The following is a 72,089-nucleotide window of genomic DNA, read 5'->3' on the forward strand; positions in this document are numbered from 1 at the left end:
CTTCGTTTTTTCTGCAAAATGTTGACCTCGTCAAGAAAAACTTCCCCTCCAACAATACCGCGTACCTACTCGTCGTTGCGAACAGCTTACGATAAAAAATTTGGCAAGATTCGTACAACGAATCGACATCTAAGCACTTCGTGTTTACCTGCATCTTATGTCGCATCCAGGATCAATGCAACCGGCCACGACTATCCTCCCGACGCCACACGGTACCTCAAACCTTCCGCTAGTGTCAACAATAGAAGACGCCACCGATCAGGCCAGCTGAACAATTGAAACCAATACCAGCATTGAGCAAACCAAAGCAACAGTTATTCTTAAGTTTAAAACAGAGTATCGCACGTGTTCGATGAACGCAAGTAGCCTAAAAGCGACAGAAATGAAACTAGGTAAAAAAAAATTCTTATATATACGCAAAGACGCAAGCAGGGTAGTGTCATCGGGGTCATTCATAAGATAGCTAATGTAGCCGAGGAATTTTACGCTGACCTCTAAAGTACCCTATAAAAAGAGGACGATAATGAGACAAGCAGCAGCGGTGCGAAATCGGACATTCCGCCATTAAATAAATACAGAAGGAGCAAGCAGTTGGTGAGGATCAGGTACCATCCGATCTGTCGAAGGATGCGGGGTGACTGTGCTAGAAGAATTGGCCACTCAGTAGAAGCAATGCCTCAGAACCTCTATCATACCGGAATATTCGAAGAACAGTAACATTATCTTATGCTTAAGAAAGGGGCTCCAAGGAATACAAAAATTACGGATCAATCAACTTACTGTCTTGCCTGCAATGTGTTTACAAAGCCAATCGCTATTAAATTAAGGACAATGTAAGACCTCAACCAACCGAGTGACCAGTCAGAATTTTGTATATGCTGCGCCATAATAGACCATATTCATGATATCGATAGGTTTTGCAGAAATGCGTAAAATAAAACGCTATAATAGCTCTCATAGATAATGAGAAATCGTTTCGCTGAGTAGAAACGAGCAGTGACCTAGACATAACAGAATTATGGTGTAGAAGAGCCTCATTTAAAGTTACTGGAATATATCTATGACAGTCGCACAACCACCATTGACTGCAATAAAGACAGCAATATAATCACAATAATGAAGGGTTTGGTCAGGGTGTCAGAGAGTGTGACACGATATCTGTAATGCTCCCGTGCGACAGTTGAGGGTCAAAGTCAATGAAGATTAGGTTACGTTAAGGGCGGTTTAACGTCCCAAAGCGACTCAGGCTATGAGGGGCGCCGTAGTGAAGGGCTCCAGAAATTTCGACCGCCTGGGTTTCTTTTACGTGCTCTGACATCGCACAGCACACGGGCCTCTAGAATTTTGCCTCCATCGAAATTCGACCGCCGCGGCCGGGATCGAACTCGAGTCTTTCGGGCTGGCAGCCGAGCGCCATAACCACTCAGCCACCGCGGCGGCAAAGTCAATGAAGAATGCTTTAGTAATCGACAATTAATAAGTCACTCATTGAATATATCACTAAGCATGACCAATCACTTAGACAGGCAAAGCACAATGGTGGGTCTAAAAATTAGTATGCAGAAAACTAAACTACTGTTCAACTGTCTAGGAAGAGAACAGCAGCTTACTATTGGCTGAGAGCTGGAAGTTTGTTAGGGAATACGTCTACTTAGGAGAGATAGTGAACAAGGATGGGGACAACGGGATCAAAATAAGCAAAAAATAAAAATGCGGTAGAGAGAATTTGTCTGGAACTCTCAGATATTGAGCGTAAGTTTACCGATATCCTTCAAGAGATAAAGTAGATAACAGTTCTGACTTAACGGTACTCACCTATGGGGCATAAAAGTGATGGCTTATGAAAAGGGTTCAACTCAAACTGAGGACAATGGAGCAAGCTATGCAACGGAATATTGCTGACGTAATAAGAAGACAGAAAGACAGCAGACTGATAGGAACAAACTCGGGTTAATGAAAGCCTAGTCGAAATCAAGAAAGGAGTGGCCTTGGGCAAGGCTTTTAATGCGGAGGCGATATAACCATTGGTCTTTATGGGTAAAGGAGTGGATTCCAACAGGAGGCATACAAATCAGGGACCAGCACAGAGGTAGGCGGGCTGATCACATTAATAATTTGCTGAGATGAAGAAGCCGCGGCTGAAAGAGGACAGACTTAATCGGAGAGAGACAGGAGATGACTTTCTGCTTTATAAGCGTAGTTGTTCCTCTGATGATCATGACAAACGTATAGCCTCAACAGATTGCAAAAAATGCACAAAATTCTATACCAAGGCTTAAAGATACATGTAGATGTGCCAAAACGTATCCTTGGCGGCTGAACAGTCACCATGAACCTACGTTGTGGAAGAAATAAAATTCCATAACTTATTCGACTCTTAACCCTTTCAGTCCCAGACATTGAAATAAGACTCGCGAAATTTGGAGACCGCTATTCTTGAACTCAGTGAGAAACTCGTACTGGTTTTGCAGGAATAATGTTGTTCAGCGGTTTGTCAATATATAGCAGTTGCTTTTCGCTTGACCGAGTTATCCTAGTAGAGACGAAAGAGATATAGAATATCTGCACGATTTGGTGTCAACATCGCCTGGCGCCACGTCCTGCCTTGAAGTGTTTGGAATAAAGAAAATCATTTTTGTTTTTCTGTAATAATGTGGAAGGTTAGACTAAGCCTCACGTTAAGCCATCAAAATAAATATTTTGAGCAAGACACAATTACAAGCACTCAAATATTCCGAAAATACCGATTTCATATGGCATCAGTGGGACCTGCAGGCACTGTTTTGAAATTAAAATTAGCAGTTGGGGCACATTTGAGTTTCATATAAATATTTTTCTCGTGTATATATCGCCTCTTTCGCAGTACATGTGTAACAACGGCCGCTTTTTTTTTCGAACAAGATTACAAACTCTCTGCAAGCAGCACAAGAACTTTTAATGCAGGAAAAAAAAGTTTCAAGAGCGGTCCACCGCACGGGCTGTGATGTCTATAGATGTGACAGCATATGTGAACTTTTAAAGCTATGAGCACAATTCACTTTACCTTCATGCGCATCGTGTATAACCTCCTCAAATCGAGAATGTACATACAGGGGTAAAAGTTCAGCGGGTTGAATGACTCGCAGAACAAAGCTGTTTCTATGTAGTCTGGTTACACAGCCTGGAAAAACAGGAGGTAACGTAAATGCTACGGAGTTTTCTTTTTCAGAGTGGGGCTAAGAGGGCTTCTAAGTCTTTTCTTTACAACTCACAAGTCCTGTAAATATTCGACGACCGATGACCATTTATACTCAGCGAAGGAAATGTAAACGAATATACACTTCAATGAATAGAACACAAAAGAAGCTTAGCTCTCTGATGAGTAGCAAATTTTATTATGTTCTCTAAGTGACACCACCCTTCATTAAGTGTTTCCAGTTGTTTTATTACTGCGATCTTTGTTTTCACAATAAGTGATTTTTATTTTGTTGGTAGCGCTAAGAATTGGAAGCCACGACGATTGAGTGAGGCGGGAATTCAATGCTCGGCTACGCAGGCTGGCGAATCCCTTATGATCCGGCACACCTTGTTGAAATCCTCGCACACCTTTTGCATTGGAGCGCTGCATTTAGGCTTCTTAGGCGCTGTGAAAAGAAGGGACACTGATTTTAACATACAACTGCCATGTTCCCAAGCAGCATAGGTAATGGGTTCAATATTGGAAATGCATTGGCAAAGGCTGGTCCTACAGTGAACCAATGTGAACCAATGTTATCCGATATTGGGCCAATTACCTGTGCTGCATGGGGTTCGGCTTCCTTATAGACGCATGCAGGATTTAGATTATTAATTTATCGGACTGTTGTCACTTGGAGGTGCTAAGCAGACAAGCCGGCCACGGTTGCCTGCAGGTTGGCACATTACTAAAACTAACGCTTTACTGGTGTAAGCAAAGAGCAGAAATCTCAAGCCGTGAGTACTGCGTTTCTCGCGCTCTATTTGAGTATGCATTTCAGCTTTCGAGATGACGGCTTTGAACCCTCGTGAACAGTCCATATCATCGTAGAATAACTCGTGCATGGTTTGGATCACTTGTTAGGCGATATATTAGGTGTTTCGGGGAAGACTAAGTAATTTTAAAAATAGGCCTCTCGAGGTAAAACTGATTTTACGGTGCCGTATTAACAGTGTTCGTCAGAGACGTCGAAGTTGCAATCTGCTTAAGGAACGTCTGACATTTAACTTTTTAACCATCACAGTGAGGCCACTGGTCACAATTCAAGAATTGTAGCCGGTCGATAGTATTCGCCATACAAGTTGTTAGAAATTTGAAAAGTTGATTATCCTCGGCGCAGTGCCGCAACAAATTTTGACTTCATTGTGCAAAAATACATAATGAATCATCATCATCAGTCTGACTACGCTGACTGCAGGGCAATGGCCTCTCCCATATATCTCTCCAATTAACCCTGTCCTGTGCCAACCATGGCCATTCTATCCTTGCGAGCTTCTTACTCTCCTCCGCCCACCTAAATTTCTGCCGCCTCCTGCTACGCTTGCCTTCCCTTGGAATCCAGTCTGTTACCCTTAAAGATCATCAAGCTGACGAGATAGCGTTATGGGTTAACTGCCATATTCCCTGGAGGTCATTCTCTACTTTAAGTTAATAGACCCCTGGGAGTACTCATACCGCTCCTGGCGCAGTGGTGCATCAACTAAGTGATGCGCCACTGCCGTGAGATATCAGGAGCTCCCAGCGGCGGGCATTGTGCAGCGAAAGGTTGCTTTTCCCGAAAGCCCAATCATTTATTTGACTGCCACTTGCCAGAGTGGGCAGTTCGTGTACAGACCGGGGGACAGCTTGTGATGATGCCGCAAGGCCACGCGACCTAGGTGGCCCAAATGCCTCATAGGTTGCTCTCTGGATTCCACATGCCAGATTCATGCTTGTGATTGTTCGCTCACAACGCCGACAACGCAGATGCCTGATTTTCAGGGTAAAGGGGTTTTTGACGCTGCCGCGTTAATAGGGTCTGACTGATTAGGGGAAGCAAGGAAGCACAGCGGAGGATGAACGGCAGGACGAGGAAGTGAAGGAGGAAAGTACGTCTGGAGACGAGGAGGAAAGCGCATGAGGAATGCAGAATTGTCTGGTGGGAAGTGAAGGAAGACTGTAAGGCGGGAGACGGCGAGCGTGTGAGCAGGAAGGAAGGGTACAGCGACTACGGTGGAACCTGTCATGTTCTTTTTGCAGACGTCTGGTGAGAGAAGGCTCCAGCCGAAAAAAGTTGCGTCGCTGCATCCAGGACCGAGCTACATCGCTGTGATACGTGTGCGATTGCCCCCGGTTCAAATACTTCAAAGGCAGCGCACTAATTTTGCTCAAATCTTCGGCCCATTTTATGTCGATAACGTTAAGGGCTTCGTATCGCAGAAAATCCAGCGTTGGCGTTGTTGTTGCAACACAAAAAACCCCAAAAAAGCAAATAAAATAAAATGTCAGATACTTTAAGGGGGCTCTCAAACGCCTACCGAGGAGAGCACGTTAACTCACTTAATCACTGCACTGTTTTTTTATGAAAACTGGAGCCAAATATTACTCTTCTAAACGCAGCAGACGACCCACAATCGCGCGTCAAAGTTGGCGAGCCCTTCCCGGCGACTTTTTCGCGTTCGCATCCTCCTCCGTTCCCCGCATCTGCGTAGACAAGGTGAGAGGTGGCCATTGGTTAGATTCTTTCAGACGTCAGGCAGCCACCGTGGCCGCGGCCAATAAGCCGCTTAGCTCCGGCGGTTCGGGAAGCTCCGCTCTCAGAGGTGGGACCGGCGAAGGAGCGCCTACCTTCCAGCGTGGAACAAGTGAGGAGATGAGAGGGAAAGGCGCGAAGACGCTGAAATTCAAATTTTAACTACGAATAACTCAGCTTCTACAAAGCGCATTTAAAAAAGCCTTGCTGGACACTATTCGTGAACCGGCGTGCTTCAATATACTAGGCATGCCGCAACTTTATTAGATCCCCCTTCACAGCCCCTTTAAAGCTACAGCATTCGGTTTGGTCGCAAGCATCTTACAATGATTTATATATAATATGCAAATTAATTTCAGTGAAAAGTAAATTCGGATTACTTAGGTCGGAGAGCAACCCAGGAGCGTTTGACTGTGAGACAGGCACACAACCTCTAAGTCACAAAGACTCGTTGTTTTGAGCTGAATAATGGTGGACCTAGAGAATACCTGTGGTCTTTGGCATACTGAATGCCTCGAAGACGTGTACTGATGCGTAAATAAGTAATTATGAGTATGTGTGTTGTGTTGTCTTGAATTTTATGGCACATAGGCGGCTAAGGTCACAATGCGCCAAACGCAAGGTATAGATAATTGTCTTGTGCCGGATTTTATACGACAAAACTGACACGGTGGTGTAAAGAACCTAAAATGTTATTTAATACCATCTAGTGAAGGGTAAAAGGCAGAATTTTTCGAAATCGCTAATGGTAAAAGCTTTAAAAACGGTCAGGTAACCTCAGCGGCCATCCTTTGCAGAGGAAGGATGTCGAGGCCATTAACCAATGAAATAGGCACCTTAGCCTTCTTCTCAGGAGGGAGAAAGTGGCTGAGTTGCATCAAAGAAAAGTGAGGTGTTCGCAGTTTATTAAGACAGCCAGCCTCCCGTAAAAAGTTAAAAACATCAGAAATGTCAACAATTGCATTATCACTCAAGACTAGCTCCGGGTGAAACGGAATACATTGAATATAAGATTGACTAAAATAGTTTTTGCTTAGTTTTTCAAGGTTTGAACATGATAATAATATGTGGTTTAGTGTGAGCTCGTCTCCGCATCTTTCACAAGCAGAATTGTCGTCTTTTGTAAGTAATTAGTTGTGTGTCAGGTGTGTGTGCGTGTGTCCTATGCGAAGACGACATAAGATTAGTTAAGTGAAACGTTCCTGGTGTCTGCATGACTTTCATTCCTCCATGGTGGGCTTTATAAAGTATAGTTTGTCCTTGAGTTCATTATCCCACTCTTTCTGCCATTTGTTCTTTAATTTGTTATGTATCAACTTCATGCAGTCTTTAAAAGGTATGTCGACATTTTTTATTTCACGATTTTGAGCTCGTACTGCTGCTGCGTCTGCTCTCTCGTTTCCCTCTATGCCGACATGGCTCGGGACCCAGCAGAACCTTATCGTATGTCCTTGTTTTGTGAAAGTTTCTATGTTGTGCATGATGCTGACTACTAAGGGTTCAATTGCATTTCTTGACTGCAGCGCTGTGAGTAAGCTCAGGGAATCGGTGTATATTATACTGTTTTCTATGTTCTCATGTACTATTTTGTCCACAGGCGCATATACCGCATAGCATTCCGCAGTAAAAATTGGTACATAACTTTGTAATCTTACTATTTGTTCCCATTTCCCCTGTACTACGGCACTTCCAACGTGCATGGCTGTTTTAGAGCCATCTGTGTAAAACTCCATGTAGCTTGAATATTTCTCTTTCAAAGCCAAGTATTCTTGTAGTAGGTGTTTATGTGGTGGTAGTTTTTTACAAAACTGTGTAAGAGTGAAGTCACATGTAGCGGGAAGGCAGTACCATGGCAGCAATGGATCGTGTCTCGGGTCAATTTTAGGTAGAGCATCTAGTATTCCCAGTACACGACATGCATCTTCAAAGCATAATAACAAATGTTTGATTGATTGTGGTTTATTATTGAGCAGTCTTCTAGATGTGCACTTGGTAACTATGGGGTAACAAAGGTGTTTTGGTAAGGATCTTATATTCAGTACATATGCACAAGTAAGCATTGCTCGTCGGTTTGAAAGACAGGGCTCATTTGTTTCTACATATAGACTGTTTTTGGGGGATGTTCTGTATGCACCAGTTGATAAACGGAGACCCATGTTTTGTATAGAATCCAAGTTTTTAGGTATGATGGTCTTGCCGACCCATACAAAATGCATCCAAAGTCAAAAGTGGGCTCTACTACAGAGCGGTAGATCAGTGGAAGGCATAACCTGTCGGGCCCCTAGTGTTTTTGTGAGAATATCTTCAGTATATTTAGCGATCGGGAAGCTTTGTTTTGAGGGTGTTTATGTGGGGTAGGAATGTCATATTTCTGTAAAAAGTTATGCGTACGAATTTATGCTCTTGTTTTACTTGTAGAACAGTTTCATTCATGTGCTGGGTGGTATCAATCTGCACGCCTCTTTTTAATGAGAAATGGATGGCAACTGTTTTTTGTGAAGAGAACTTAAATCCATTTTCTTCTGCCAAAGTCGCTAGTTTGTTCAGTGTAAGCTGTATCTGTCTTTCGCATGTTGATAAACTGGATGATGTGCATGAACTTTGAAGGTCGTCAACATATACGGAATACATCATGGACTTGAGAATTGTTTGCCATATTGATTTCATTTTTACAATAAAGAGTGCGGAACTTAGAATACACCCCGGCTCTACGCCATTTTCTTGGATGAATTTTTTCGAAAGCGTGCAACCTAGACGTACACAAAAGGAACGGTCAGAGAGGAAGTCTTAAGCAGTTTAGCCTCCTGCCTTGGATACCTAGATCCGCGAGGTCACGAAGAATCCCAAACCTCCAGGTGGTGTCATAAGCTTTTTCCAAGTCATAAAATTCTGCCAGACAATGCTGTTTCTGTATGAATGCTTCACGGACTGTGTTTTGAAGACGGACGAGATGATCATTTGTACAGCATGCTTTTTTAAGTCTACATTGGTGGATATCAAGAAGTTTGCGCGATTCAAGGATGAACATAAACCTAATATTTAATGCACTTTCAAAACCTATAGCAAGACAACTCGTAAGTGATATTGGCCTGTAACTACCAGCCGAAGTTGGCGGTTTTCCAGATTTCAGGAATGGCACAACCACGGCTTCTTTACACGCTTCTGGCATTTCTCCAGACTGCCATATTTTATTGAAGAATTTTGGAACAGCTTCTACAGCATCTTCGGAGTAGTGTACAAGCATTTCATAATGGATTTCATCTGGGCCTGGTGCTGCCTGGTGCCGAAAGTACTATGCAGATTTCTTGTAGTGTAATTAATTAATTGTAATGTTCATTTGCACTGCCACTGGTCGGCAGTCGTTGTTTTTCAGTTGTGTTCTTGTATTTTAAAAATGATTGTGTGTAGTGTGAGGAGCTGGAAACTGTGGAGAAGTGTTCCCCTAGTTAGTCGGTCTGTTCGTTAATGCTTGCTTGCCTATCCGGAGATGTTAGGAAAGGAATTGTGAAGGGAGAAAAGCTGCCATTAAGTTTGCGGACTTGTTCCCACATTTGTTTTAATGTAACTGAACTATTTATTGACGATGCGTAGTTTTGCCACGAAGTTTTCTCAGCACTGCGATGAATATGTCGTGCTTTTGCTCTCCCTTTTTTAAAATTTACGAGGTTGTCGTGTGTGGGGTATCTTCGGAAAGTTCCCCAGGCTTTGTTTTGATTCTTTTTTGCTTCTCTGCAGCCTTGGTTATACCAAACCTTGTGATTTTTGCGTACTACTCCTGACGACTGCGGAATAGCTGGACGCGCAGCCGCAATGGTACCTTTTGTAAAAATTTCATTTATTTCGTGAATGCTTAGATCATACGGAAATATTTTCTCTAGTCAGGCCTTTTCTTGAAATAGTGGCCAGTCTGCTAAGTGCAGCTTCAAATGGCGTGGTTTTGTTGGGATTATTGGTGGTGGTGATGCACAGTTAATTACTACTGGAAAGCGATCGCTTCCGTACGGGTTATCAAGAATATCCCACATAAAATCGGTAAAAATAGATGGAGAGCTAAAAGACAAGTCTACGCAACTCATATTACCTCAGGATGAAGAGCAATATGTAGGCTTGCCTGTATTGAGCAAGCAGGCGTTGTTGCACGGAAGAAAATCTTCTAAAATCCGACCTCTAGTGTCTGTTTTCTCCCCCAAAACGAGGAGTGCGCGTTAAAATCCCCGACCACCAGATATGGCTCTGGTAGCTGCCTAAAAACCTAAAAACCTCCTCTAGACCTTGTAGAGTAACAGTCTGATGTGGTTGAAGATTCACTGTGCATATGGTAATTTTATTAAAGCTAACGACAGTGACTGCAATGGCTTCATAATGCGTCTGGAGCTTGATTTCTTGCGTTGCGACGCCGCTCTGAACTACAACAGCAACGCCTCCAGAGAGCCCATGTGCCTGCTCACGGTCATGGCGAAAGACAATACTTTTTAAAAATAATTTTGTGTAAAGGTCCCAAATTGGTCTCCTGAAGGCACAGTGCCACAGGAGACAGGAATGTAAGAGATCTGTTGCATCACCGTAGATTTTTAAAATTCCACGGCAGTTCCAGTGGATAAGAAACGCCATTATAAATTTTTAGGGGATGCATTCAGAACCTCAGGTCACTCCTTGTGGGCCTTTTATCGTAATTTCTTGTTTCTTTCGGTCAAGGGAGCCCCGCCGCCGTTGCGGCTGAGGCGAGCTCTGACTTGTATCCATCGCCTCAGTGGAGGCAGTGGAGTTCCGCGGGAAGCCTACGGGCAGGGGGGTGGTGGACTTCTCCCGAACGGGGGAAGCCTTGCGGGCTGCCGACATGGTGGCCGGCGCGCCCGTTTGCGGGGGTGGCATAGCAGCTTTCGCTGCATCTGCCAGGGGCGCAGATGGCCCTGCCTCAACCTCACTTACTGTGAGCTGGGCAGGTGCGAAGTTTGTGCGGGGTGTGATGAAGGCAGTGCCATGTGACATTGCATAACGCCTTCTTGCCTCTTTAAATGTGGTATTGTCTTTTGTCTTTATTGTAATTATTTCGTTTTCTTCCTTCCAGGCAGGACAAGACCTTAATAAGCCGCGTAGTCGCCTTCGCTGTTTGCAAAGCGTGGCACGCCATCGCAGTCGTCTTATTGGTGTTCATTTGAGGCACATTTAGCACAGGTGTTACGGCCGCGGCAGCTTTGTGAGCCGTGACCGAACTTCCGGCATTTGAAACAGCGTCTAGGGTTGGATATATATGGGCGAACGGAGATTTTTGCATAGCCTACCTCGATTGACTCGGGTAGGGTGCAAGAGGCAAACGTCAGGACCCGTTGTTTTGTTGGAGTTTCATTGTTGTCTTTGCGGATTATAATTCTATGGACGTTGGTTACATTTTGCGGAGAAAGTCCTTCAAGCCTCTCTTCCTCTGTTAGGCGCAGAAAGTCACTGTCTGAGATGACACCCCGTACTGTGTTCAATGATCTGTGGGGTGTGACAGAGACAGGGATATCACCAAAAGATTCAATGTTTGCAAGCTTTGATATTTGAGTAATGTCGAGCAGTTCGAGCAGCAGGTCACCACTAGCCAACTGTGTAACTTTGTACTGAGTGCCCAAGGAATCTGTAAGAACTATTGCAGCAAGGAAGGGGGATTTTGTTTGTCCGGCATTTCTGTTTCTTTGCTGTGGACGATGTGGTAGTTCGGAAAAGTTGTCTTTTTGTGTTGGAAAACTGGGGTGTGACATCGGTCCGCCCCATTTCCAGAGGGCGATCATTAGTAAGTAGGGAGGAAGCAATAAAAATTTTGTTCTTCGGCCATCGTGCCAGCCACCCACCATGGAGCCCAACAAGGGGACGGGACAGGAACGTTAAAACAAGCACTGCCCACGCCAGCTGTATACCACACTGCTATATCAAAATATGACGCAACTCAGGGTGGTTAGCCACACAAGGTTAACCCTCGCTGCCTATGAAGAGTGAAAAAACCTAGAAGGGAAGAGGAGACAGGAAAGTTCTATGAAAGATGATAGGAAAGTGAAAGACGGAGGGGAGGATAGGAAAAGGCGACTGCCGATTTCCCCCGGTCGGGTCAGGCCGGGGGTGCCGTCTACAGGAAGCTGGGGCCAATGTGGTGTGCTGCCTCCGCCGAGAGGCCTTTAAGGTCCAAACGCTCGGTATCGGCTCAACCACCAGGATCGCCTTTTCCCCGGACACGGCGATGCCACGCACGGCCAAGCGCGGGTGCTCGGGTCCGTGGTGATTCACTGTTCACCATCATCCCTCTGCGGGGATGTTGCTGCGGATGCTCGGGAACCCGTGGTGTCGCCACTCACCAACGCCTGCAAGCTGCAGACGCCCCCCTTCGGGGTCTGCGTTGTTGGTGTCTTGTCCCCTGGTCCTTGCGTATGTGGCAGCGTCCACGTACACTGTTGTACAGCCATAGCTTAACCAGAAATGCTTTGGCATTAATAACTCAAATACCAGGAGCAAAAAACTCACCACAGCGACAGGGGGACAATAATACCCTTTGTAAACATGCAGTACTATTCATAACCTTTATTTTGTAAGCAAGGACAACTTCTTTGTTCTATTTTAGTCTCTCTGGCTCGACCATGAATAGAATGAAATAGTAGTGCCAGTGAGATTTTTAGCGCGTCATTGCTGATCGGCGCGGCTGCTTAAAACGAGGCACACTGTAAGCACCATTGCTTTTCCGAGAGAGATATGCTTAATTTACAGCGTGAACTGCGGACGACGTCTCGGATGTTTACCGTCTGAGACCAGTTTGCAAGCATAAGCACATCCTCGTGCGGTGCCATAATCAGCAGAACGAGCGTCTGGCTGTCTTGAGGTAAATACGGCATTCGCTCTCGATAAATACATAGGTGCTGACACTTGAGTTTCATCAAAAATGAGGTCATGCTAGAAGAGAAGACATAAATATAAACATGTGAACTAAAAGCGATGGAGCCAAAATGTGAACTCGCGTGCGCAAGGACTTAATACTGAATTAATAAAGGGCTGAGATTTACCGAGAGTTTCGATGAATAATTTAAAATTTTATTGAAATTCATCGGTCTAAATAGAAACAATCTTTTCTATATCAAACTCAAAGCGGATGTCCGTAACACTGGGGAACGTTAGTTATTTTGACAATCATTTACCTTAAAAGCTGCAATGTACTAGAGTTTTTTGTCAAACATTAGCAGTACGATCGTTGCCATGTTGAAGCCTCGGAGAAGGCACTGAAATACGCTTCGCAAACGAAATAAAAAATTGAGACGTGATCACGCATTCTGATGCGGCGTCTCTGCGTCAGCAGCATGATTCCAAGGGTCTTGTTTTGAATATCGTTTTTAATATTATTTCGTATTTGCGTCTTAACAAATGTTCCTCCTAAGCATCCCTTCAGAATCGGCTTCTCGCGCCGCAGGGGCCGGCTGCCATTTCCTTTGTACTGAAAGGCCTTATTGCCGTCGCCGTCATATTTGCTGTCTCGGATTCGGCTACTCATTACTCAATTCGGATACTCATTTTGGGGCCTTCCTCATTGCACTTCGATACGACACTCCTGGCTGCTTCGGCATCGATAGTTTGAACACCGGTAGTATCCAATAGAAACACTAGGACACTACTATGGTTAAATACTGGCGCGAGCGCTAATTCCTCACGCCCCCGCTAGGGCCATTACTGCTACGTACCTGCTACGTACCACGACTGCAGGAATTCCGTATGTACGTGGTATAAGCGAAGTTTAATCCCAAATTTTTTCGAAGTATAACCTACGCATCGGACACGTGCCTTCCAGCAAACTTCGAAGTATGCTGGTGAATGTCAAGGACCCCCTGCCAGATAACCGCTTTCCCGGCGTTGTCTACCGAATCCCATGCGGTGATTGTAACCAGGTTTATATAGGCGAAACGGGAAAATTTCCCAGAAGATTGAAAGAGCATCAGCGTGATGTTGATAACCACAAAGTGGCTTGCAATGCGATTGCCGAGCACGCGCACGAAAAAACGCATGATATCGCCTAGGACAACGCCGCAATTCTATCCAAAGAGCGGAACCTGACGACACACCTTTTGCTTGAGTCATCATTCATCCAGACGACACCTGATACTATGAACAGCAAGGAAGGGACGATGCCACCCTTGTACATACAGTTATTATGTCATATTCTGCGTATTCAAGTTCCGACCACAGTCATTTTATCCTCAGTGTGAACAAGGAACCCGTACGGGTTCCGAAACGTCAAATTGTTTTTCCTTTGACTTGGTAAGTGGCTTTAATCTTTTGCTTCTACTAATGCCTGACCAGATGAACTTTCGTGGAACACTTGACTATGTCTGCTACGCACCTTCTTCTCATCCTTTTTCTGCTGGCACTGCTTCGCTGCAGTCAGCGCGTTCAAGTGAACAGCTTTTGTTTAAACAAGGTTATATACTATCGGTGTAAAGTTGTTCTCAACTGCCCTACGACGCAACAAAATCCGGCACTTTTTTTTTCTGCACAAAGCCAAAACAGAGCGCGTGAAGTGCCGATGGAGGTCAGAGCGAACACATCAGCCTCTGTTGACGTGTTGCAGTGGCTGCGGCGCCCAACTGGAACTGTGCGTTCCGTTGTACCCAAGGATGCACTTTGCCATGCTTCGTTTCCTAAAGCAAGAAAAAGATACTGTCGACAGCTACACGTATGTTATTTTTGAGAACGACGAAGCAAAAGAAAGTTATGGTGATATTTGTGTGATTTGAAATGAGATCAAGAATAACCTGGCAAAAGCTTCCCACAGCAGTCATGTGTCAAGTCTTCCAGGCTACAGCGCTAGTCAAATCCACTTGGTTTCGCATACGACCGTTTTTAACCGAGCTTAACGAATAGAATTTAACATCCCCGATTATTACCATCTCTGATATACCTGGAGCTCTAATGTTTGCCTAAAAGGACAGACTGATCTCTCACGAAAATGCGCTGCCGTTTTCCACCGCTAAACTTTTACCAAAGCAGGTGTTGTTTGGCGCTCTCTGGCCTAAACACATTTTATCTAGTTCCCGAATCACTTGACAATTTTTGCCAGTTTAGTCAATGTTTGACCTCTTTACGAAGAAGAGTGTTGTGAATTCCTTTAGGCAGCCTAGCCTTCGCTTGGGCAGCCCCATCTTTTGACGCCACCACGCCTGGTTGGAGCCACAGGATTGTTAGTCCCGTCGTTCAAAATATCATATTGCAATCACACAGGCTACAATAAATTCTTGATTTTGTCCCCTTTTTTCTTTGCCGAATTAAGACGAGTACACATCATCAATAGTCCCGCTTTTGGGACGTTTTACTACTTGAATTACAGAAAACCTAGCGCCAAAACCATGCAAACCACAAGGACGAACGACGACGAGACACAAGCGTTACCTCACAACTGAATTTTTATTGAAGCCAGGACGCAGCTTATATAGGAAGAAGCTTCAAGGGGAGAGGAGGGTGACAAGGAGGAGAACGGGAACAATGGCATCATCGCTTCGCAGAAACGGGCAGGCCGCCAAAAATCACAGAAGAAAAAGAAATGTTACATGATAACGGAATCTAAAAAGTAAAACTCTGAGGTAAAAAGAGATAAAGAAGGAGTACTGATGCACCTAAATCCAAATTTCTTTATGTAGAAAGCGTCCAGGCTAACACGCGCGGTCTTATCTATGCTCTTGCCAAGAATCTTCGTCTCATTCAAACGCGCCTCGCTCCCGTAGCAGCTCATTACGTGTGCAACCAAATGTGCGTACTAATCTTTAAAGTCTGACAAATTTCGGGCATGGTCCCCCAAACGCTCGTTGATGCAGCGGCCAGTGTAACCGACATAATACTTTTCACAAGTTATGGGGATAGTGTAGGCCACTCCTACGGAACACTTGATAAACGGAGTGTCGTGCTTTATCTGGCAACCTCGCATCCTAGAGTTGCGGATTCGGGGGCTCAACTTTTCCAGCTTGTTGGGAGCCGAAAAAAACAACACTCACGCCATACCTTTTGGCCACTTTCTTCAAGTTTTGCGAGGTCTTGTGTACATAAGGCACAACTAGCGGCTTTTGTGCCTGAAACGATATTCTCCGGCATTTTTTTTTTCGTTTGAGGACACAGAAGCCGCTAGTTGTGCCTTATGTACACAAGACCTCGCACACCGTGAGGAAAGTGGCCATCAGGTATGGCGTGAGTTGTTTTTTCGGCTCCCAACAAGCTGAAAAAGTTATGCCCCCGAATCTACAACTCTAGGAAGGGGGTTGCCAGATAAAGCACAACACTCCGTTTATCAAGTGTTCCGTAGGAGTGATCTACGCTATCCCCTTAACTTGTGAGAAGTATTATGTCGGTTAGACTGGCCGCTGCATCAACGAGCGTTTGGGGGACAATGCCCGAAGTTTCTCAGACATTAAAGATAAGTACGCACAGTTGGTTGCGCACGTAATGAGCTGCGACGGGTGCGAGGCGCGTTTGAATGAGACGAAGATTCTTGGCAAGAGCATAGATAAGACCGCTCGTGTTAGCCTGGACGCTTTCTATATAAAGAAATTTGGATTTAGGTGCATCAGTACTCCTTCTTTATCTCTTTTTACCTCAGAGTTTAACTTTTTAGATTAAGTTATCACGTAACATTTCTTTTCCTTGTGTGATTTTTGGCTGCCTGCCCGTTCCTGCGAAGCGATGATGCCTTTGTTCACCTTCTCCTTCTTGTCACCCTCCTCTCCCCTTGAAGCTTCATCCTATATAAGCTGCATCCTGGCTTCAATAAAAATTCAGTTGTGAGTTAGCGATTGTGCCTCGTCGTAGTTCGTCCTTGTAATTTGCATGGTTTTGACGCTAGGTTTTCTCTAATTCAAGTATGCTCCAACTAGCCCAAAATGAGGTGTTAATGTTTTACTACGTTTGTTATTGTCCTGCTTTTTCTTTCATTTTTCAGTCTCTGAAGTTGTCCTTCCGAAGCTATATGGCTGCTTCGCCTCTGTATACCTCCCAGTTCTTGTCCTATCCCCCAGTGGGGAGGTGCACCATTTGTTATGTGCGTCAAGCATCAGTTCTTCGTTACTGCGAGTTTCTTTTTTGAACAGGGTCAACTGTATGTTTATGAATTTTTTAAAATGTTGCTTAAACGCCTGGTATAACTTTTTCTGATTGGTCTAATGTCACACCGAATATTAATCAGTGTCATACAAAGTCCTTCGTAGCATAGCATTGTGCCGCGCAGCCCACTGCCATGCTGCAGCGTCCTTTTCTGAGGTATTCACCGTTCCTCTTGAAGGGCCAATGTTTCCCAATGCAGCCAGCTTTCTGATCTGAATAAGGGGCAGTAGTACAGAGCAGCCTTCGTCCTTTTCTCGGCCGGCATCTGTCCGAATCAGGGCTGTCAATCATATCGTTTCAGAACAAAACTAAGAATTTCTAGTGTATATTGTCGCCAAAAGTATCGGATAGCGTGAAATTCTTAGCTGGAACACTCAGCACATTCTGGGACGCCTCATAAAGGCTGCTAGCCGCAATCTTTGAATCCCTTTCGGCCAAGTCGTATGCGTTTTCTTAGAGAATTTCGTGCACTTCTTTGTCGCTAGCAGCCTCTTCAGTTCCCTTTTCAGGCTCCCGTACGGGCAGTCGTTTCCAATTAGTCGAGGGCTTCAGTACTCCTGTGTCAAACCACTTTGGTGCTCCATAGGTTGCAGGCGCTTCAGGAAGCTCCGTCCACGCCGTACCCCTTGGATCGCGTACTGGTGTCACAAGACCATTGGTAGGGTTTAGTATAAAAATATGTCAGTCTGAGAGTCCCACGTGATCCTTACAGTCTGACGTCCGACTTTATATTTTAGGCCATGAAATCACAACACTGAAGTAATAATACCTGGTGCTTCAATATAGTACACATAATATTTATGTTTGTTGTGTAGTGTTTTATGGCACATAGGCGACTACACATGATGTTTATATGGACACCACGAAAACCAAGCAGTGTAAAAGCACTGTTCTACATAGACTCCAGGCGCTTGCTTTAAATATTCATATGGAGCTAAAAAGAAAGTTTCGTAAAAGAAGTCTACTGAAATATTGACTTGGATGCGAGTTTCGGTTTCTGTGCAGGCTATGTGCAATCAGTCAGAAAACGTTGCCTTTAGTTAACGGACAAATAATTGTGCGTCGCGTGCATGAAAAGCTATCTGGATGCGCTATGTATTTCGAGTTAAATAATCCCACTCATAAATTCTGAACTATCGCATTTTTTTTGTAGCGAAAAGTTGTTAAAGCACGCATATCGTAAAATTGTACTTTAGCCATCAATATTTCCGCAGATCCCCTCTCTTGAATTTTGTAGTTTTCTGCTCTTATTTGCCAAACATTCCCCCCCCCCCCGATGTTTTACTAGCACTGTCTTTACTACTCGGTGCGATCGCAGGAAAAATTTTGAAAGCATAATTTTGATACCCGTCGCAAGGCTAGACTATTCCCATCAATATGTTCACATCAGAATGCTACAATATTTCGCAGCTTTCACACTATTAAAAGTGGTGTCCACGAAAGCTAGACTTGGAACGATGCGTGCTGTAGATCTTTAATCTTAAAAAAAATAGGCGCTTATAAATACAGTGACTAACGAGCTCAGTCCGACAATAACAAAAAATTAAAGAGCCCATTTGAGGACAAAAGCTATTTCATTCGCCCAAATAATGAAATTTATCTTGTTGGGTTATATCGAGATGCTTCAGCCAACTTTTTCGTTGGGACAGCGGCTTCTTTTCGTGCCTTCATGTCAGTACGAACGCTAAATCGTTTCACAATTAGGCCGCTGCTATCGTCCTAGCTTGGCTTCTAACCAATACATTGTTGCCGGAACACTAACCGAGCTGACAAGCAAAACCTACGGGTGAACGGATGTTGTGTGCTAAACATTTCATGCAGTGCGCCAACAATTTTCTCCGACAGCAGAGTTCTAACCATTTACAGGCAAAACCTACAAGTGAACGGATGTTGTGCACTAAACGTTTCTTGTAACGCATGTAAACGTCTCTGCGCGGCCGTTAGAAGGGCAGTGATTGGTGGAATAAAAGCAAGACCCAAATTCCGATTCGACGCTTGCACTTGTGAGATATGTGGCCGTGCGTCGCCATAGTAGCCTTCCTTTCCTTTGTGAGCGCATAGGTGCCATTAGATGATGTGCGCGCGTACAAGTTATTGATCAGTATTTTCAGTATTTGCGTCAGGCAGCGAATATAATGTGTGCTTTGTAACACATGTGCGCCTCGAGGCAAGCAGGTTCTTTTCAGCATGAAAAGCTTTGCTCTTATGTGACCAGCGTTTGGTTCGGCATCTTTTCTTGGTGCATTTTTTCACAGAGCTTTCTTCCACAGTGCGACCCCGGGACTGACAAGGAATTCAAAATAATTTTTCCTTCTGTGTCAGGTCTTCTGGACAGAAAGCAGTCCCAGGCACTTCTCATCTGACACCTGCTTCTAACTGTAGCGATCTGTTCACACTACTTCATAATGATGCCGCCACTTCGGTGGCCTTCCCGACTGTGGACACGGCTTGAACTGTCAGCTGGATCCGATGTAAATGCATTCGGCTGTTGAAAACATCGCATCAGGTTTTTTGCTCTCCATAGGGGGAGGTCCACGTAGGTTACATTGTTAAAAAAACTTATTTGTGTACTCTTACCTCAAGGAAAACTAGTATTTCTAAAGAAAATGTCCACTTGGTGCCCATAGAGTTCTCCTATGGGCCCTGGAAGGTATTTGAAAATTGCGCTAACCATGCTTCTGCGGTATCAAACGTCGCATGACTTAGGCCGAGCAGCGTTTGTATGGACGTTTTCGACCTGAGGAGAAAAACAAAATTACTGAAAACTTCTTTTTGTTTAGACAAATTTTGCAAAAGAAAATACTGAAAAATTTCCTGCTTTGAGTCGTGTCGTTATGGCTGCCATTGCGCTTACTGTCAGTCCTGAACTCTACGAATCAGCGACTTAAATATGAGTCCAGAAGAAAGCAGTATATTACACCAGGTTTATCTAGTGATGTCACATTGAACCATACGCAGAACACCCGGATAACGACAGATTTTTTACACTCTTTTCAAATGCAGAAAAAAATAAAGATGAAGGCACCTACCGTGGAAAGCTTTAAAAGTAAGTTTGAAAGAAATACGCTAAAGACAACGCTCTACTTTCAATTTGGACTGCAATTGGGTACAGAAGCTTCAAACGCCAGTTTCTCGAAGGTCTATTATAGCCACGTCGATATTTTCTATAAAATGTTACTACCGACCTGTTGTATACGCCGAAAGGTGAACCGAAGGAACTAGATTTGCAAACAAAATTTCATTTAAATCTAGATTTGTCTTGAAACACAGAAATCGAACAACCGTTTCTTAAAACTTTATTTTGAAGGAACCATAAAGCCCGTCCAGTTTTTTTTTTACTCTGAAGACAGCTTTTACAGTCGATAACGACTAAATAATGCTCCCAAAAAGACTAAAAAGGAAGAAGATAAATCTATTTTGACAGCAGAAGTATGCTTGAAGTTTTCAAGGCATAAATTGTCGTGCATGAAATATGACAGATTTGCGAGCGAATTAAAAAAACTGAATGTTTGCTCGAAGAGAGGCAGAACTATTATAGGCAAACTCTGAGTGTTACGTTAGTCTACTATCCACTTACCCTTGAGTGGCATAGCCGTGACGTGAGCAGCCACAGAGCGCTATTTTGAGCACCCCAGCTCAATTTAACGAGGTGATGCACTAAGCATATCCTGCCATGCATTTTATATGCCTTACCTCAGCGGTCGCAAAGCTTACAGCAGCAAAGCACCAGCAGCAATCCGGGAGCAAAGCACCGCCCTGCGAGTCAGCATGAATCGCCTTTACAGAGGATGCCTGTTATTGTTTTTCAATTTTTTAGGTCTCTTCCTCACCTGTCAGCTCAGTCTCAGGCAACACCGCAGGTTATGGCAAAAGAAACAACGTTGAGGCCACGTGTTTCTAGCCTTACAATAAAAAGCGGAATCGCTCCTCTCGTTTATCAGTACAGTCTAAGTCAGGGCGCTCGACGTAAGCTCTGTCGGTGTCCAGGTTTGAGGGATTTTTTCGTGGTCCTGCAAAGATGACGTCACTCCTTAGCATCAGGCAGACGAGTGTCGTGCTGTTATTCCTAGCAACGAGGGCTCAAACTACGCCAACTGGACTCTACAATGAAGCTACGCCATCAAAAGTACACGGAGGTATCTGACGATGTATCTTTCAGTGAAGACAGCCGTACTAGCTAAATAGCTGTAATTCTACTTACTCTAAAAGGGCTGATTTAGTTGAGGCTAATCGAGGAGTCAGGTGGATTTGGTCGATGGCTTGCGAGCTTGCCGCTAAGTCCGTGCATAATGCGCGTAATGCCACTTCGAAGACGTGAATTGAGATAAGAATTGCATGGTATATGTCATAACCGGGGCTTCAGAGAAGACTTCAAAAATTTTCAAAAATAGACTTTCTAGGGTAAAAGAATGCCTTTTGCTGCACAGTATTCCCAGTGTTTGCGGACACCAGAATGCTTGTTAATCGATTTAAGTAGTAAGCTGGATAACTAGATTTTAATAATGAAGTTTTTATCTAGTACACTTAGTCGCCTAGGTGCTATTAGGGATTTGTAGCCAGTTGTTAGTAATAGCCATATCAGTTTTTAGAATTTCGAAAACGCGGTTATCCTCGGCTCTGTGGCTAACCAAAATTTGGCTACATTGTGCGAAAATACATGCGCTTGCGAAAAGCAGGCAGGGAAAGCAACATTTGCAGTACATAGCTTTAATAGCCAAACTTTGTGGAGCCAGATCACCAAGAGTAATTGCGTTTTAAAAATTCTAAAAACTGACATGGCTATTACGAACGACCGGCTACAAATCTCTATATGCATCTAGGCGCCTAACTGTAAAAGTTAAAAAGTTAAATATTAAATATTAGTTAACCAGTGTCCGCGGACACTGGTAATACTAAGCCGCAAAAGCACCGTTTTTAAAACAAAAATCCTAGTTTTTAAAACTTCCGAAATCCTTCGCTGAAATACTTGGCATATTGTACAGTATGTGTGCTGTGTGCATCTGGCTTTACACAGGGCTTTGTGAAATTGGTGTTGAGTCGAATGCAGCCCTTTGACATGCTATGCACACAATTTTCTGCGAAAACCTACACCTCTTTCTTAGAGTGGGCGGCACCGGGCAGCGATTTCTCTGTTTTAGGTGAACTTCACATCGTTCATCTTGCGATTCAGTTGTTTTTTTTTCGCCATATAGCGAAACCATCCAATAGTATTCGTGAAGCAGTTAGCGCAGAAGTACGTCGTCAGCCATTTTTCTGCTGACATATTTTGCCATTAGTAGTAAGATTTTTTTTTTGTAATTTTTAAGCCTAATGTGTGCCGTCGAAATAGAAATTATTTGCACGGTCCCTTGGGTTTTGACTTGAGAAGTCATTGCATTTAAATACTGCGATTTTTATCAACCACGACACTTTGCACGAAATTGTGCCCATTTCTGCCGACATTTAACCACTAGTTTTTAGCGCTGGGAAATCAACAAATTTTCTTCTAAAGATCTGAATATACTCTTCAGGCGTAGAATAATTTCATTTCGTTGGAAACGAACAAATGTCGTATCGAATGGCTTTGGAGCAATGGCATGGACTTCCTCTATGTGGAGTTCTTCCGTCAGTGCAGTTTAATTTTTTTTTCTTTTTTAGGGAACCCTAACTAAAATTATCAGATCACTGCGGCACCCGCATTATAAGAATTCGTAAGCCTTGACGCTTCCTCGCTCTTCTTTGGCCCTCTTTTCCCTTCTTTGCCGCTCTTTACTCACGCTTCACTCCGTCCGCACTTCCGGTTTTTCAAATTTAGCGCCAGGCTTTAGCTCCACCCACTTCCGATGTCTTCAGATTTGGCGCCACATTTGCTCCGGCCCCGCCCACGTTTAGGACGTTTTCGGCTCTGATTAATTACTAATTACCTCACATGCACCTCGTCATTTTCCCTGCGAGGTTTTTTGATGCTCTATCTAATGCAACCATTCCCTTTCTGATAACTCAATTCGTTCGAACGTCATCGAGATGACAATCTCGCGATGACATCAAACCGAAAACATAGCCATACAATGTTTACCCGTTAATAAACATTTAGAGAATATCCCAGACAAGAGTGGCAGCTAAGACAGTTCAAGAATATTGCCAGCTCCGACACAATATATTCCACACCGCCATCCAATGGGCTTACGAGAAGGCTTTCCTGTGATAACTAGTTGCCGATTCTTTCCATCCCTTCCATTGCAGCGCTCTCGCGGTAAACAAAGAATTTATACCATACTTTCTGTAACTTCAGATATTGTGCTAACACAAAAAAAAATGTTGAGCTAAAATTCATATCACTTCTGCCGCAGATCATAATAGATATATTTGCCCACGCCAAGAAGATATCTGAATATTACAATTAGGCGATATCTAGAAAGTTTTATGTATCTGCAAGGGTTTAAGTGTAATCCTAGTACCTAAAACACAAGAGCACAGGGTCGATGCCACGTTTTTTTGTCGCTGCTTTTGCGCACGATTGCTGAGCAATGAATGCATTGCAGTGGCTGAAAGCGAAGGATGCTTCCTTTCAAAACTAGTGATTGCTTAATATATACATTGCGTCGTCGCCTTTAGAAAATGCGTAAAATATTCGGAGTTTATATGCTGTGTTCATATTCTTGGAATGCGCCACCGTGGACTTCCATGCTTAACTCTGTCAATGTAAACTTTGCCTGACAAAGGGTAACGACAAGCGCACGGTCGACGCTTTGCACGCTTGGGCTCTAGATTATGTACTTTATCGTGATACAAGAAAACGATTCTCCCCAAATTCCGCCCGACATGTCAGCCAAGAAGGCTGTAAAAGGCACCGGTGTCATTGACCTTGCAGACAAGCTTCGCGAATGTTTGTGTTAGCCTCCGCGGCGTACGCACTTTTTTCAGAATTTCAGAATGTTTTCCTCTTTGCCTCCCTCCCTCCAACGATGCGCGTGTGTGCGTTTGAACCGTAGGGTCCCAAGCCCCGAAGCGACACTTGTTCCTGAACAAGTTAGACCACCTGGCATACGACGTATGCCGGGCTGTAAATTTCGGCGTTTCATCCGCGTTTCATCTCCGAAGTTTCTGCGCCAGTCAAATACAGTCTGTCTGTGAATTCATGGTACCGCCTTTATAAACAAACGAAGACAAACCCTGCTTTTTCCACGCAGCTCTACCAGTAATGGAGGCGGGTTACACCCAAGGATACATCATCAGGCTGGTCGGTGGCGGCGAGAATCATGTGAGGCCTCTTCTTTTGTGTTGCGGACAACAAGCACTCCGAGCAGAACTCCGGTTTCTCCACTGTCCACCTTCACGAAGGCCGTGGCCATTTTTAGCCTTTTTAAATTGCTCACCTGTTTGCAACAATCGAAACGAAAGACTCCCGACAATCGAAGAACACTAAGAGGAAGCGTGGACGGTTCCGTCGCTCGAAGTTGAAACATCGAGATGTCACACCACAATCGAATGCCCTGCTCTAGACTGTTCGCTGTTGTCTGATCTTTTTTATGGATTAAGTTACGTATAAATAATACACTTCCGACCACAGGCGGCTTATTCGAGAGCCACTGTAGGCAAAATTGGCCCTTGCTTACCATTATAATTCCGGTTATTTATAGGCGCCGCAAAGATTAAAGAATACAGGAGCAGCAGACATGCAGCGGGGAAAGGACATTCAAATAATAACCGAGAAAAGTGCTTTTGCAGCAAGCACATCTAGATGGTATTCTGGGCTAGTTGGTATGGTTCCATCTGTGGGCCAGTGTGAACTTTGGGACACAGGGACGTAGAGAGGCGCATTGACACCAGCGCTGTGTTTCGTATTTCAATGTGTCTCTCACGTCTCTGGGTCCCAAAGCTCAAGCTGTCCTATAGATGGAAGCACACCCAATTGGTCTCAAGTTGACTCTGCTGTAATATACGTACCCATGTTCAATTCGCGTGCGAATAAGAGAAAGTAACATAACCAGGAGGAGGTATTAGTACAGAAGAGTTGTACTTTATATTGAAGCTTGTGTCGGGTGTTCCCAGTGCATTGAATGCTTATAAAAGTCGCTAAAATTTACTTGAAGCTTTTCTGGAAAAGGCTAAAAGAAATCTTAAAAACATCAGCTTTTTTCAACAGTGAGACCTTCCCGGTATAAATGTGTAAAAGATAAGTTCACGAGTTACTGACAAAAAAATGCGCTTCTTGTACCTGCAAAGTAGTGCTCCCAATAACAGAAACAGCACAAAAAAGGACGAACTTTGTCATTTTTATCAGGGAAATAGTTTGTTACTATGACCAGTTTCATGCACCATTTTGTTCTATACGCTGCTGCGGCTGCTGACAGGAAGAAAGAAAGGAAAGAGCACGGGCCTGCCTACTGGCTCAAGCCAAGCCACGCTCGCTGCCGCGTGCTGAAAGTTGGACAATTAAAGGATAGGAGAGGAAAGATGGAAAGAAAAACCGCCGCGCGCTAATAAGACCATAGGCCCCTGGCCGATCCCGGAGGCAGTGCAATAACCGGGCCGACCCGTGGCAGAGTGCGTCTAGCACTCCACCATATTCCAAAAATAAGTTTAATATCTTGGGTCCAAGGTCCAGCAGCAGATATTAAATCAGGTATCAGGTATTATAAGCTATACTATACTACGCTATACTATACGCTGTACTATACTATACGCTACACTATACTATACGCTATATACTATACTATACTATCCATATACTATACGCTATACTATACGCTTAAATGTGCCCGTGAAGTGCCTCACACAACATACTCATTTAGTAGACGCGCCAGGAATATTTGTGCGCGTGAAGTTCAAGCTATAAATAGCACTCACTAACCCGCGATGTCCACCTCGTTTGAGTAGGCTGAAGCAGTATCAACAGAAGCATGCGAGGGATTACCGACACGGAAAAATACCGCTTCCTTAGCCAGAAGAGTGGACTGTTCGGCGAGTTGGTGCATGACTCGGAAGGTACATTGCGCAAGAGTGGGCAGACACGATCCAAGAAGAACACGGACAAGGCGCTTACTAAACTATATTTGCAGTAAGCATCTTGTACGTGTTCCTTTGTTCGTCCTGTCCTTAGCCATTTGGGGACATGACCTGTGGTGAGTGCGCGGCGGCTTCTGTAAATGGTTGGTTTGTTTTTGTTTTAAGGAAATGGCGCAGTATCTGTCTCGCATATCGCGGACACCTCAACCGCGCCGTAAGGGAAGGGATATATGAGACAGATACTGCGCCATTTCCTCCTGCCCTAATCAGCACGCACTCTCAACTTCCCTTTTATGACCCTTCCTCCCGAAGTTAACTCAAAGCAAAGGTGACGAAGCAATACTGGACACACATGTCTTACATTCTCGAACATAAATATTGAAGATTGAAAAATTGTAAAATACTGCTATGTAAATATTGACGGTAAGGATCTATTCTTCCGATATGTAGCAACCACTTCCTTTTAAAGTGTTTCCATCGATCCCATCGAACAGTTAAAAGTGCTTAGAAAACCAACGGGGAACGCTTTTGACGAGTTCAAAAACGTGAATATGAAAAAATGCCACTGCCACCGGGTGGTCCGTGATTATATTGATTGTTACAGTGACATTTTACAATATATGAAAAAATTGCATTAATAATAATTGTTGTTTTTTTTTGCGGGAAAGGAAATGGCGCAGTATCTGTTTCATATATCATTGGACACCTGAACCGCGCCGTAAGGGAAGGGATAAAGAAAGGAGTGAAAGAAGAAAGGAAGAGTTGCTGTAGTGGGGGGCTCCGGAATAATTTCAACCATCTGGGGGTCTTTAACGTGCACTGATATCGCACAGAACACGGGCTCCTTAGTGTTTTGCCTCCATAAAAACGCATCTGCTGCGGTCGGGTTCGAATCCGGGAAAAAATTGCGTTCATAAAAGGTTTGCAGCTCAAAAATGCGCTTGTCGAGAATTGTTGTACAATGAAATACGACGCTAACAAGATTCACCGCACGAGGTGCTTTCATTCGCGATATACTGTCTTCAGTCCCGTTGACAAAAGCCAGGAGTGCATGTTGGCCTTCATTTCTCACTCATGACCCCACCCCCGGTTTTTTTTTTTGCTTTAACAGATTCACGTCCGAAAGCAGCGAAGCGCAGCCTATGCCTCTGCCAAGCTGTGGCTTGGTGCAGTGGTACCGTATGCAGTGGACCCTTCTATGAGTAAGCCAAATTTGCGATTAAAGACGATATTGCACCTCCTCCTTTTTATTGCTCAAATAGGGAAAACCTGATAGTTTTCGCATTAAAACGCAAACCCTTACAATGCAACCGCGGTAAATGTTTCGGCGAACATTGCAGTTTCATAAGAAAATAAAACTTCAGTGATTGACGGAAACAAATTATTTTGCATCAAGCTTGTTTTGTTATCCCCGCAATTCGCGCAACAAGACAAGCAAATGATGAGCTTTTAATCGCGTTTTTTGTCTGCTTTCTTGTAACGAGGCGTAAACAGATTATGAAACACGCAAAAGTAAGGACATTTACAGCGGATAAAATGATTAGGCAAGCGAAACTCGACTGCCAGTGAATAGCTTTCAGTTGGTCTTGCACTGAGCAAGCTGCAGCTATTCCTATCCTCCCGCCACGAATATGCAGCTATCCGATTGTCGCTACCCTATCGCCCAGCTACGAGGACGTTATGAAGAGAAATTTCGCGCTCTGTCAAAATTGCAGACATTATGGTAGCAGTTTTCATAGGTATTCAACGTTGCGCCTTGAGCCCCAGCATACCAGCGAACGCTCGCTACATGTAAGCCGTAGCTGTACGAGCGGAGGCGTTGGGATGGAGAGTTTCGGTGACGAAGCCAGTCGCATGAGGCGCAGTCGGCCGAGCAGGAGGGAACACGAAACAAGCAGCCGACGCCAGGGAATACCATTTCGATAGCCTTTATACTGCATGGAATTAACGCCGGTGCACACACAACTCTGCACAAACATATCTAACAAAATAGTTGTGCAAAAATGTTTAATACGTTACAAATCCTCGAATTCGCAAGCGCTATAAAGTCGAAACTTATACATATCGCAAGCTGCGCTTTCTCAGGGTTCCAATTGGACTGGAGCGGGAAATGTTCAGAAACTGAAAAAAAAAGAAAGCTTCCGCTTGGCTGCCATCAAAACGAACAAAAAAATAAAATTCTGACTGTACAACAAGTTTGCATTCCTTTACTTTCAGCTGACCAGCGGAGGCTTGGCGTGGTCAAGGCAGCCATGCTTGAAATAGAGATGAACACTTGTATACGCTTTGTGGAACGCAGCAACCAGGAAGACTACGTATTTATATTTTCCGGACAAGAGTAAGCGAAAAATTATTTTGCCCCTTTTTTTCTATCCTGTAAACCTGGCAGCTGCGTGTTGTACTGGGCGAAGCAATCCTCTATTGCATGTTGGATGCCTTACCGGTCGGTCATGCTCAAAGCCACGCGTGTTTCAGTTGACAGCCTCCCTACACTTAGTTATGCAGAGATTTGAAAGCCCACAATATCCACAAATCAGAAAAAATAAAAGACCCTTGTTTCCTCCGGTTCTATGAAAGAACGCAGCTTTTAAATCACGAATAATGGCCAATAACTTCACTATAGCAACCAATATATATGCGTATCTCCCTTCAGCAGGCTCGCATTTTTTGCTATTAGCGTGTCTTGTGTCGTCAAAAGCGTTCCCCATTGGTTTTCTATCGCCGTCTTATCGGCAGATGAGAGTGATGGAAACACTCTCAAAGAAATATTTTGCTACATACCGCGGACAATTACCTTCAATATTTTCATAACAGTACCTCACAGTTTCCCAATATTGAAAATTTTAGTCCGAGATTGTTGGACATGGTATTGTTTTGGTAGCGCCATAATATTGCCGCACTTAGTTTAGCCATCACGCTACCGGCTCCCCCGTGCGGTCTGTCTTCGACCTTTGTCGCGCGCCGGACTTCGTCCTCTTCTGCTCGGTGCTAGGCCCTGCCGGCTACGCTCTGCGCAGTGTGCTCGCCAGGTACTGTCCTGCCAGGGATTGAATGTCCTACCGGCGTCCGTGACATTTTTGGTGCGGCTGCTGGGTACGATCTATGTACGAAGAGGTCCCAGGAACCTCCAGCGCTCAGCCACACCCCCTGGACACGACACCTGTCCACAAGTCAAGCCGCCGCTTGAAAGGCTTAGCTCCAGAGTACAATTCCTTCGCCGCGCCATCCCGCAAGATGACCTCTACGGTGGCCAGCCAGACCTTCCAGCAAACTGTGAGTTCGCCACCGCTGCTTTTTCATTCACCTCGTACGCCCGCGCCATTTCATGGTGACAAGTTTGAAGATGTGAAGGACTGGTTGAACAGGTATGACTGGGTCTCTGAATTTAATCTGTGGGACGAGGACCGCAAGCTTCGGGACGTCTACTTTGCCTCCAGGACGCCGCCAAGACGTGGTTCGAAAACCACGAGTCCGCCATCCACACCTGGCAAGACTTCCGGCGACAGTTGCTGGATACGTTCAGCAGCAACGAGCGGAGGGAGCGTGCTGAATTGGCCCTGCAATCGAGAGCGCAGCAGCCAAACGAGAGCGTGGCGATGCTCGTGGAGGACATGACCCGGCTTTTCAACCGCGCTGATCCTTCGATGTCGGAAGCCAAGAAGGGGTGCCATTTGATGCGGTGCGTCAAGGAGCAATTGTTCGCTGGGCTCGTGCGCGATCCTCCGGCTACAGTCGCCGATTTTGCAAAGGAGGCGGCAGGCATGGAGCGCGCCCTGCAGCAGCGGTTTGCGCACTACGGCCGTTCCTCAAACATCACTGCTGTGGAGTGCCACATGCCGAGGCCCGAGGATGAGAACACCTCCCTCCGAGAGCTCATCAGGAGCATCGTTCGCGAAGAGCTGCAGAAGCTTCGCTCTGTGGAGCAGCCTCCTAGTGTCACCGCCATCTCGGAGGCTGTCTGTGACGAGATACGCCGCACGGTGCAGCCCACTCCACCGCCGCCACCGCCAGCGCCCTATGTGATGACATACAGCGAGACATTGCGAAGTCCTGCGCCACCACCGCCGGCGTTCTACTCTCCTGCCTCTACCGCGCCGTCCCACCGATTCCCGCATACGACAGCGCTGCCAGACGACCGACCACCCGTCACGAAGGCAAACATGTGGCGAACGCCGAACAACAGGCCCCTGTGCTTCCATTGCGGCGAAGCAGGCCACATCCGTCGTCACTGCCCGTACCGCCGGATTGGCCTGCGCGGCTTTTCGCCCGACGCACCCCTGCCGCGCTATGGTGAAAGACCCCGCGAAATCGATCAGTACCTAGCGGCCAACGTCCCACCTGTACCCACTGCCCAACGTCAGTCCAGGTCACCGTCGCCTCGACGGTTTTCTTCACCAGTTCGCCAGTCCTACGTCCGGCAGTCCTCCAGCCCGCGCCGGGAAAACTGAGGACGGCGACCCCCGGAGGTAGGGCCGCCGTCACCGGACATAATGACGAACATCCTCCGCTCACCGACGTTAGCATTCGACCCGACCTCCGACCCCACGCCGCGACGACCTTTCGACGCCCAGAGACGCCTTCTTCGCTTGACGCCTCAATTGGACAATCTGAACGACCCTTAAGTCCGACGACTTTTCGACGAACGGAGACGCCTCCGCTTGGCGCCCCAACCCGACCGCGAGAACGATCCCGTAGTCCGACCTCCCTCACACAGCGGTTTTCTAACGGTGACCAAGCTTCGGCTTAAATCTCGGTCATCGTTGATGGCCGCCGCGTGACTGCTCTCGTAGATACCGGCGCCGATTTCTCCGTCATGAGTCGTGGTCTGACGCTTGTCCTGAGGAAAGTACTGACACCTTGGCCTGGAACACACATCCGGACAGCTGGAGGCCATCTGGTGACAGCGCTTGGCATCTGCACCGCTAGAATGGAGATTCGTGGTGTCACCTTCACTGCCTGCTTCGCTGTGTTGGCTCATTGCTCGAAGGACCTCATCCTCGGGTTAGATTTTCTGCGGGAACACGGTGCGATAATCAACCTCCGCGAACTTGTCGTGACGTTCTCACCTCATTGTGCCATAGCCGACAGCAGCGAGCCCGACAGGCCTGTTTTTCGCGTGTTTGATGACAATGTCACGCTACCACCACGCTCCAGTTTGTTTATTACGGTGGAATGCTCCAACCCACGCACTCCTCACGTGGTTGCGGAAGGTAACCTGTCGTTACTGCTGAGTCAACAAGTCTGCGTTGCGCGGGGTGTTACTTCCCTCCGAGGACTGCGAACGCAGCTTTTTGTTACGGACTTTAGCGCCGAATACCGCCACTTGCCGCAAGCAACCGCCATAGCCTATTTCGATGAAATTAGTGACTCAGTCTCCCACTGCGCCTGCTCCCTCAACAATACCCATGCATCGACGTCTGACGCCCCCGTTATGACTGACGTGAACCCCGACCTAACCGCCGATCAGAAACACCACCTCCACATGATCCTCGACTCTTTTCGTGACTGCTTTGCGACCACTTCTAAAGTTCGACAAACATCGGTCGCTAAACACCGCATTGTAGTGGATGAAGGCGAGAGGCCTATACAACACCACCCCTATCGAGTGTCTGCGAAAGAACGGGAGGTGATTCGGAGGCAGGTTGAGGAAATGCTCTGCGACGAGGTTAACCAGCCGTCAACAAGCCCGTGGGCCTCACCCGTTGTGCTGGTCGCCAAGAAGGATGGCACTCTCCGATTCTGCGTCGATTATCGTCGCCTCAACAAGATTACTAAAAAGGACGTTTATCCGTTGCCCCGAATTGATGACTCGTTCGATCGCCTGCGTCATGCCCGATACTTTTCCTCTCTTGATCTACGCAGTGGGTACTGGCAGATCGAAGTCGATGAACGTGACCGTGAAAAGACCGCGTTCATAACGCCTGTCGGTTTGTACGAGTTCAAGGTGCTCCCCTTTGGCCTGTGTACCGCTCCTGCCACCTTTCAAAGAATGATGGACACTGAACTGGTTGGCCTCAAAATGGCAGTCGTGTCTCGTCTATCTTGATGATGTGGTTATTTTCGCTGCGACCTACGAAGAACATCTCAAACGCTTGAGTGTAGTATTGACGGCCATCCGATCAGCCGGTCTATCTCTAAAACCCGAAAAATGCTACTTCGCGTACCAACGGCTTAAGTTTTTGGGCCATGTTGTGACACCTGAGGGTGTCAGCCCCGACCCCGACAAGACGGCGGCTGTAGCTGCGTTCCCGACTCCCACTGATAAGCGAGCTGTGCGCCGGTTTCTTGGCCTCTGCGCATATTACCGACGCTTCGTGCAAGACTTCTCCAGGCTGGCTGAGCCTCTCACACGGCTGACAAAAGACGATCAGCCTTTCGTCTGGGCACAGGAACAGCAGGACGCCTTCGAAAAGCTCCGCAAACGCCTACAAACAACGCCCATTCTTGCCCATTTTGACGAGGAGGCGGATACAGAACTTCACACCGATGCCAGCAATATTGGCCTCGGTGCAGTCCTCGTCCAGTGGCAAGATGGTGTTGAGCGTGTGATTGCTTACGGCAGCCGCACGCTGTCTCGGTCCGAGGCCAATTGCTCAACCACTGAAAAGGAGTGCCTAGCTGTTGTGTGGGCGATAACAAAGTTCCGGCCCTACTTGTATGGTCGCCCGTTCCGGGTCGTGAGTGACCACCACTCACTGTGCTGGCTCGCGAATCTTAAAGACCCCTCGGGCCGGTTAGTTTGTTGGAGCCTTCGCTTGCAAGAATTTGATGTAACAGTTGTCTACAAGTCGGGCAACAAACACAGCGATGCAGACTGCTTGTCCCGTGCTCCTATCCCGTCCAGCTCTGATGACCTCGAAGATGACCCCCTCTTTATTGGTGCTCTGACCACGTCCGACCTCGCTCAACACCAGAGGGACGACACGGAATTGCGGCCACTCATCGATTATCTTGAGGGTACCACCTCGTTACCGCCTCGTCTATTCGCGCGTGGCTTGTCGTCGATTTGCTTGCGAGATGGCGTCCTCTACAAACGAAATTACGCCCCGACGGACTCTGGTTACCTGCTCGTGGTTCCAACGGCGCTCCGCACTGACGTTTTGCAGGCATGCCACGACGAGCTTCCTTCCGGCCACCTCGGGTTTTCTCGAACGATGGCACGAGTTCGCCACCGTTATTACTGGCCCAGGCTTTCTGCGACGGTCAAGCGGTATGTACGTACTTGCCGCGAGTGTCAACGTGGGAAAAAACCACCTTTAAAGCCGGCTGGCTTGCTCCAACCCATTGCTCCGCCGAGAATTCCTTTCCACCAAGTCGGCATGGACTTACTGGGCCCATTTCCCACGTCATCATTGGGTAACCGGTATATTGTGGTTGCCACCGACTACCTCACCCGGTATTGTGAGACGAAAGCCCTTCCCCGCGCCACTGCTGCTGAAATTGCTGACTTTTTCATCATCAGCATAGTCCTCCGCCACGGCGCCCCTTATGTTGTTTTAACTGACCGAGGCACAGCGTTCACGTCCAAGCTTACTCAGGAAGTTATGCGGCTCAGTGGCACAAGTCATCGTAAGACCTCAGCTTACCATCCTCAAACCAACGGCCTAACCGAGCGCCTCAATAAGACTATCGCTGATATGATTTCTATGTACGTCGACGACGACCATAAGAGCTGGGACGAAATCCTTCCGTACGTCACGTTTGCCTACAATACTGCCCTTCAAGAGACGACGGGGTTCACGCCATTTCGTTTGGTACATGGTCGTGAAGTTGTGACTATGTTGGACACGATGTTGTTGCCCGATATTGCCCGCCCATCCGTTGCCGACGCTGATGCATTCGTTCGCCATGCAGAGGCTGCCCGCCGGCTGGCTCGGCAACGAACCTGCGAGCGGCAAGAAGTCGATGCTCGCCGCTATAACCTCCGTCACCGCGAAGTCATTTTCCAGCCTGGCGATCAAGTGTGGGTTTGGAGCCCCATCCGTCTGCGCGGTCGCTCCGAGAAGCTTTTGCGCCGTTACTTCGGCCCCTACGAGGTACTCCGCCAACTCAGCGACGTTACGTATGAAGTGCGCCCGCAAGGGGGTGTTCGTTCTTCCAGACGCCCGCCGACATCCGAAATTGTGCACGTCGCAAGACTCAAGCCATACCATGCCCGCTAGGACAACTCTCACCACATTCGGTGCCTGGGATTCTGTTAACGCCAACACGTGGCTCCCCCTCACTGTCGGGCATCGAGTCGATGCCTTTACAGAGGGGAGGGGCAATGCCGCACTTAGTTTAGCCATCACGCTACCGGCTCCCCCGTGCGGTCTGTCTTCGACCTTTTGTCGCGCGCCGGACTTCGTCCTCTTCTGCTCGGTGCTAGGCCCTGCCGGCTATGCTCTGCGCAGTGTGCTCGCCAGGTACTGTCCTGCCAGGGATTGTACGTCCTATTGGCGTCCGTGACAATATATTGGAGGTGCTGGTTTTGTGTCCAGACTTGTGCAGTCATTTTTCGGCGCTGATTTAAAATTATGGAAGAGTAGAAATGCCCATAAAATTTTCCGAAACACAGCACAATACAGCGCTTTTTTACGGCAGCCATAAGCCAAAGTCGCTTATGGCCATAAATAGCAAGAAGTCTCCTCTGCAGCCTTTTTCGAGGAAATATATCGTGGTGGACGTCGTGAGGCCGCACACCAGCTCTTCTCTCTCCTCTGGGAAAGCGTATGAAGAAGGTGGCTTGCTCAATATCAATATGTTTATGTGCTACATGTCCAACATTTTTGGACAAAAATTTTGAACGCTCCAATATTGTTAAGTATCTTTAATAAAATATTGAAGGCAATGGTCCATCCTTCCGATGTGTTGCAAAATCTTTCTTTTGGAGCGTTTCCATCGCTTGCATTGAGCAGTTAAGTCTGTCATAAAAAATCAATGAGGAACGCTCATGACGACAGCGAAAACGTTACTAGCAAAAACATTCTAGCCTGCCGACGGGAGCTGAGAATATATTGATTGTTATAGCGAAATGTTACAACATATGAAAGCATTGATTTTATAAACAGGTTTCCGTTCAGAAATTCTTTTGCTCATAATCGTTGGGCATGTGGTACCAGCGAACCGCTGATTACGATCAGCCGGAAAGGACACCATCCGCAGAAAAAGGTAACCAAAAAACATTGAATCCAAAAGGACGCACACGACTGCATTCATGGTGCCTATAGGAGAACTAAATTTTTTATTTCTTGACAACATACTCCTGGCCTAATATCAGCCTGTGGCAAGTTTAGGACACAGTAGAGCAAAAAAGCAACAAGTTCAAAATACTGACAAGAAAAAACCTTAAGGCCCAACTGTTAATCAAAACAACGAACAGGGGTGTGAACGCAAAAGAGCCGTTCAACTTTATGCGCTTCTTGTCAGTATTGTTTCCTCGCTTGACAAAAACGTAGGCCGTTGTTAAAACTTCTGCTGTCACCTAAAAATTAATAAGCTAATCACGAGAAAAAATTATAAGCTCTAGAATCTTCTTACCTGGCTTGTTCAATAAAGTGAAACATTAAAATTTTAATTTCGTTTACTTTTATGACTGGCTTGCGGAGTAATACAGTACGCCGCGGACCATCGCCCAGTGTTAACTGCTGTTTTCTTAAGTTGTATCCTATTATCACGCCATTTATCATAAAAATTACGATGCACGTCTATCCGTTGCCGAGTTACAGCCCAACAAGGTACGTCCCAAAAGGAATGTGCTTCATTTGGGGGTCAAGATGGGTCTAGAATTCGGCTTGCAGTGCAATATGGTAACGCTTCAATTAGTAAATGCATGCATAAAATGTTTACCTATTATTTATTTTGATTTTTTTTTCAATACAACTCATATGGTTTTATTTGCGTACCAAATTCGGTAAACAACTGTCCCCAGATTGGTGCAGCTTGTTGTCGGAGTATATATACCAGAAAAATGTATAGATGCATAGCGTTAATATTTGGGGCGGGGATGTGAAGGGAAAAGTAATGGGAGGGCACAACAAATTTCAATAGCCGCCACCTTGAATTCTAGAAACCGAACCTATGCCGTCATTTCGTCCCATGACGTCATATTCGCATAATTCGATCTGTATGCACCATATTAGACCGAGACGTCACCATTGGCACGCATCAGGTGGTTGTTTCTACAGTATCATTGTAGAAACAGATACGGGTCTCAATGCGAGATGTGCTGTTTTCTAGTCGCTGCCACAGATGGTGCTGTGATCTCAGTGCGGTAGCAGACCCCACGAAATCTCGAAACGTGAAGAGTAAGAGATGACGCTCTTGAAAATGCGTCTCCATTTTGTTAGACGCGAGTTCCTCTCTAAAGTCGATGTGTGGGAAACCGCCACTGTTAGGGGCAACATCACACCAGTGCAGAGCCACAGCCGCAGTGCACCAAGTACAATCGCCGTCCTCATAGAAGGCATGTTCTTTCCTCGGGTGTAGGGTAAGCAAATTTCCAAATAGAACACCTCCTCCAAACACTGGAATTGACATTAATACCGTCCACATTAGTTTTAAGAGTCATCCTAATCACGCAAGCTTCACATGAAAGGCTATCCTGACACTGTTTCTATCACTCGTTCATAGTTTAAAGTACTTAGTCCGCGATATAATATCTATACTTTTTATTATTTAGTCGTTAATCGAAAGTGGCAGCGTAAATGAATGGCATTACTTTCTGTCCTTAAACATGAGCATAATGAGCTGTCCGTTTTAGTGTACCCGCATAATGTATTGAGGGTTGCAGCGATGGCGTAGAGGTAGAACATCCGCCTCGCGTGCAAGAGGACCGGGGTTCAAATCCCGGTGCCGCGCAATTCTCCACCGGGTTAAAAAAAAAAAATCCGCGTGTCGATGGAATTGCATAACCAGGCCTGGAGTACGGCCTTATCTTGGTGACCAGAACCGACAAGGCACTCTCTCACCAGAGCAGGATTTGGCCACCCTGGTGTAGTGCTTGGCCACAACTTTCTATGATCAAACCAATTAACCCTCGGCTCTCAGTCCCCAGCGGCTGCAGAGCAACTGACCACGGCGGCGGTCAGACCTGTGACGCAGCGGAGGGTGGTAAGAATCTCTGGCTCCGGACAGGCCGCCATTGGAATCTGAACATGGCAACGTTTAACGCTAGAACTTTATCTAGTGAGGCTAGCCTAGCAGGGCATTTCGGGGAACTAACGGGAATTAAATGGGATGTGATAGGGCTTAGCGAAGTTAGGAGGACAGACGAGGCGTATACAGTACTAAACGATGGACGCATAATGGGCTATCGCGGGTAAGAGGATAGACGAGAACTAGGTGTGGGTTTCCTCATTAATAAGGATATAGCTGGCAACGTAGAGGAGTTCTTCAGTATTAACGAGAGGGTAGCAGCTATAGTAATTAGGCTGAATAGGAGGTACAAGCTGAAAGTGGTGCAGGCCTACGCACCCACATCCAGCCATGATGACCAGACCGTTGAAAGCTTCTATGAGGACGTAGAATCAGCAATGAATAGAGTAAAATCGCAGTACACTGTACTGATGGGCGACTTCAATGCGAAGGTGGGCAAGAAGCAGGCTGACGACCACGCGGTAGGTGACTATGGGACAGGCTCTAGAACTAGTGGGGAGAGTTATTAGTTGAATTCGCGGATAGAAATAATTTACGAATCATGAATACCTTCTTCCGCAAACGAGAAAACAGGAAGTGGACCTGGAAGAGCCCCAATGGTAAGATTAAAAATGAAATCGACTTCATTCTATGCGCTAAACCTGGCATCATTCAGCATGTGGCCGTCCTCGGAAAGGTGCGTTGTAGCGACCACAGAATGGTAAGGTCTAGAATTAGCTTAGACTTTAAGAGGGAACGGAAGAAGCTAGTGAAGAAGAAGACCATTAACGAGTTAGCCGTAAGAGGGAAAGCACAGGAGTTTAGGATAGCGCTGCAAAACAGATATTCGGCTTTAACTGAGGAAGAAGATCTTGATGTTCATTCAATGCACGATAATCTGACATCAATATTTATGGAGTGCGCAGTAGAAGTAGGCTGTAGGACAGTTCAAAAAGATACCGGGAAGCTATCTCAGGTGACGAAAGATCTGATTAAGAAGCGCCAAAACATGAAGGCATCTAACACTACCGATGGAATAGAACTAACGGAGCTATCAAAGTTAATAAATAAGCGCAAGGTAGCCGACATAAGGAAGTTTAATATGGAGAGAATCGGGCACGCTATAAAGTACAGAGGTAGCCTAAAAACAGTGAAGAGGAAACTAGGCATAGGTAAAAACCAGATGTATGCATTAAGAGACAAGCAGGGCAATGTGATTAGCAATATGGATAAGATAGTTAACGTAGCCGAATAGTTCTATGCAGACCTGTACAGTAGCCAATGTAATCAGAGCGCTAATGAGAAAGACAGCAGTGCACAGCAATGCGTCAACCCCACAGTAACGAAAGATGAAGTAAAGAAAGCCTTAGAAGCAATGAAAAGGGGAAAAGCAGCTGGGAAGGATCAGGTAACCTGTTGAAAGATGGAGGGGACATCGTGCTAGAAAAACTAGCCACCCTGTATACGCAATGCCTTATGACCTCGACTGTACCAGAAGCTTGAAAGAATGCAAACATTATCTAAATTCATAAGAAGGGAGATGCCAAGGACTTGAAAAATTACAGGCCGATCAGCTTACTATCCGTTGCCTACAAAGTATTTACTAAGGTAATCGCTAATAGAGTCAGGGCAACGTTAGACTTTATTCAACCAAATGATCAGGCAGGCTTTCGCAAAGGATATTCCACAATAGATCATATTCACACTATCAATCAAGTGATAGAGAAATGCGCAGAATATAATCAACCTCTATATATAGCTTTCATAGATTACGAGAAAGCATTCGACTCAGTGGAAACCTCAGCAGTCATACAGGCATTGTGTAATCAAGGGGTAGAAGAGCCTTATGTCAAAATACTGGAAGATATATATAGCAACTGCACAGCTACTACAGTCCTCCATAAAGTCAGCAATAAAATTCCAATAAGGAAGGGCGTCAGGCAAGGAGACACGATCACGCCAATGCTGTTCACCGCATGTTTGCAGGAGGTGTTTCGAGGCCTGAATTGGGAACAGTTGGGAATAAGAATAAATGGAGAATACCTAAATAATCTGCGATTTGCTGATGACATTGCCTTACTGAGTCACTCAGGAGGGGAACTGCAAATCATGATCAACGAGTTAGACAGGCAGAGCAGATCGATCAAGGCGGAAAGCTGGGCTAGTTGGTGTTTCATCATGAATTAAAAGACTAGCGCATATAACAGAGACACAGACAAAGAAGTAGACAGGACGAGCGCTCGTCCTGTCTACTTCTTTGTCTGTGTCTCTGTTATATGCGCTAGTCTTTTAATTCAGAGCAGATCGATGGGTCTAAAAATTAACATGCAGAAAACCAAGGTAATGTTCAACAGCCTAGCAAGGGAACAACAGTTCACAATTGGCAGCGAGAGCCTAGAAATTGTGCCGGAATACGTCTACTTAGGGCAGGTAGTGACAGCTGATCCGGATCATGAGAGGGAGATAACTAGAAGGATAAGAATGGGGTGGAGCGCATATGGCAAATTCTCGCAGATCATGAGTGGCAGTTTACTAATTTCCCTCAAGAGGAAAGTGTACAACAGAATAATTTTACCGGTATTCACCTACGGGGCAGAAACGTGGAGGCTAACGAAAAGAGTTCAGCTTAAGTTAAGGACAACGCCGCTAGCCATGGAAATAAAAGTGATAGGTGTAACGTTAAGAGATCGGAAGCGGGCAGAGTGGGTGAGGGAACAAACACGGGTTAATGACATCCTAGTCGAAATCAAGAGAAAGAAATGGGCTTGAGCAGGGCATGTAATGCGAAGGCAAGATAACCGCTGGTCTTTAAGGGTAACGGAGTGGGTTCCAAGAGAAAGTAAGCGTAGCAGGGGGCGGCAGAAGGTTATGTGGGCGGATGAGATAAACAGGTTTGCAGGCAAAGGGTGGATGCAGCTGGCAAAGGATAGGGTTAAATGGAGAGACATGGGAGAGGCCTTTGCCCTGCAGTGGGTGTAGTAAGGCTGATGATGATGATGATAATGTATTGGCCTGATGACTATGACGTCCCGCTGGTTGCCTCTGAAGCTCAACGGAATTAGGCCCGTTCTGACGCTGAGTAAATGTAGAAACAATCCTGAGCTACTGTTCTTATGCGGCAAATACAACCTTCCCTATAGCAGTGTGTCAGAGGTTACCTTTAAGCACTCCTTGCAGCTGCGATATATCTGCGTAACGCTAGGATCAATCGGCCTTTATTGTAAGCCGATAATCACAGGGCGACTGTTTAACGATAAAATATTCGTGCTCGATGCGGTACCCATCACGGTAATAGTACGGTTAGTAATAAGAGTAGTAATAAGGTTAATTAAGGCTTACCACAAGAAAGGCTCCTGCCGGCACTTTCGTCAAAGAGGACACAGCACTCGCATTTTCAAGAGCTGGGCAGCGAGAATCTTACATTGGCAGCCATGGAAAAAAAGGTGTTTGGACCGCTGAGAACTGGGCGTATCTACCATGAAGGTGGAAGGAAGGCGTTATGTTCCGACTGACGAGCCCCGTCTTTGCCTTGATAGGAAGTCCAAAGATTGGGAAGTTTTTGCGTGCTAGAACTAGGTTTTATTTTATTGCTCCCATTTGTTTATTTGCAATATACTGCTGACATCATACGGCCCAAACAGGATGGGCAAAGTTGATCAACAACAAATGATACGCATAGCATCAAGAACAATAGTGCAATTAGAAATTACTGTGAATCGTCAAAAGCGCGAGTTTGGCGGAATATGGAGACCGAATTACACACCGCTAGCGAGGGTATTTGCAAAATTTTCATTTTAAAAATCTATTCCTGGTAATAAGTTCCACTATGTGATAGTTTGCGGGAAATAGCAGATTTTATACTGGTTTGTTCGAGGAAACTATGGAATCAAGCTGTGATTATGCTAATGGCGAATTTTTCGAGTCCTTCACTTTGTGACGTAAGTGTCTGGGGAGACTCCCAATTTCCTGTGAAGTAGTGGTGTAAGAAAGCTCAATCGTGAATTTTTTCTTATGCGAAGGTCATTCGCTGCATTTAGCCGTTGTGTGTTTGCTTCTCTGACGAGAGGTTTGAGTCACGCTGCACACCGGTCAGTCAAGTAGTGGGCAGGTGAGCAGCCTGGCTATCGTGTCAGGTGGTAGCTCAATTAATCGTGACAGGCTGCACGGGAACAGCAACCTGCGTCGCAACCTAACCCATGTCTCACCGATGGCAGCACCTGCCAAGAAGGGCAGTGGCGCATCGCTTCAACGCTGCGCTTCTGCTCTATAAATGGTAGCAAGACCCGCAGTGATCTGTGAATGTAGAGAACGACCAATTCCGCATACATGGACATTAACTCATTAGCGCTATGCGAACAACTGCCATCCATGAACACTTGGTCTGAACACCGGAACCAAAGTGAAAACCGAACTGCCAGCGCACCTAATTCGCATTTGGCCTAACTACGCAAATCGACCATCATTTTTCTTGCCTCTTCCATTAAGCCTCCAGGCGAAAGAAGTTCGGCACCACAGATCGGGATCATGCCTTCTTTGCATCTCTATATTCCTCATTATGCGATAACTTGAAATGCCACTCACACCTCTTTGCGAAAACCCGTCTGTTAGCATAGGCTCAAACTCAATCCTTTCAGCTTATCACGTATCCTTTCTAGGCGTAGTACTGGACAAACATCTTAAATTTCAGACCCACATCTCATCCATTTCCCGAAAATTGGCGTATGGTATGAGAGTATTAATCAAAGTTCGCCCGTATTTCCATGTTCCCATTATCATTTCCCTCCATAACTCGTTCATCCACTCTTATATTCAGTATTGTATTTCATCTTGGGGAAAGAGGTATCATTCGCATTTATTTTCTCTGCAAACCATTCATAATCAAGCAATTCCAATTATCACTTATAGGCACTACTCTGTAAACGCCCCTCGTCTGCTCCTATCATACAATATTTTATTGGTGCCCAAAACAATCGAGTACAAATTATGTACCCTTATGTACAAATCTGTTAGAAATCTACTTCCTTTTTCGTTAACTAGCAGTAACCAAAATCCGCGTCGCAGCGACACGCTTTTTGCTAATAACAGTAACTTTTTACTCTCTAAACCTAACACTAATTAAGGAAAGCAAACAGTTCGTTTGACTGCCACTACCTTATGGAACTCATTACCAGTTAGCATTAGGCAATCATCTAATATCTGTGCCTTTGAATCCGCTTTCCGTCAGTTTTTACAATCCCCCTAATAGTATTTTACTTGGTATATGGTACTAGTTTTGTCATTTATATCATTCAATGATTTGTGCTTTGTATTGGTCTGTATGCTATTAGGTGTGTAATTATTTTTCATTCAAATAAGGGTTTGCATTATTTGTCGTATTTCATTCAGTGCTCATTTATGATGCCAATTAACAACTTTAATTTTTTTGCATCTGCTGTCTGTAATTCTTTTTTACAATTGTTCTTACAGGAGGTCCCGTCCGCAGTCTCTGACTTTGGGACCTCCTTCTGTATTCCAGTGTTTTTCTAACCTTGTACCATAAACATGTAATAAACGAACCTTGAATCTCGCAGGTGTTACTCGTACCCCGGCCGCATGGGGGGGCCGCAACCACTGTCTCTCGGCCACGGATGTCTCGAGTTGCCCATAGTGCTGCACGAGCTCCTGCACGCACTCGGCTTCATGCACGAGCACGTACGACCCGACAGAGACCAGTACATCAAGGTTATACCGGAGAATATTAAACCTCGTGAGTAAGTTTCTTTCAAATCGCGTCGACGTCGCTTCATGCCCAGATTATCTGGGCACGTTTTCAAGCACAGAGCAAGCGGGAGTTCAATAGCGAGGCTACCACGCATGTCAGTTATTTTTAGAATATCGAAGTCCAGTGGGTGTGCACCAATTCGGTCGCGCAGACGAAACGGGTCACGTTCAGTGTTTTTGTCTGTGTATAAGTATACAGATATAGAGCCACGTAAACTGTTAAGTGTGTGTACGTGTATGTGTGAGCATTAAAAAGACTCGCTTCGACTCGGTTAGAGATATAAGCAACAATGATTCAGAAGTAAGAAGAGACAGTTTGACGATTGTGACGCTCAAATTATATATATATATATATATATATATATATATATATATATATATATATATATATATATATATATATATATATATATATATATATATATAGTAACCCGCCTAACGTAAACAAAATCCTCAGAAAACATTTCAACATCCTCGAACAAAGCGAGCGCCTCACCAAAATTTTCACTGCTCCCCCTCACGTGATCTACAGACGACCAAAAACATTAAAAATATTCTTGTACACTCAAAAACAAATAACCAGCCGGTTTTGGGGTGCCGGCCCTGTGGAAAAAGTAGATGCCAGGTCTGCAAACACATACAAACATCAAGCTGTGCAGTAAGCACAGCTTCAGGCTTCAAATGGGAAATTAATGGCAACTTTGATTGTGATTCCTGCAACGTAATATACCTCCTAGAATGCAGTGTGTGCAGTATGCAGTACATTGGACAGACCGTCAACCCTCTACGAATTCGCTTTAATAACCACCGCGCGCATATCTTATCCCTACCCAACCTTCCCTTGTCAAAACACATTAATGAGCGAAACCACCCATTTGATGCAATTAAGTTAACAGTCCTACAGGGTGGGTTCCACAACACCCGGGAAAGAGAACAACGCGAGTCGTACTTCATTTACAAATTTGAAACAATTCCTCACGGCATTAATGAAAGTCCAGGTGTATTGTCCTCCATCCGCCCCTTGCAGGGCCGTTGCTGACATTACGAGAGCCAGCTTGACATACCTCGGTCGTTTCTTGCCAGCGACATCTTTTTCAAGCTCACACAAATTTCTTCATTCCCTACCCCATCCTGCCCCTATCTTCCCAGTTCGATTACCTTGACGACGGGGTGCAATTGAAGAACCCTTGCCCAATTGCTCACGCCATTCACATTTACCTCCCACACCACACTTCGCCGAACTCGGATGTTTTTCCACTTTTTTTCTTTTGTGGGTGTTTTCAGGAACAGTGCACGTGTGTGTAGTTAAGCTCACGGCGCCCTGATTCTACCTTGACTCGGGCTGCGGAAATGGTTCCAGATGACGGAAGTCTCCTGTCCTGTCTGCATTTTATTTTGTTTATTTGTTTACTTTTTCTGGCCAGGTCACGCGAGTGCAAGCATCTCCAATTTATATATGTTGGACAATTCCGCCACCGTCTGTTTCTGTACACCTTACTCGCTTAAATGCTCCCGCCATTGTCATTTAGCCGCCACACGACACTGGCATGAGCTCGGATGTTTTACTGCTGTGTGTCTGGGTGTTTTCATGCACAGTGCACGTGTGTTTAGTTAAGCTCACGGCGCCGCTGATTCGGCCTTGGCTCTGGCTGCCGGAGTGGTTCAAGATGACGGAAGCGCCGACCCTGTCTGCATTTTATTCTGTTTATTTGTTTACTCCTTGTGTACGGGGCACGCGAGTGCACGCGTCTTTAACTTTTGTGTGTAGGGCGATCCCGCCACCGTCTGCTCCTGTCCACCTTACACGCCGCCGCTCTGTTGCCTTGATGGGTAGCCATTATCCTCTCCCGCTCCGTGTTTTCCTTTTTTTTGTTTCCCTCGTCCGGGGTCGGCTCCCCGCGGCTTCGGGGTGGGCGGCGGGGTACAACACGTTTTTCTTTTTTATTTGTTCCCCCTTTTTTCCCTTTCTATCTGTATCTTTTCTAGTATTCTTTGCCACCGTTTGTTTTTTTTTGTTCATGTGTCGTACATGTGTGCCAGTGCCAACTCCTTAAGAAGAGGAAGAAGACCCCTGTAACTTCAGTCTTGAGAAAGGACAGGCTCTGTCCGAAACGTCGACTCAAAATAAATCTATGGCTAAATGAAGCGTTTTCAACTTTGAATTTTTGCCTCTAGCAACCAAATACGTTTATCTTTCTATACTATATATATATATATATATATATATATATATATATATATATATATAGGAAGCCAACAGTCACCGAAATCAAGGTGCATAGGCGGATTTGTCTTTTTTTAATATCTAGTGCCAATCAATAGTTTTTTAAAGAAAATTACTTATAAAGCAGCAGGGACCCGAACCCACGACCTCCGAATATCGCGTCCGGTGCTCTTACCAACTGAGCTACGGCGACGGCTGTCCAATCTGCTGCTTTCGTGGGTATTTATGTTTTGCGTGTAAGCGAACCTTGAAATTGTTCACCAGCGCCACCCTTGTACATAGCGGTGGACGTAGCACGTCCTGTAATACCGCAAGTGTGACGTAGAGCGTCATCTAACGGCGAGGGCGGAAATTGCGCGAGAGCCCTCTTATACTACCTAAGGCATCAAGACTGCCAGAACCGACCGGACGCGAAAATCGGAGGTCGTGGGTTCGGATCCCACCCGCGGCATGGTTGTTTTTTCTGCTGCTTTATATGTATATTTATTTAAACGAATTGACTGGCACTAGAAATTAAAAAAAATAGAAACATTCCCCTATGCACCTTGGTTTCGTTGACTGTTGGCTTCCTTTATGTGTTTGTCAAACGAGCCCCTCATTATATATATATATATATATATATATATATATATATATATATATATATATATATATATATATATATATATATATATATAGACAGAGAGAGAGAGAGCAAGCTAACGGCTGCCGCAACCAAGGTGTGTCCGACATGTGAGATTAATGGTTTGAATTGTTTTATCGCTAAATGGTAATTGATAAGAAAGGAGTAGAAAACAACCACTTGCCGCCGGTTTCGTATTATATATATATATATATATATATATATATATATATATATATATATATATATATATATATATATATATATATATATATATAAATTGTAAAGAATACGCAAATTTGTGCGAAAGACTACAACCAGCCTAGGTTGCAGTGGAAAGTCACCGCCGCATATATATATATATATATATATATATATATATATATATATATGGGCCTTGACTACAGTTGCCTTGATGGATCATCGGTTATATATATATATATATATATATATATATATATATATATATATATATATATATATATATATATATATATATATGTCTTGACTAGAGTCGCCTTGACGGATCATCAGAGATAAGTTGTAATCGGAGGTAATTGTAATTTAGAGGTAATTTGTGGCCCTTTTTTGTGCTAAAACGTTTTTATTTCCAACAAATTTTGTAAAAAAAGATCTGTTGGTATATCGGCCCTGCCGGGCAGTTCCACTTGCAAGTAAAATGCAATGCATGGTGTTTCTCAAATGTATCTGAAAAACACAATAATTTTTGTTTATATTTTAACACAATGGGTACTTAACATGTCCTTGGCAGGGGCTAAGGGAATAAAGCGGCCTAGAACTAGAAAAGAGAAAACACAAAAAGAATTAGAAATGAAGATTTTGGGATAAGGGGAAACAGTAATCAGGAGAAAAAAGGAACAGGGACCACTTCCGTAGGGTCGGCTTCGAAACACGACATTTGTTTTGCGCCCTGTGCTATGTATATATATAGCGACATAGTCATCAAGTCCGCCGACAAAGGTGGTGCGATCTTCATTATGAACATGAACAACTACGTCGCGGCGCCTCAAAGGAAATGATCCCACTTAACAGTTCTATTTCATAATTAAATAAGGTATTGAGAAACTGTGCAACGATTAAAGACTCGCTGATAACGACAAGCACACCATTCTCCAACTAAGCCAGATTTCAGGCTTATTTTATCTGTTGCCGAAAGTGCACACCCCTGATGTCCCTGTACAACCAATTGCTTTAGGCATAGGAACTGTAACGGACAACATATCTCGCTTCGTTGATTCCCTGATCAGCGATATCCTCTCTACATTTTCGTCTTGTATAAAAGACAGCAAGCACTTTTTACTCACATTGCTGACCTTCATATCGTTTGCGACTCTCTTCTCGTTAGGTTAGGTGTATGTTCCTTGTACACAAGCATACCCCACGAGGACGGCATTCAATCCGTAAAACAAGTCTGTGAGACCTTATGCACTAACAATCGTGTCGATAGCGAAACCCTTGCTGGTTTGCTGAAGTTAATCCTTCGGCTTAACATTTTTAAATTTAATAACGATCATTATCTTTCAATCAGCGGTATGTCAATGGGTACAAAAATCGGCCTTAACTATACAAATATATACATGGGTATATTTGATTGGTTTATGGTTTGGTTTATGAGGGGTTTAACGTCCCAAAGCGACTCAGGCTATGAGAGACGCCGTAGTGGAGGGCTCCGGAAATTTCGACCACCTGGGGTTTTTTAACGTGCACTGACATCGCACAGTACACGGGCCTCTAGAATTTCGCCTCCATCGAAATTCGACCGCCGCCGCCGGGATCGAACCCGCGTCTTTCGGGCTGGCAGCCGAGCGCCGTAACCACTCAGCCACCGCGGCGGCTATGGGTATATTTGAAAACAACTTCTTGTCCGGTCGCTCACTCAAGCCTTTTATTATAAACATTGCATAGGCGACATATTCCTAATATGGCAGCATTGTGAGACTGAACTATTTCTTTCATCGCTGCTTTTAATGACGTACATAATTCGATATCGTTTTCGCACGCTTACTGAATTTATTGTAATAACTTTCTGAACGTGACAGTGCTTTTATGTGATAGCAAACTAATTACGACGCTCTACAAGAAACCCACTGACAGACATCGGTACCTTCACTTCCATATTAGCCACGTAAAGCACTGCAAGACCAGTATTCCTAACGGCCAAGAACTGCGTTATGGGCGGGCCTGCTCTGACCAAACTCCTTGTAACCGTAACTGCATGGCCCTCAAAAAGGCATTAAAACCACAAAACTACCCCGCTTCACTAATCGACGATAGTTTTGCATGTGCGGACCAGCATGACCGGAGAGCGCTCTTGGACACATCCCATCGCCCTGACTTAGTTCAGCAAACCAACTTGATACTGACTCGTTCAGCTTCTATTCCTAACGTCAGCGACATTCTTCGCAAGCATAATAACATCATCGGACGAAGCCAACGCCTTAAGCTAATACTCTCAGACCCACTCAGAGTAGTCTACAGACGATGAAAAAATCTACGTGACTAGTTAACTTTCTCAACAATCTCTCCCCATGTCTCGGAAGGCTGCTGCCCTTGAAGATGCAGGTGTCTGCGCATATATGACTACCTCAATAACAGCTAGCAGCACCTCTTATGACTGCCAGATAAGAATTAATGGCACTTTTTCCTTCGACACTTCAAACGTAGCATATCTGTTGGAGTGGTCTGTGTGCAACAAGCAGTACATAGGGTAAACAGAAACGTCCCTTCATTTATGCTTCAACAACCACAAGGCTCACTCCACCTATCTCCCCAACCTTCCGCTATCTAAGCACGTCAGAAATCCCGGTCACTCAGTCGACAAAATAAGAGTTGCCATTTTATATTCAGGTTTTAGGACAATCATGATGGAAAAACCCGGGAGTCATATCTCATTTACAAATTTGATACTATTTCTGCTCGTTTAAACGAAAGTCCCGGTGCACTGTCTTGTCTGCGCCGCTAACGATTGTGCTTACCACATGTGTGTGCCAAGTTTTGTATTTTTGCTTTTTGTCTGTATCTTTAATTGTCTTTCCTGATTGCATCCACGCGGCCAGTGCGTTCTGTGGGTTTTTCCTATTCTTGATAAGTTCTTTTTAGTTGTTGATTTAAAAACCTCCTACCAACCACGAAATTGTTTACTCTGACGAAGGCCGGATCCCGGCCAAACTTTAGTAATAAAGTGCTTTTCGCCAGTGCCCGCTTCTTACAGCTACATAGCCCGTTAACCAACGTCGTTTCATTTTAAATATATATATATATATATATATATATATATATATATATATATATATATATATATATATATATATATATATATATATATATATATATATATATACCAAAAGTGATTTCTGGCAGCTGATTTGGTCAATATAATACAAAATCACCAAAAATTGAAAAGCATAAAAGGATTTAATTCACGACGTGTCGGCTGGACGGAGGACCAGCCTTACTCGAAAATCCTGTTATGTTTTTCAATTTTTGGTGGTTATATATATATCGTCGAAAACGTACTATGAACCGCAAGTTATGTTCCTATAAAGGGTACTGACACACGCGTAAGAACACAAGGGCTGATTTGGAAACCAATCTATCAATATGGCACACAGTATTTATAGGTGTTAGAAAGGGGCTGTTAAAATGACTGAGTGAAGACCCGAACACAACAGCGAGAGAAAAATTAAACAAGAAATAAAAACGATAATTGCTACAGAAATTAATGGCGTTTTCTGTAGGGTCTCGCGCGATGCCAAAGCATAGTCAAACACGAAGGGCCAGACAACTCAAAGTGAGTCCACTCGGCGCCACGTGCGCCGCGCAGACCAGATGGGGCTGAGAAACGATGACCAAGCCGGAAGGCTCGTTACGCAAGAGTGCAAAGCAAGAGTGTCAGAGCAATGACAGAGAGAAACGGCCGAAACGAACATATCACTGTTATAGCACCTAACAGCAGAATATACGATAGAAACGTTGAGTGACTAAATGGTTAAGGCGCTAGTCTACTGAGCCGGAGTACCCGGATTCCAACCAGAGCGCGGAGGTGACATTTCGATGTAGGCGAGACGCAAAAGGCGCCCGTGTGTTGTGCGATGTCAGTGCACGTTAGAGATCCCCAGGGGGTCGAACTTATTCGTGACCCGAATTTATTCCGAATTCCCCAACCCGCTGTACAATGTGTTATCATTAGGGGCCACAGTGAGAGATTTCATCGATCTCGGTGTGGTTCATATGTGTCACACAGATAAAAATCGAAGAAAAAAATGGTACGAGGATAGGACTTGAAGGCAGAAATTTCTAGTAGGAATCCAGTACGGAACCTCACAACCACGGCGAGTGCTTTTTAAACGTGCGATTTATTTCACTGAAAATATGTTCTATTTGCATGAACTATCTACAAAGATCATAGGAAACGCCAAGAAAGTCATCTTAAAAAGACTAAGGAATAGAGTACTGGAGGGAAGGTATTGCAGTTCAGGAGAGCAAGCGGCCGGGCTAGTTGGTGATGCATGTTGTTTACTAGGAACCGCAAAAAAACGGACGAGGAAAGGAGTAGGGGACACAAAGACACGTTCACGAGAGCTCATGAACGTGTTTTTGTGTCCCCTAATCAGTGCCTCGTCCGCTTTTCGCGCTTCCTAGAAAACAACAGGGAAGGTAAATCTGCGCACATCAGCAGGAAGGGGTGACACTCCGGTTTAAAGTCGGTGTCTTCATACGCTTCCTTCAGGCGAACAGTCATTTAACAGAAATGAGGTTTCGTCGAAACGACTGATTCACAATGCGTGTGTACCATTCTAGTTTTTCATAAGCTGTGCAGTTCGATCAGAAAAACTAATGAAGAGGTTCATCATCATAACACATTCCGGTGAGGTATCCAATAGTGTGATAAGCCAGATAAATCCGTCCTTTTTAAGTTTTCTTGCAAGGCGTCTCATAGCAGAATTCCGTCTATACAATTAGTGAAGCAACCTTCGATTTTTTCAAAAACATCACAGAAGCGGCAGTTCACAGAAGACGCAAAAATATTCTTTTTCTAAAGTCAAGTATTCACGGGCAATGATTCCGTACGTAGCTTGTAGAAGATTCCTAGTGCATGGTGAAAGTAACGCCTTTCGCACCCAGAGTACGTTGAGCGGTAACGAAGAAAAAAGAAAAGCACCCAAATAAAGTCTGTACCATGTTACTTGATGGGTAACAGTGAAAGAGTCTCTGGGGCAAGGCAGCAGCAGCGGTGGCTGAACTTTCCGTGATGTCTTCCTGGGTGGCGTGAGCGAAGAGAAGGTCGATAACATTTGAAAGCGACTCGTTGACCCGTCAGCCCAACGGTTCCGTCCAACACACTATTCCCAAGCATTTAAATTCAGAAAAGCTGACCATCAAGCCGGAGAAATAATCTGCCCATTAGAAAACGGTGGGTACATAGCGGCACTGGGGATCTAATCCAGTATCGTCCGAATATGATGCAGGTGCTCGAATGCAACGCCACCACTTCGAGGGCCTCGTGGTAGACCTATAAATAAACTGCCAAAGCTTAAAAAAGCATAACGAGGTTTTACTGAAGGTTTGACTGCGGACCGGTTTTCCGTCCGAGCGGTGAATGATTCTTCCAGATCAGTATATATAGTAGTTGGGAAGAGGCCACTGCAATGAGCCTGAGATAGGACGCGAAAAATAAAGATACGAGAAAAGTGTGGTAGGTTTGTAACGTAGTTAACCCGACTAGACGTGCGAAAGCATAAGTTTAGCCCGGTTAGCTCATGGTTTATCTTTGCTGGGGCATCCACACGTATGACGACGATATTATTTTGGCAGAACTGAAGGGAAGGTTATTGGGACGTGTGAAGCGCCGGCGACAGACTCTTGAAAAGTAATCGATGAAGCAGCGAGACGAGCGGCAGGGCCACAAGGAGTTGTTCTCCAGCAGGAGCGTCAGCCGGACGCCAGACGGGCTTTGTCGTCGTTGGTGTCGGTGAATGAGCTTCTTCATTCCAGTGGTATTTGTTGATAAGGACGACGATGTGCAATGCACAGCACCAGCGTGTGTAAACTATTCCCATTGTAGGATTAGTTGATGAAGACGACCATTTGCAAAGCACAGCGCGAGTGCATGTCGCTGTTTAAAACGCGATGTGTTAAATAATAATAATAATAATAATAATAATAATAATAATAATAATAATAATAATAATAATAATAATAATAATAATAATAATAATAATAATAATAATAATAATAATAATAATAATAATAATAATAATAATAATAATAATAATATTTGGTTTTGGGGGAACGGAAATGGCGCAGTATCTGTCTCATATATCGTTGGACACCTGAACCACGCCGTAAGGGAAGGGACAAAGGAGGGAGTGAAAGAAGAAAGGAAGAAGGAGGTGCCGTAGTGGAGGGCTCCGGAATAATTTCGACCACCTGGGGATCTTTAGCGTGCACTGACATCGCACAGCACACGGGCGCCTTAGTGTTTTTCCTTCATAAAAACGCAGCCGCCGCGGTCGGGTTCGACGCCGGGAACTCCGGATCAGTAGTCGAGCGCCCTAACCACTGAGCCACCGCGGCGGGTATGTGATAAAGTGGAGTTGTGTGAGCTGCGCTGGTACTTTCGTACATTCGTAGGAAGGTGGAATATGATGTGTCAGAAAGATCACGCAAATGCCAACCTGGACTACACGAACAGAACCGCTAAATCCTACATGGGCCGTGGCGAGGCAGCATAAGGCGCACGCCAGCATGTTGCCTACAAGGCTTTGTCGGATCCAACAAACTTGCGGGCTCTATGCAGGAAAGACACGGCTCACATGTTAAAAAGTTGCTGCTTGTTGTTGGATCCTGACACATACCCACATTGGCCTCCTGAGGGAAACATGTTAAGCCAAATTAGGCTTGCTTCCGTAGAACCGGCATCAGACCCATGTCGGCACGGACGGGGTCAACCGAGATAAAAATATGGTAGGGTTTTAACGTAGTTAAACCAAGCAGGCGTGCGAAGGCATGCTTTTATTCTTCGCCTCTTCCTTCTGGAAGATGCATGTGATGCAAGCGCGTTTTTCGCTCTTATTTCCACATCTTCTCTCCACTCGACTGCCGCTGGCGTGACGCCCTCCTCCCATTGGCTACAGCTGGTGCGCTCAGAGTCATTATTCTCCGGATCAATCCACAGCTGCGGGCTGTGTTGCATTCTATTAGCCCTTCATTTCTATAATATAGCGGAACTCCTTGACAGTGCGAGAGAGATGGTATTGATATCTCGGACATTAGCTTTTTTTAACATTCAGTGATATCTCGATTTGGAACCCTGCGCCTCTGCTCTTCAATCGGCTTTCTGTGTACCTGCTCAACCCGTGACAGTCGAATTAAATTCCTTCTAGAAACAGACAACTTGACGGAAGCAATGAGCACGGCCACATTAAGAAATAAAGGTTTGGACGACCGCTCGCATAGATATATCAATATTGCATGGTCTTCGAGATGAACATAGCGGGAACAGCTTTACATCACCTGCTGGTTTCCCGATACTGTTCCAAAGTTCAAAGGTGCCAGAGCGTTGGAAGGTTTCTTTAAGGTCAAAGGCGTGCTTTTATAATCAAGCTTTTAGATTTCCGTAAAAAGATCCCAGTACTGAAAATAAGCACCTGTTTGGATAATCAGACTATCTACTAACAGTCACCGTTTCTGCTCATGTAAGTATTATTCGTGAAAAATCTTGGACGCGTTTATTTTCGGTACAGTGGGTCGAGTGTTCGTGTCCAATTCTATTATGTATTTATAGCTTATGTCACGTATAACTGCTATTTCGTTTCCAATGGCCAGCTAGTGGCTCATGTTGACCATTATATAGGTATGCTAAATCCTCCTCGTTTTGAATTTTGATGTGAGGAGCCTCGTGAACATGTTTCCTGACTCTCTTTAGTATCGTCTCATTCCGCACACACTGCTATCCATACCTACAGCGTTCATGACTCTGAAACAACTCATCTAGGTTTTAGTTTTGTTAAAGCAGATAGGGTACACTGTATAGAACTCGGCATCAATCCTCCTAAATAAATGACACAAAAATGACACATTTTTGCGAGACAGCAGCATTTCACGCCAATCCAAAATTGCAGAACAGAAATTCAATTACTTAAACCTACCATCCATGTTCCCAAGCACAAAAGGTAATCGGGCCGATGCTAGGAAATTGCTGGTTTCACTAATGTCCTCGTTCGACCGGCCTCTGCCAATACATTTCCAATATTGGCCCGATCAGTTCAAATGTTGGCCAGGGGTTTACTCGACATTCATTTTTGATGAAATTTCCCTCGCAATCCACATTGTACCCAACAGAGACGAGTGTCAGTCGAAGGAATTTCGGTACACAGCAGTTTTTTCTTCAGCTTACATTTTCTGCTATTTGAGCGTCCATGCTTGTGGGTAAAAATGCGTCAGTTCGAAGAACAACCAGGAAATATTCTCCATTAAACTTTGCAGGCCATCAGTAAGCTTTGAAGCCCGCCAAGCTGGTCTGGCTCATACGTCGCTTGCAAAACTTTGCATGCTGTCTCAATTATCATTGTTACAGGTGCGGGTTCATATTGGAGAAGTGCGCAAGTGCAGATTCAATCAGGTATACTGTCAAGCGAAGAATCAAGATTCCTATCACGCATAAAATCAAGACAAGTGGAAAAATGTTTCAATTTCAGATCTTTTTTAGATTGGTACCGCTTCGCAGCTACGTTCAACCTTAAGGAGTATATTATAATATTAGCTAGCGCTCTTTCCATGCTCTTAGTCACTCGATAAATAGGATGAGCATGTTTCAGAAGGTGAAAAGAATATTTTGTGACAGTTGCTGATTGTTCAATACGTTTTGAAAGGTTTCGTAGCCCATCAGGCTTTTGTAACAAACAGCCGTAATCGACCAGTTAACAAATGTCGAAATAAGACAAAAATCATTGCATTGCTATCAAACGCTTGCAATGAACGGAATACATGCACGACGTATGTCTTGAGCAGGAGTGTTCGAATCCTGAAATATTTCCGGATACCAACGAATTGTTGCTAATGTAATAAGTCGTAACTGATTCCATATGTCACGTGCTGTGTCAGTTATTCGCAAGGACCACAATATTCGAACCAAATCGCATGTCCTGGTATCTATTCACGAGAATTAAGGTTTATGGTTTATAGGGGTTTAACGTCCCGAAGCAACTCGGGCTATAAGAGACGCCATAGTGAAGGGCACCAGAAATTTCGACCACCTGGGGTTCTGTAACGTGCACTGACATCGCACGGTACACGGGCCTCCAGAATTTCGCCTCCATTGAAATTCGACCGCCGCGGCAGGGATCGAACCCGCGTCTTTCGGGCCGACAGCCGAGCGCCATAACCACTATGCCACCGCGGCGGCTCACGAGAATTAAAACCATTTTATCGAGGCAGACGTGTGTCAATCTCACGGAACAGCCACAGCTCAGCACGTTAACCCTATGCACTGTCCTATGAGACATGCAGTAGAGATGTGACCCTTTCGTCATGTGTACGCACTCATTTCACGTGTAATTTTGTAGCATTTCTACTAAAGTAATGAAGTACAGACACAATTGCGGCGAATCATTAGCAAAGCTGAGTAACGAAGCGAAAATGCATGAAAAAAATAAAATTCAGAGGGTAAATTTTCTGGTCCCCCAGCATCAACAGCGGTGTACATATTGGCCACTGTGCTTGGCAGATCTTATACTAGTACGAAACTGGACGTGATAGCTGAGCGTGACGTGATATAGGCACTTCGTCCACAACTCTGTAGCCTTCTCAGCTGCTGATGTTTTACGGGACTCCCAGCAGATGCAGTTGCGGTTCTGTACATACCTGTATATAAGGAATGTTGACACGAAATGGGGAAAGGGAACTAGAAAATTGACAAGCAAATATTCGGACAGCAGTAGGGAGGCAAATCAGCAATTATCGGTTAAGAAAAAGGTTAAAAAGGTTAAAGAAACAGAGAGGGCTCTGTGGAAAACAGGAATGTTGACGAAATAACCACTGGGAACATACAGGATTTTTAAGCAGGAAATTGCCAAAGAAAATATATATGATAATTGTACGGGAAGCTCTTTGTTGTTTAAGGCCAGGACGGCAGTTTTGCGGACTAAGACATATAGAGCCAGGAACCACGAGATAGACACTTTCTGCGTTGCGTGCGGAGAGCAGGAGGAAACGGCTGAACACTTGATACTTTTCTGTAAAGGGCTTCACCCTACAGTGGAAAGCAGCGGGGCTGATTTATCCAAGGCATTAGGGTTTAAAGACAATGAAGGGAAGTTAGATTTTAAGCGGGTAGAAGTAACCAAGCGAAGATTATCTGATTGGTGGCTAAAATCAAGAAAAGAGTAAAATTTGACAAGTCATGGCTAGGTGGCTTGAGCCACCGCCCGATTTAAAGGGTTCAGACGTATCCATCCATCCATCCATCCATCCATCCATCCATCCATCCATCCATCCATCCATCCATCCATCCATCCATCCATCCACCCATCCATCCATCCACCCATCCATCCATCCCTCCATCCATCCATCCATCCATCCATCCATCCATCCATCCATCCATCCATCCATCCATCCATCCATCCATCCATCCATCCATCCATCCTTCCATCCATCCATCCTTCCATCCATCCATCCATCCTTCCATCCATCCATCCATCCATCCATCCATCCATCCATCCATCCATCCATCCATCCATCCATCCATCCATCCATCCATCCATCCATCCATCCATCCGCCCGTCCGTCCATCCGCCCGCCCGTCCGTCCGTCCGTCCGTCCGTCCGTCCGTCCGTCCGTCCGTCCGTCCGTCCGTCCGTCCATCCATCCATCCATCCATCCATCCATCCATCCATCCATCCATCCATCCATCCATCCATCCATCCATCCATCCATCCATCCATCCATCCATCCATCCGCTTCGAGCCGAAAACCACAATAAAGGTGGTAAAAGCGGAGAGTTCGATCTTTTTCTCTGACTGTTCGCTCAAGCTTGGCGAAGTAATGTACGCAGATCACGACAGGTAGGAGAGTGCCATAGCAGAAACAAGCTGGGGTCATAATTGACGCGCTTATCTTGGAGGCACCGCTCTTAACCAAGCTACATCAGAAAAAAAAACTAGCAGTTTGCGTTGTGTTGGGTTCTGTGTCACATAGCCAACTAAGGGCATCATGCGCCAAGCTCGATGTAGAGGAGAAGTTTTCTGGATAGTTTTATAGAAACGTGAAAAATCGCAAAATGTAACAGATACTGAAGCAAAATAAAGCCCGAGGACTTCTGAATAAACATAACTAGTGGACATGACAACTGCTGTGATCAGCTCCAGAAGGCGTATTTAGCCGCGATGGCATCCGTGCGTGCCAATTCCAAGCTCCTCTCTTTTTGCGCAGAGTACTTGGCAAACTTCAAGAAGGTGGCTCCAGACGAGGCCCTCCTGTTCAGCTCCTTCGACATGGAGTCGGTTATGATGTACGGCTCGCTAAGTGCCGCTCGGAGCTCGAGCCAGCCGTCCATCAAGGGCAACGATGGCAGCTGGATAGAAGGCGCCTACATAGGGACAGGGCTGAGTTTCTACGACGTTCTTGGTATTAACAGACTCTACGGCTGCTCAGCGAGACTCCTGGAATCTGCGAGAGACCAGCCGCAGAGCAGCGAAGATGCGTAATAAAAAGCTGAACAAATGGTAAAGGGCTGGCTTCAAAGGTTCTTTTTTGAATTAATTTACAGTGGAGTAGAAAGCGTGCCAACTGACTCCTAATACATTCTGATGGGATGAACTGAACGGGCTGCCTGATGCGCGAACGTCACGTTCTTCGTAATGTCTGGTTCTACGCCCTCAACTAACGATGTCAATGGAACAGGAACAAGGTTTAAAGAACAAAAAAAGACAAGGCATGCCGTGATTTGTAATCCTAACGTTATGTTGAACGTTACTATCACTTTATTCTAGGGAGCCTTCGTCACCGCTTCTAAATTCGTAGCCAGCAAAACAATTTGCTGCCCTAAAGGTGCATAATCAGTGTCCTTAAAAGGATGGTGCACCTTCCCACAAAACCTGAACTTTAATAGGCGTGCACTTTTCCTGCACTCCAACATTTTATAAGTGCATATGACTGAACTGTTTGCGGAAATACCGTCCAAGGTGCAAGCGTGTTTTCTGTCTTGCATTCCTTCCTTGTAATCAGCGAAGACTTTCTGGCACATTTGCAGACATAAGTAAACAGAGCATGCTGTTCCATTCTAATTGCAACCACGCCTTCCCTCTTGGAAACGAATAAACGTAGCTTGTCGATGGTAAGCCTACAAACGTCAATTACCAGAATTGCCAAAATGTTGCTCAGCATTTTAATTAGGTGATATGTAAAAAATATTCCAAGGATTGTGTGCTCCGTTTACCCTTGTCCGCACCTGTAGACGTATCTTCGCAACGCTACTGGTAGCCATTTTCGAGAAATACTTATTCAGGCGTGCTTTAAATCTTTCCCTGCCAGGAACATATATGCAACCAGAAAAAAATGGTTGGTTTAGCTCCAGTTAAAATAATTTGTGGTTGTTAACTTGGTTGAAAATGTAATAAGGAATGTGGTGAACACTTAACCCTCATGCTTGTTTTCAACGATTCACCAGCCAATTTTTTTCCGCTGGGTAGACATTAGGAAATATAATTACTGCTGTGTAGTCTTACCTTGTACGTCACAATAACACTTATAAAAGCAGCTAAGAACTGTTTGGATTTGTAACCTAAAATATTTATTTTATGCACGATGGTGGCTCGACGCTCTTACGCCGCAGTGTATCCTCGATGCAAGGGAGCACACGATAGCTTGAAGGTCTCTACTTCCAGGAAACGGGATCCGCAAGCCGTGGTCTCGCCCGACGAGTGACACTCCCAGTAAGCATAAAAGACACCGGTTCACTCCGGACCAAACCAACGCTTTCTGCAGCCAAACCAATGTTCTCGAGAGCGCAATGCTATGCCTAAAGCAAACGGGGGATAATATCGGAGCGCAGCAAAACAAAAACGCACTGACGCCTGAGTGCGACGAAGGGACATAGACAAGAGCTGGAAGCAGTACGAGAAACCAGGCCGCTGGTGCACCAGCCACTCAAGCAAGGAAGCTATTCCTTTTTCGGGAATGCTGCAACGTTGATCTGCCTACATCCTGCTAAGGCGTCGGCCCGTCGTCCGTGTAGTTACAGTTCCACGCGTAGTATGTCGCGACGGCTCGTGCTGGCACCCGACAACGTGACTGTCGCGACATCGCCCCAGCAGCGCTTCCACCAAAATCCCCCTGCACCCTGCTCTCGTCCCTCAGAGCCTGGGTCGCTTTGGGACGTTAAACCTCAATAAACGAAACCAAACCAAACCATTTCGTGGTTGGGTTTTTACCGCTCACACTCTTGCCGTGTGTGGCTTGATCTAGTATCGAAGGCCCCAGGTTGCAGTCGGTTTATAAGCTTAAATTCTCCACTCTATTTTTAAAAACCGTATTGGTTTCGCGAAAACAAAGCTGAAACTTTACTGCTTTGTCCATGTGCGCCGCTTCTCCCACCAAATACTGAGTGGCGCACTTTTAGAATAATATTTAAAAAGTTCCATAGCATAACGCCTTTTGCGTGTTTGTGCTTTAAAAACTGGTAGCAGTGATATCAGCGTGCCATCGGCTCCGAAGCAGCAGGTGTATGGGGAACGACGAAAAAATACCGCCTTTGTAATTGTTACCTCGCAGCAATTTTTCACGTGAATGCAACTTTCAAAGCTTTAAATGGCAGACGTTAATCTCGCTGAGGACAATGCTCTTTCAGGCTCTTCTAACGGTGTTTCTAAAAGATGGGCACATCCTTTAATTTTCACACCCGTCTTTCCCCCTTTATTTTCAGGACGTTTAAAAAGAAATGTAGAATCCTAATGAAAGGTTTATGAATTAAGCGCGTTGGACAGTAACGATCGAAAAATGGCATTGAACTGTCTCGAGCGATTCCTTTAAGGCAGAGCGTGCTCGTTTGATGTAGTAGTTTGCGGGCACCCTTAATTGAGGAATGGCTCCCTTTCCTCGCTTTACCAGTTACCATTAAATATATTCGTGCATTGCGTTCACAAAATACACCACGGTATAACCAAAAGGAGCTTTCAAGGCTTCTAAAACAATATAAATGAGGGCGTGGCATTTCCTCACCCAATATTTTTTTATTTCTGAAATAGCGAAGGAAGTGGAGGAATCTAGCCATAGTTGCGGTCACCACGTGTAGCTCCCGTGAGCATGCAGTGCAAACAGAAATTGGCATTGTAAGACTTGGTCGAAAGGCAGTGTATAGATTGTCAGACAAAAAAATTGGGATTGTTATAAACTGGTCTAAAGATAGTCTACAGACTATCTATACATAAAATGGAATTATGTAGTTATAGAGAATATTCTATATATATAGCCTATGGTCGAAAAGATAATGTGATGTGACGGCCAGCCGACGAATGTGACGGGTTGACTGACGGCAGTGAGATGATTTAATGGCCCCTGGCCTAGCCGAGCGCTCTGTCCCGCGCCACTGCCAACTTCGTCGTATTCGTCACTATATTAAGGCCGTTAAAGGCTTATACGATAGATGGGCCATAAACTTTACATAGCCAAGAGAAAATTAAGACTGTTATAAGCATTAGTCTATAGATAGTCTATTGGCCATCTATGAAAATCATGACTGTTATAGACTTTATTCTACGCATAATCATTAGACCGTTTATAGCGAGAAGCAAATCAAGGTGGTTACAGACTTCGCTCTACAGGTGGTCTATAGTCGGCATATAGACAAAAGGAAATCAAGGTATTTATTGCCTTACGCTATAGATAGTCTATAGACCCCATAGACAACTAGAAATTTAGGCGGCTATAAACTTCAGTCTGCAGATATCTGTAAACCGCCCATACGAACAGGAAGATTAAGGTTATTATAGACTTTAGTCTATACATAGTCTATAAACAATTAAAATTTAGGCAGCTATAAACTTTTGTATATAGTTGGTCAAAAGCCTGTGCATAGACAAAACAAAATTAAGGTGCTTATAGAATATAATTTATATATAGTCTATAGACCATCTAAAGATAAAGGCTGCCGCTGTGGTTCACTGGTTATGGCGCTCGACTACTGACCTGAACGACGATTGCGGCCGCGGAGGTCTAATTTCGATGGAGGCCAAATTCCGAGGCTCGTGTACTGTTAGTGCACGTTAAAGAATTCCAGGTGGTCGAAATTTACGGAGCCCTTCACTAAGGCATCCCTCGTAGCCTGAGACGCTTCGAGTCGTTAAGCGCCAATAAACCATAAACCATCTAGAGATAAAGGAAAATTGAGGCTGTTATAGACTTTAGTCTATACAAAATCTATAGAAAAAATTAACGCGGTTAGATTTTAGTCTCTAGACGAGTAGAAATTAAGGCGGTTATAGAATTTAGTCTATAGATCATCTATAGAGAAAAGGAAAAGTTTAAAGGATGGCTATAGAGTCTATCAAAAGTATATATAAACTCTGCAGACCATTTTATAAGGGGAGCGCCGTGTGCTATGCGTGCTAAGGTGGCCCTGCTAACTGTTTCTGAAAACGTCTGCTTTATGCTCGGCCCCATGCGCTCTGCACGCATCTATAATCAACTTACAGTCTACTCAAGTACTTTTTTCCAACTGTCTTAATGTATATCCGCCCTCCCCGCTGCTGCAGAGGGGGATCGACTGGAGTTTTCGGATCGCACGAAGAAAGTTAATGCCCTGCCAATGACCTGTTCCAGATCAACCGCTGGACGCCGCCCACACGAAGACACCTGTTACCCCAACGGCTTTCGGCGTCGTCAGACAATCTGGTGAACAGGTGTGCCTGCCTACTACTAGCCACCATTGCTGTCTAGAAAACTGCTGTGACGAGGCAGTGCATATCTCTACGACCATCCAGCTAATGCTAAGCTTTCATGCTATCATGCTCAGCTATCCATCCATTACACGTCGGATGAGATCCAAACTGCGGCTTCTGCATTTTGTTGAAGGCGCGATGCCAAAACGGCCGCATGCTATGCGATTTCATTTTACTCTGAAGGATTCCCAGTTTGAATTTATACCTATGCAGGTGTGTGTTGACACAGACAAACTTATGTGACACATGCGGGAAAGTTGAATCTGTAGAACATTTTCGCTTCTACTGTCCAAAGTTCGCACTTCAAAGGAAGATTTACCTAGAGGTCCCTCTCTCCAGGTTAGGGCTCCCGTTATCTCTGCCAGTTTTGTTATCGTTCGGTGCGAGCGCCAAAGGATTTGTATTGGTTCAGTTTGTGAAATTCTCCATGATTACATAATTTCGACCGGTAGGTTGATTTGCTAATTCTTTTGAAAATCTTCGAGCTCATCTTTTTTCGCCAAAATTCTATCTGTTATTTACGTTGAATATTCTTCTGTCATTTATTATTGAAACATTTTTCAAAATTCATGCCCGGTGGCAAAATTTTGTCGTAATCTCCTATGGATATTTCCTTGTTTATGCCACTACACCTTGGCCAATCCCCCCGTGTGGGTATGTGCCATGTTTTAAGAGGAGGAAGAAGTAGGATGTGAGCTTATCGCGGTCCCTCCTTCACCCAGGCCTACGTCATTGACGGAACGCCTCTGCCTTGCTGCTTCGGTTGATTTCCTCTTGGTCGGCTCGGTGAGCATCTGTTCTTCGGCTCGTTGGCTCGGTGAGTGAAGTCATCGTTGTTTGCTGCTGGGTGCAGGGAGCAATGTCGTAGCATTGATCCCCAGCCGGAGCTACCGCCACTCGATGGACTCGAAGTAGAACAACGCCAGTGTGTTCCGTAGAGTGGACAGCTGGGCGAGTTGGCACATTTTGAAATGCAGACAAAGAGGAGCACACATCACGACGCAGGACAAAAAAAAAGTTTATTTCGGTGAAAATCACGCGTGCATACTATTGAGCCATGAAGGCAGACATGCGCGTTTGGCCACATAAAAACACAATAAAATAATAATATAACAAGAAAAAGGTATCCGTCACACCGCGCTTTCTTTAGTTATGCCGCCGCGGTAGCAAAGTGGTTACGGTGCTCGGATGCTGGCCCAAAAAACGCGGGTTAGATCCCGGCGGGGGCGGTCGAATTTCGATGGAGGTGAAATTCTAGAGGCCTGTGTACTGTGCGATGTCAGTGCACGTTAAAGAACACCATGTGGTCGAAATTTCCTGAGCCCTACACTACGGCGTCTTTCATAGCCTGAGTCGCTTTTGGACGTCAAACTCCAATAAACCATAAACCTTTCTTTAGTTATCTAAAGACGCTCTTAAGAGCAGAAGAATCTGATTCCTTTATGGAACAATCTGACGAATGTATCCCTCTTACATGTACTTACCTTCTTTTTTAATATTTGATATGCTTACAATATGCCTCCAAGATGTGCTGTGCGCCGCCGTGGTGGCTGAGTGGATATGACGCTTGACTGTTGACCCGAAAGACGCTGGTTCGATCTCGGCTGCGGCGGTGGAATTTCGATGGAGGCGAAATTCTAGAAGTCCGTGTACTGTGCGATGTCAGTGCACGTTGAAGAACCCCAGTTGGTTTAAATTTCCGGCGCCCTTCACTACGGCGTCTCTCAACTCCTCAGTCACTTTGGGACGTTAAACCTCCACAAACCCAAAGCATGCTGTGCAGTGACGGCGCAACCACAGGTGGTCGAAATTTATCAGGACAGTCAGGAACGCCGTACACGAGTTTGGCCCCACACAGCACACCATAGCATCCTTGTTGCTAGGCTTCAAGTATGTCTTCAGCAGACGACAATGTTTGTGGTGAGTACATTAATATATAAGGCTGTTGACCGCATCGTTATTTATGTTTTGATGCTTTTCGGTGTTTATTGTTGCAAACGACTCAGGCTATGAGGGACGCCGCAATGGAAGGCTCCAGATAACTTCGACTATAATTGGAGTTCTTAAACGTGCACTCACATCGCACAGTACGCGGGACTCTTGCATTTCGCCTCCATCGCAATGCGACCGGCGCGGCCGGTATCGAACCCGCGTGTTTCGGAACAGTAGCCGAGCACCATAACCACCGAGCCAATACGGCGGCTTTGATCATTTCGTTCATCGATGGAATGAGTGGCACGAACTCAATGGATTCAGGATCAGAGAAGACCTCTCATGCAGTTCTTTCTATTTATGTGTTCAGAACGCAACGCATAACTTTGCGCAGATTCAGGTTTATCCCTGCGTAGTGTAATTCTGTACACCCACCGTCAAAAATATACAGCCCAACATGTTTCCTTTCGGGGCATTCAGAGTGCCTGGCTATGAATGGTGATCAACCCTAACCTCTAGAAAGATAAATGGCTTCGAGTCCTCAGTCCTCCCAAGTTTTGGATTGCTAGATATTCTAGGGACCCCATTAAACTGCTTAGAAGCGAACTCCTTGGGCTGTATGCATTTGCCAGGGACTATGGATTACACTTCGCAGCTACCGAACGTCCGCGTAACAGATAAAGTCCACCTTACGCATTGTGCATGTGCTTTATGAATCGCGAGATACGCAGGCTGCCAGCCGCATTCACTGCTTGTCCTTAAAACTAACCGCATTTACTACACACAAAAAAGCGCTTTAAACTTCCCAGTTTGGTGTTACTAAACCGAACTTGTACGGGATACGATGACATTTGTTCTTGTGCTAGGCTGTCATAATTAGCTTATATGAATCTATGGAGGTTGTCAGTGCTCGTTGGTTCCATTTTGCTAGCTTAGCTAACGCTATGGACGCTCCGAAAGCCAACGCTCTGGATCAAACTGAACGTTTATGTTCCTTTATTCTGAGACATTGTCAGAAGTGATAATTGCGTTGCAAGGCAGTTTTATGAAGACACAAAAGCTCTGCTGCATGTTTGAAAGTTCCATTTGTATCGCAATCAGTCCGCCCTGAAGCGTAAGGTGATACATTTTTTCTCGCAGTTTTATCAGACCAACTTGTGCCACTGCATTAATCTGCGTGGCGATAAAAAGCTTGTCGGTACATGAGATACCACTGACTTCCAGTACTCGAACATTGGTATACACCGTGGGAGGCTGACAACTTGCAATCCTCCAACGAACACTGAAAGCATTTTCGCAGCAGTTCCTGATTTAGCTGCTATAGGTATTAGGCTGCAACGTATCCGTACCGAATCATGTGCGGAGTTCGGCGGTGCTGTGTATAATTGTTTTTATTACCGGGAGAAAAAAAAACGGAAGGATGCCGGCTGCACTGCAACTACGGAGCTCCTAGCGGGCACCTTTAACGTCTGGCGTCAGGAGGGAGGAGATATGAAGCGAATAATTGGTTCGTTTGTAAAAAGAGAGACAAAGATTGCATAGATTCCAGGAAACGCAGCTATACTGAGGGGATTATATCCGACGTCCTGAGATTTAATGGTGCAGCCGTATCAGCAGACTCAATGTATGTTGCCGAGCTCTATAGGTGATGGTATAATTACAGATAATCAACGCCTCTAGAGGTAACGGGGAACTCACACGTTGCAGTGAAGCAGGGTATGTAGGAACGATGACCAAGCACTCTGGAAGGCTGCCTCACACTTCCTCAAAGAGTACACATGACGTCTTGCATAGTCACTATCTGTCATATTACTCGCAATGCACTCGGCCAATCATCGTTAAAAAGAAATCGCTGTCTGGGAGGAAACGCTGCAAGGTAAAAAAGCTCACTCACAAATCATGGCTGCAACTCCGTAAACTGGTGCTTTTCGGCTCTCTAGGGGTCTAATCATAACTTACATTTGTCACGTCTTAGATAATGGCACAGTGCAAAATGCAATGTATACGACTGTGGTTTACAAAATTTTCGTAATACTTTTCCTTGACTCTAACTCAGTCTGCAAATGAACGTGCGTTAGCGCTTGTGCAGACGGCCTAAATAAGTACGACATATCCGATAAAATTGTCTGGAATTCCTTCCGAGCTGAATATATTCACTTCTTAGGTATTTTAATATTACTCAGTTCATCGTTTTTTTGTGCGAACATAGAATAATTCGAACGGCCCCTGCGCTGAACCTGTTATTCACGGCCACCTACGCCGGCTTAAAGTGGGCCATCAAATTATATACAAGTCCAGCTTTCTCGGGCAAAAATATCGAAAACTGGAAACATGTGAGACACTGTTGTAGAAATATTGAAGGTAATGGTTCATTATTCTTATATGCAGTAAAAACTTTCTTCAAAGGTGTTTCCATCGATCGCATCGAACTGTCATGACTGCCATCGACAACCAATGGGGAACGCTTTTGACGATATGAAAAACGTGAATAGAAAAAAATTACAAGAGTGCCGTTGGGTGATCTGCGCATATATATTTATCGTTATAGTGAAATCTTACATTGTATGAAAGAGTTGCATTCATAAACGGTTTCCCTCTCAAAAATGCTTTTGTCCAGAATTACTGGGTATGATGTACTGAACGTAAAAGCCCACACATGTAGAAAAACCCATCACTGCGGTCATTTATGAATTTGAATACCAAGAGAACCGAGAAATTGACTTCTGCACTACATGCAGCTGTTACTATTTTCAGGACATCAGCTTCGTGGTCATCGTCATGTACAACGCTGCCTACTACGACACCGCTGCTTATCCCCAGGCATACGGGCAGTACGCCTACAACCCTGCTGCTTATGCCCCAGAGTACGGCCAGTACGGCTACGATCCTGCTGCGTACGCTCAGCCGTACGGCCAGTACGGCTACGACCCTGCAGAATACAGTCAAGCAACCTATGCACAGATGCCCTATGGACAGGTGCAGCCCGGACAGACGAGACTGACCCTCACAGCGGCCACTTCGGCAGGTAGGGAACTGCATCGACTGAGGCGTTCTGTTGCAAGTATTAGAGGGCATTGTGTTGGATTCAAATGCGTGTCCCGTGTGCTCCATAACTTCGACTACTCGAGTGGTCCAGAGACTACTCTTACAAAAATTCGTTTATAGTCTAATGGCTGTCCATGAACTTCTGTCTATAAAGTCTATAGATGAGCCCTAAAGAACAGTCGATAGGCACAGTCTATAAATAAATTATGTATTTATGGCAATACACTTTTGTAGACTTTTCTATAGACAGTCTATAGGCTAGGAATAGAGAAAAATGAATACCTATAGGAAGACAATCAAGCGTTTAAGAAGTCTATAGACTGTCTATAGACCATTGTTATGAGGGTGCGTTGTTAGCAGTATTTCAACTACTGCGCATATATTTCACAGAAATCAAATCGCAAATTGGTCAGCCATCTTACTCTGTAAAAATAGCCTGGAAAGAGCAATAATAGTTCTTCACTACACTTTTTCGGGCGCAAGCACGAAAACCCCTAATCTCAAATTTTGTCGATGTTTGTTCGCTTGAAGCGTCTGGCAGGTGGCTCACCTGCCATGGTGGGTAGATGGCAACCTGCCCACCAGATTATGGGCAACCTTCCCTCCAGGTTATGGGCAGTCTGCCAGCAGTCTTTGTGGCCAGTTATGCGAAACAGTTTATGGCAAAGCACTCTATGGGCGCGAGTGGGTTTAGAGCCCGCAGCGGCGCGGACAGAATAGCTTCGCGGGCCGTTGCATTAGAACACGACATTGGTGCTGCAGCCGAACATCACGCGTGTTAAGTGCCAGTCTTGCGCGTTGCGCTTTAGATAGCGTCTTTGTCTTCGGAAGCTTCCTTCCGAGCGCAAAGAATCCAGAACACACTGCTATCGCAGTGCCTTCTTCAACCAAGCCTTGAACCGAAGCCGAAGCCGAGGTGAAAAAGTAGGGCTAGCGCACCTAAGTTCTATTTGGCCTAGCCAGGCTAAAATGCCCATAATTTTCTTTTTCCTGCACGAAAGTCTTGCGAGCAAAATCCTTTTGCGCAACGTGGAGGATTTCTCATAGTAAACAGTTTGTGGACGTAGCCACTGCCGGAATGACGAAGGCGAGGAAAATGCCGACGTTAATAATATACGAAGTCCGCCACGCTCAGTGTACGCCAAGCATTCCGCTTAGCGAGAAGTTTCACCGTGGAAACATACTTTCTCTCTTCCTGGAGACACATAATAAAAGAGAACAGAACTGCACACGAGGGTGAGCGGATAACTACTAAACCTTACCCTGAAATAAGTCAGCTAGGAAGCTGTAAATATCGGGGTGTACTTGTGTACATTTCTGTATTTATTGGGGATTTCGTTGTGATTTCTCTGATTCTCTATTTAATGATGATGGGACTGCTTTGGAGGTAACTGTTTCAGAAAATGGGTTGTTTGGGGAACCGCTGGTTGAATTTTATTTCTAGAGACTTAAAAAGCTGCAGCAGAGATCACTCATGTGAACTGACATGCTGCAGGAATATGCTCAGGGCAGTTTCAGCTTCCTGGCTCTGTCTCTTCTCGGTAAGGCTCATTACTTATCAGCACACCCTCGGAATGCCAATTTCAACCTTGCGTGTGCTCACTACTTTGCTTCTGTGACCCATTTTGATACAAATCACGCAGTGAGAGAAGTTTCATACTTAATCTCAAACGTGCAGGGCACTGGTGTCATCAGCATGATATGAACTGTTCGTAATTCCTTTCAAGTTTTCTCGGTAGCTGCCGAGTTTCTGGCTTTAGGACGTTTGCTTCCTGCTCGTGGTATTTGAGTAAATAATGGGGCACACTCGAGCATTACAGGCGCAGAAAGTCTCGAAAGCTTCAAATTCGCACAACGTCCACATTGCCGTGCAAATTTCAAGCGATTGGTGCATGGCAAATTTTTTCATGGTCGTTAAAGGCAGCTGGTGCGAACGCAGTATGCATTATGTAAGTCCAGATTCTGCAATGCGTGGGAAGAGTGCGTCAACAGTGTCAACATCAACGCGCAAAATCTCACCGCGCTCTTAAGGTCTTACAATACAAATACAAATAATCTCACTACCGTTATGCGGTGTTTGCTACTTGCATCCGAGATATGACACTAGTTGATGACATGCAGGGGAGCAATTCGAAGCTTTACGACATTAGCGAATTACTGCTGTCCATGCCTCCGGATTTGGAACGTATATGGCAGCCGCTGCCTAATGTTTCCCGTACAACAGTCACCTTTGTGATGTGATGTCTGCGTGCCGTCGCAACATCGTTATTTTAGGCGATAACTTAAAACCCTGCGTAGTTGACTCAGATCATACCGACAATACTGCCGAGAACCTTTTTACTGTTTGTTCGTTAACGCTCAAAGCCACCGGAACGCGGAGTTATCGTTTTGTTTGCGATGGAAGATGTAGCTGGATTTATCTCGATTGATCACGGCGACGCGCAGCTCATCATCATCATCATCATTAGCTAACTACCTTACTGCTTCTCTCATGTCTCTCCAATTAATCTTCTCCTTTGCCAGCTGTGGCCACCGTATCCCTCCAAACTTCTTAATCTCATCCGCCCACCTAACCTTCTGCCGACCTCTGCTACGCTTACTTTTTCTTGGAATCCACTCCGTTACCCTTAAGGACCAGCGGTTATCTTTCCTTCGCATTGCATGCCGTGCTCAAGCCCATTTATTCCTCTTGATTTCGACTAGGGCGTCCCTAACCCGCGTTTGTTTCCTCACCCACTCTGCCCGCTTCCGGTCTCTTAACGTTACACCTATCATTTTTCTTTCCATGGCTCGCTGCGTTGTCCTTGACTTAAGCTGAACCCTTTTCGTTGGCCTCCACGTTTCTGCCCCATAAGTCAGTATCGGTAAGATACAGCCGTTGTATACTTTTTCCTTGACGGATATTGATAAACTGCCAGTCATGATCTGAGAGAACCTGCCATCTGCGCTCTGGCTTAATCTTATTCTTCTAGTTATTTCCTTCTAATGATTTCTATCAGGGGTCGCTACCTACCCTAAGTAAACGCTTTTTCTTACCATTTTGAGCACCTCGCTACCAATACTGACCTGTTGTTCCTTCGCTAGACTATTGAACATTACTTCGGTGTTCTGCATGTTAATTTTTAAACGCAAATTTATGGTCTGCCTGTCTAACTCACTGATCATATTTTGCAGTTCATCTCCTGAGTGACTCAACAAGGAAGTGCCATCAGCAAATCGAGGAATACTTACTTATTCTCCAATAACTCCTATTCCTAACTGTTCCGAATTCAGGACTCGGAATTCTTCCTATATAAAGGCTCTGAATGGAATTGGCGAGGTGGTGTCTCCCTGCCTGACACCCTTCTGTATTGGAATTTTAATGCTGACTTTCTGGAGAACTATGGTAGCCATGGAGTCTTTATACATATCTTCCACATTTTTTCAGATTGCTGTATAGCTTGTTTTTGGCTCCTTATCTGGACGGTTCCTCGCCAGCTTTGCATTGGGCGTGGCCGCGAGCCGCAGGCATTCTGCTCGGCAACCGCCGAGCACGCTTGTTGCTTACGCTGCCGCCGAGTCATCCAAATAATTGAGAGCACAGGGGAGCCCAAATAAACCGTTTTTTTTTTTGGAAGCCTTCTTTCTTTGCCTACCTCACTGCCTGGACTGCCGTCCCACTACATGACAATATAATGAACTATCACAAAAGACAGGAAATTAGAATTTTTGAGCATTGTTTAAGCAGCAGCTTGAGCACGTATGCAGGCACTAGAGGACAGCCTAGAGCCGTTGAAAGAGTGGAACAAATAACCTGGTACGGCTTGTTCCCCCTTTTCTGACAACACCAGAATATAGCAGCCATATATATTGGAATCCCGACGGAAAGAGGAAAGTGAATGGGGTACTCGGTGATTTTTTCTAGTGATTCTAACATTCGGGAAAGTTGGGCTTGAAGGACATGAAAACTAACTAGGAAAGGAAGTTTTATGTCCCTGCAGTAGCAATAAAATATCTGTGGTTCGTGTTTCTTTTCCCATACGCATATATTTTTAATCATATATATACATATATAACGTGGGGACAACTTTCTATACCTTGACGTTCTGAGAAACCTAAACTACTCGTGGCCGAAGTGCTCCCGCATTGCATATGTTACTGCCGTTTCAACACAATGTAGCCAATATAGAACTTGCTCATTGCCACAACTGCGGTTAAGTTGAAGTTTTGACGAGTTAGTGTGCCGCATGCTTAGATTATTAAATTATTTCTTGCCCTATTTTTGCTCTTTTTCCAGAGCCGAAGGACAAACGGTAAGTAAAATTGAGCGAAGCAGTTACAAATTGTCCGTTAATAAATCGCACTTGTATAAATAGCTTCCAGCAGCAAGTTCAAGCATTCCGCCTTTTTTGTAAACATCACTTTCGGAAGCAGTTTTTCGTTCTTTCACGTGCGTTTTTAATACATCTCTTAAAATTTGCGCTACAGGAATAATGATTTAAAACCAATAGTCCTCTTTATGGAGGAAAAACGCTAAGGCGCCCGTGTGCTGTGCGATGTCAGTGCACGTTAAAGATCCCCTTCTTCCCTTCTTCTTTCACTCCCTCCCTTGTCCCTTCCTTACGGCGCGGTTCAGGTGTCCAACGATATATGAGACAGATACTGCGCCATTTCCTTTCCCCAAAACCAATTATTATTATTATTATTATTATTACACATGATGCGTGCGATGGTCTCCAGTTCTGACGCCATCTGCGCGCTGAAGGACCAAGAGGTGAGCGAAATAGGAACGACTTTTTTTGCTCTCAACATTATTTCCATGCTATGGAACTTTTTATTGCAAACAGGCGCTTCCAAAGCACTCTTTTCTGGATGTCAGCAGCCTACTACTAAAAATTAGAAGGTCACCGCAGTGATGGCGCAGTGACTTGAGTATTCGCCTTGCATGCTGGATGACCAATTGGTTGCTGATGGCAGACAAGCCGGGCGCTTGTCTTATTTCGGGCGACATCCCTGCTTCCATCGGCCTTGACCTTTGAGCTTCCGTACAGCGTCCGAGTTCAACGACGCGCCGATGAAGTCGCTCATTGCGGCCTCTGACGCCGTGGGTTTCGAAGGGTGGGTGTGGTCCACGGACCTTCACGTGGGCGCCACGCTCCCCTTCGCCCGCAAAGAGCCGCCAAACCCTGACGAAAGAAAGCGGCATCCCGACGGGGGCCACTTCCGTCTAAACACGCAACGCCAGCATCTCTGATGCGCCAGCCATTCCGAATGCACAGGAAAGCGCCGCCCAGGTGTGCGGTCGCCTTCGGACGCAAAGAAGGGCGACATGGTGACGGAGAGGAGAGAAGGGTCTGGCGAGAGAAGAGGAGAGAAGTCCCCGGCTGGAAGTCCCAGGGGGGGGGGGGGGGGAAAGTCCAGCTCTGGTCGCTACGGAGATAGACGATCGTGCCTGTTCGAGCAGGTTCCTGCTAAGTCGTCGCCACCAGCGCGAGAAAGACCCGTGTGATGAATCCGGGCATGAGCTGACAGACCCAGTGTCCCGGCACGCTTTGCGTATCCGCCAGTAAAGCGCCCTGCGTGGTTCCTATCGACGTGGGAGTTCCCAGGACCGTAACGATGGAGACCGTCCGACGGGCCGAGTG

At 45.2% G+C, this 72,089-nt stretch overlaps 1 protein-coding gene across 1 annotated transcript; it reads left to right on the top strand.

The window, feature by feature from the left end:
- The first annotated feature begins 23,624 nt into the window (after window positions 1-23,624).
- Window positions 23,625-57,258, top strand: LOC144102469 (astacin-like metalloprotease toxin 5). The gene is made up of 6 exons (XM_077635734.1): window positions 23,625-23,688; window positions 23,993-24,063; window positions 26,923-27,031; window positions 28,050-28,149; window positions 42,497-42,672; window positions 56,984-57,258. The coding sequence occupies exons 1-6, from the start codon at window positions 23,625-23,627 to the stop codon at window positions 57,256-57,258; spliced, it is 795 nt and encodes a 264-aa protein (XP_077491860.1).
- The last annotated feature ends 14,831 nt before the right edge of the window (window positions 57,259-72,089 follow it).

This window comes from Amblyomma americanum, chromosome 8 (assembly GCF_052857255.1).
Source record: "Amblyomma americanum isolate KBUSLIRL-KWMA chromosome 8, ASM5285725v1, whole genome shotgun sequence".
In the NCBI taxonomy this organism is placed as follows: Eukaryota; Metazoa; Arthropoda; class Arachnida; order Ixodida; family Ixodidae; genus Amblyomma; species Amblyomma americanum.

Coding starts and splice junctions, on each gene's coding strand:
- LOC144102469 (XM_077635734.1), top strand. CDS start 23,625: ATGTCAGCCAAGAAGGCTGTAAAAGGCACCGGTGTCATTGACCTTGCA. Junction 27,032..28,049: donor GAGTAAGCCAAATTTGCGAT/TAAAGACGATAT, acceptor GGAGGCTTGGCG/TGGTCAAGGCAGCCATGCTT. Junction 28,150..42,496: donor TTTATATTTTCCGGACAAGA/GTAAGCGAAAAA, acceptor TGAATCTCGCAG/GTGTTACTCGTACCCCGGCC.